Below are 72,089 nucleotides of genomic sequence, written 5' to 3'. Positions count from 1 at the left end.
TACGTGCAAATAAATCACTTTATAGAATTAGGTATATCCAAACCTCTCAACTGTCCCCAATTTTGGCTCAAAATGTTTCTCTCCCCCTAATAATCCCTCTGTAAAATTACAGTTTTGGAAGAAAATGTGGAGGGTTTACAATTAATAAATAATTGCAATGATCAGAGTTATAGATTACTTTTATTTCAGAAATACATGTAGATTCTATTATTTTGTCAGCTGCTCAACTTAACATTAAAAAAGTGTCCCTTCTTTCACAGGTTCCCAGATGTATTGTGTGGCTATTTTATATTTTTGCATCACATTTTTGGTCTGTTTTTCATACAATTGTGGTTTTGTGGCAAATTAGTGGCAAATCATTAAAGACTGAAGTTAGAAAATAATGACAAACTTTTGAGTTTCAGATTTCATACCCTTCAGAAAATTCTATTCAATCATCTTTCTAAGCTTATATGAGTATTATTTAAAAATTGTCCTTATTTTTAGGTCTTTGTCCCACTTTTATTTATGGCTTTGTCCAGATTTTTTGCTCTGAGGTAGAAAGGTATGACAAATGTGTGAGGGCCATTACCGTCAGCCAGAGGCATTTCAAATTGTGACATACTTGTTGTACCCCACACCCCATGTAATGACTTTGGATATGTCCAAGCAAGGCAAGGAGTACTTATGCAGTGTAAGTGTGTAGAGTATCCCCCATCAAAGGAAGACACAAGTACTACAGTGGTTTTTCATCTGTCCTTGATTTTGCAGAATGCTCTGGTTTTCTGTCATATTTTTATACTGTTGATTTATGCTTTTTATTATTCAGAAAATGCATGTTGTTGGAGTGCCTGTTGCTCTGTGTTTAAGTAGCAATGCTTTAATGACCATCATGTAAGCTTGTCTGAGATTGTAAGATGCAAGTAAGCTTTAATAAGCATACTGTTACAAAATTACCAACAGTGAAAGCAGTTTTGTTGTTGCCATGCAGAGAATATTTACATAACTAGATAATGTATAAGCCTTAGGTATTGAAATGCATATGACAGTATTTGTAATAAAGGACAGGATTACAGTATTTTCAGAAGATCATAACATTTGTTGGGGACTTGCAATCATCCTTGCAGGCTTTACCCGTAAACTAAATAGAATGCAAATCTATCATGTGTGGTCCATAACTGTGCAGTAATCTTTTAAGCAATATATCTTGAGCTTGTTTCTTGTTTGCTATTCATTTTTTACTTTGATCATGTTTTCTTCATGAAACAAGTAGATAGTATTTGTTAGGCAGCAGGTCGTTTTTTGATAAGAAACATTTTTACAAGTGGGGGTATCACAGAGATTGCTACTTTCAGCATGTTACTTGGTACTTTTGTAAAGATGAATATAAATTATAATTAGAACTGCAGTGCAAGGAAAAGTGATTTGAGTTAAGTGCTGCTTGTTTTTTTGTACTTGATTTTGACTGGAATTCTAGTAATGTATTTAAAAAGTAGTTTATTTTTTCATGCCTCACAACCTTTTGTTTCCATCTGGATATTAAGCAAGCTGTCATATAGCCAATGCATTGAAATATTTTTTTTCTTCTCCACTTCATTTTGTCTTGATTGGACTCTCATTATGACAGTTTGGCACCCAGGGTAGCGTATTTGATTAAAGTCCCAGTTTCTGTGGTTTTGAGCATAGCTCGGCCCCTTCCTAGTTGGCCACACCCCTTCCTGTTAGCCCCACCATTTAGCTGTCTCCTGCAGCCCCCCTTTGATTTGAAGACACCAGCCACCACTGCAATTAGTGGAGCATATGCACTAAAAGCTGTCATCACTACACCATCAATTCCCAGCCTCCTAAACATCACTCTACCTGTCACTTTTATCACCTCCACAAACACTCCTGGCATAATGTTACTTCAGGTTAATCCCTACACCATTTCTTCTCCCATACACACCATGATAGAAGCATTTGTACTCGACTCCAATACACACAGCTGTACACCCTTTCCATCTGGTTTCTGCAGACACAATATATCCATCTTTCCTCTGTCCATCATATCAGCCAGCTCTGTCTCCATACCAGTCATACTCACAACATTAACAGTTTCTACCCTCACTACCACACTCCTAGCCTTTCTCCTCTCTGCTGCCATATGAGCATCCAACATCCTCCAGGGTATGTCTGTGAATGCAAAGGCTACTCCATTATCAAATGATGTATGTGTGTTACTGCAATATGAAGAAAGTGCCACTAATTTTGGCCTATAGCTCACCATATGTGTGTGTGATGTCCTCCAGATATCCTGCCCTAACAGGTTGACATGACTGACTGAGCAGCAAGACTGTAATTACAGTGTGTCATACTGACATAGAACAGAAATGTATAGCAGGTATTACCTGTGCATATGTATGTATGGTTAGGTGTACCTGGCTGCCTCATAACAACTGACATGGGATGCAAAACATCAGGTAAATAAGATGTACATGTTGTACATGTGTATAACCTTAGTTTCTGTGCGTCCAACAGAGTTACACTTCTACAGCTACTGGTTGTGTCATTGCCCTGGCACAGACATGGGTACTAGAATAAGCATGAGTATCACGCTGAAATTGTAGAGGTGGCAAACTGTGTTATGACCTTGTGTACATGCCTACTACAAACAGATATATGACCACCCACATAGCTGTATGGCCTCAGCAGTACCTTGTTTGTAAAACCTGTCTCCACCAAAGCAGAATAAACCCCTTTGCTGAACAGCAGCAATGCACAAAGCACATAATGTGGTGCTATATTGGCTGTACAGGGCAAAGTAGGAGCAGGCACCAACTGGGCAGCATGTCAGCCTTTGTCTGAACTAGCATATTAGGTCACAGGTGGATTAATATAAGGCAAACTATGAGTACAAATTGGACACATCCACTAAGGGCAATCACAAGGCCATCTTCACATATGTCTGCATCTCAGAGACAACAACCCAACCCACCTTGTAATGGTGGTCAATCACAGCATGTACACACACGCCATAGCTACAGCCAACCTGCTTCAGACAGGTTTAGGGCAAACATCACCCCCCTGGCTCATCATCAGTATAGGTGGATATGCACAGCACATGCACCCCTCCCCTCATCATCATGGATCAGGTCCAAACTGCCTAATCAAAGTTAGCAAAAACAGGTCCCCTTGGGACCTAATAACATTCCTGTCTACATCCTACATGAACCCAGGCATATGCTTCCAGCTCCATTACTCACTGTATACAAGCAAATCCTGAGCACCATTGACATTCCATCTGGAAGGAACATGGCCACTGTCATCCCTCTACACAACCATGAATGATGAATGGTGGTATATGCAATGTACTGGCCTGCATTGTGGGGAACACGACACATCAGGACCAGGAGAAGAATGCATGTTCATACAGTGCTGCTAGGTACTGGGGTATGATGTGTTTGTAAGTGGTGGCTAATGATAGTCCATATTCATGTGCTGGCTCTGTAAGGAACTCTAGGAAATGTCTGAGGCCCTGTGATTTGCATCCCTGTTTATGTCTTCCAGGTACCATGCAGTGTCAACCACCTTACACCGATGCAGAGACAGCAGCCATCACAGGAGCTGTAATCTTAAACTATGCCATCCTTTTGGTTGTATCTGGCAAAATCTGCATGAGCAGACTGCCCTGTGGGATGAGATCATCAACAGAGTGCACATCTTGGGCCACCATGGACGCACATACGATCAGGTCAGGCATACAGCAACTGACCTAATATGTTGGGCCCGGCAAAGGGCTGCTGCTGTAGCAAGGGAACATACTGCTACCAGTGGGGGACTAGCCTTACAGGCCCCACTTATGGCGACAGAGGAGCTCCTTGCCAACCTTGGGGTAGCCCCCACACAAACTCAAACACAGGAAACTGCAGTTGTGGAGGTGGGTGGCACCCAGGCAACAGGCAAGGAGCATCCACATAAGGCCAAAGTGCACATCGATATAATGAGGTAGCATTTAAACTGTCTTCTGCAAAATGGATTAGTGGGTGGGGTTTAGTAATGCACACAAGTGTATATCTATGATGAAGGACAGTGAATTGTGCAATATCATAGTGTGTACTGTCCCTGTGCAGAAATGTAACATTCATCTTGTACCAATGCCTAATGTGACTCTGCTGACAATACCTCTCCCTCACAACTACATAGGTCCCTCTGGTCTGCACATGGGATAGCAGCCTGAAGCTGGTAAGTATGGAATTTTCCTGTTGTGGTTCACCAGTACCCCAGGCATGCTAAAGTTAATGTATGTGACCATGCACACAACTGTTACACTCTGGCATTTGGCAATATCTGCATGTTCACTTGTGGTGGTGTTTACTGCATTGCATCATGGTGGCCTTCACAGGGGCCTATTTGCAGGAAATGTCACATATATGTAGCATAACTGACAACCTGTCATTGCAGGACATCTGGACAAAGACTGACAAAATGGGGGGAACAAAGGCACAAAACTAGGATCATATTGTATAAATTAGTGGTATACAGTGCATATAAATGGTGCACACACCTGTTAGAATGCCAGGTATTTGTGATATACAAAAATGAAAGCACAACAGACAAGTTAAAAATATTGCCAGCCTTTCATGTGACCTATAACCTGCACAATTCAGTTGTAAAGCAAACAAATTTGTTAGGAGAACAATAATGACACATAACAATAGTACAACAACCTAGATACATATGTGTGCACAGGCTGAAGCTACTACTACTGTGCTGAGGCAGCTTTCGATATAACTACAGCAGTATCTTATTGGGTACACACCTGCCATCAATTACAGATACTCTTTAACATCAAATAACGGTCAGCTGTCCTACCAGGATTCTCCTAACATATACCCAGCTGCCTGCTACAGCAACAGCTATGGTTCACATAGAGCTGACAAAGCTGCTAAGGGACCACATGTTTGAGATGTATCAGCCTGGAGAAGGGTACCAAAACATTTCCACAGCATTGTACATATCATGGAACACAGTGCAGACAGTCATCAAAAGGTGGTGAAAATATGAGGCTACAGTGACATTGTGAAGGAGTGGACATCCCACCAAAGTCTATGAGAATAGAAGACCAGAACTGGCCAGGGAGACTGCCAGGAGCCCCACAGCAACAGTGAAGGAGTAGCAGGAATCTCTGGCAAGTACTGGGTGTGTACTATATATCACAACAATCTTCCATGGTCTCCATATGTCCTGCCTATAGTGCAGGGTTGGAAGATGGCAGAAGTTCCTTACACCAAACAATATCCAGGCCTGGCAAAAGTCTGAAAACAATACCTCAGGTCTACAAAAATAAGTGGAAAGATGTGTTATGGTAATATGGAACCACAGTTAAACTCATTGGTCACAATTCTGACAGGTGTGTTTGGCGTAATAACACCACTACACATCACCACAACAACACCACCCCCACAGTAAAGCATGTCCTGCTTTGGGGATGCTGTTTACAAGCTGGAACTCGGGCTGTAGCCAAGTTGGAGGGATTATGAACAGTTCAAAGCACCAATCCCCTGTGGCTCCAATCTTTCTTGTGTCTGCCACATAGCTGTGGAAGGTGAGGAATTCCAACTTTCCACACAACAATGGCCCAAACCATACATCCAAATCAACAAAAGGATGGCTTCAGCAGAACACATGCAATGTTCTGCACTGGCCCAACCAGAGCCCACACCTATGTCCAATAGAATATATGCAGGGTGATCTGAAGAGGACAGTGCACAGGGGATGCCCTTGCAATCTGACATAGTTGGTGGTGTTTTGCAAGGGAGAGTGTGCAAACATTGGCAAGTCAAGATGTGCCATGCTGATAGACACCTTCCCAAGAGAACTGCATGCTGTGATTAAATCAAAAGGTGCTTTAACAGAGTATTACTTTAAGGGTGTGTACACTCATGCAACCAGCATATTGTACCTATTTCATTTACCATATGTTACCTGTAACTGATGTGTATGTTCTTCAGTTGGATTGCACAGGTTATATGTCATATGAAATAATGGCAATGTTATGACTTGATTTCTGAGGTCTCATGTGATATATCACAAAACCCTGGCATGTTAACAGGTGTGTATATACTTACTATATCCACTGTAAGCTTGGGAGGTTGTTTGAGTAACCGGCTTTCTTTTAACATGCATGTACTGCAGATTATGCAGTCTGCACCTCAAATTAGATAAATTGCTGAAGTTAAAGAAACTTCAGCTTGAAGTGATGTATTTTAATGCATGTCTGGACCAACATATTGTCCCAAAGGGGTTACGATTTCATCAATACCCCACTGGACTAATAGCGGACTCACCATTTAATTTCAAATTAATTACCCTATTTGACCAACAGGGCTTTGACTTAATGCATCTTATGGTTAAACATTACACGTTACAAATTGAGACCCTTACCAAAGAGGTTTCTGTTTTGAACACAGACATTACCTCAGACATAGATTTTTTGAGGTACAAATATGACTACGAAAGATGTTTTATTAGTATAGACCAATTGTTGGAAAGACTCAAACAGAACAAATTTAAAAAAATGAACAGGGACAGGAATGCTTATGACAATGGCAATGCATATCCTGAACAGTCTGTTGCACAAGTGGCAATTACTCCTCATGTTAACGTTTTGCCCCCATACCAGACCAGTGAGGGTATTGACATTAACAACTCAAATAGTTTAGATTCTTTGGAACCAGTTTCGGGAGACTGCCCTGTGAGACGGAGTGAACGGATTCGGCATCATAACAACAACACCAACATCCCTTCTGATCCACACAATGGGAATGTTCTAAACAGGGTAAATCAAAATTTTCAGGAGGTCAACCATACAGGTACGTTCTCGAAAAAGAACTTCAACCGCAATCAGAAGAACCAAAGGACCAAACAGAAGAACAGATTCAGAAGATAGTCGAGGAGGATGCTTTTACAGTGAACATAGTTTTGAACTCGACAGGGGATTTTAAGATCTTTAATAAGTCTTCCATGAGAATCGACCCTGTGTTAATTGATTTACTGGCAAGGGGCAATACTTTTGTCCCAAGTAGACCCTCAAACTTAGTACAACTTATTTTTGACCTAAAGCTTTTTGTGTGGAAGTTGAATTTGATGGCCCTTTTTGGTAATATTGTAAATTCCAACCAAGAATTGAGGGTACCGAGTACTTTCAATCTGCCTCTACACCCGACTTTAAGAACTTTTGAACAGGTGTGTGAACTTGACTTTAGACATTTTTCTATAGAGCCTAAATTTGGTTGTTCTGATATGAAGTCTAACATTACCCCACATGAAAAAGAAATGTTTCAATTGTTAAGATCATCTCCTGTTAGAGTAGTGAAGCCTGATAAAGGTGGAGGGGTGGCCATATTTGATCAAGTTGACTACAATAAGAGAATTCAATCTTTGTTACTCAGTGAAGCATATTCTAAAGCTTCACTGAATGAAGTTAATACAGCGTATAGCTGTATAAAAGGCTATTTTAATGATTTATTTATTGAGTCAATGATAGATATAGACACCTTCAATTTTATATCACTTCCCAGGCCTAGAACACCAGTGTTGTTCGGAATCCCCAAGGTACATAAAGATCTACTTGATCCACCTATGAGACCCCTTATAGATGGAAGAGGGTCTATCACATACCCCTGTGCTAAAGTTGTTGATACGATTCTAAAAAAATATCTCCTGACAGAACCTCAGATTTGTAAAGATTCTTGGTCATTTTTAGAAAAAATTAACAATTTGGAGTTTAACATTGATCATAACTTCTTAACCATAGATGTTAAGGACCTTTACACCTCAATTCCACAGATGGAGGGTATTGAATGGGTTAGCCTTATGTTAAAGTCTAAAAACGCACCCACTCAGGAGATTTATATTGTAGAAATTTTGTTGGACATTATTCTAACTAACAATTATTTCATTTTTGATAATGAATTTTATTTACAAAAACGTGGGATAGCTATGGGTTCACCCTGTGGAGCCAGTTTTGCAAACTTAGTGATGGCATACTGGGAAAAAGAATTAATTTTTAAGAAGAGTGAACACAGGGTGAACGTTTTGTTCTACACACAGTTTTTGGATGACATTTTTTTTATTTATAAGGGCAATGAGCAGCAGGCTCAGACATTTGTCTCTTACTTGAATTCCACTACAGGGTTTTTCAAGTTTACTTTTAACTTTAGCACAGGTTGCATAGACTACTTGGATTGTAAATTGCTTAAAGACACCATCGATGACAGATATGTGTCAAAAATATTTAGAAAAGAAATGTACTCTAATTCGTTTCTTCATTTTTCAAGTTGTCATCCCTTCCATCAAAAGCGCTCCATAGTAAAGGGACAACTTATTAGAGCAGCTAGGATGGTCTCGTTGGATTCTGACTTTAGAGATGAATGTGTTCAGTTGAGCAATATGTTCCAACAGCGAGGTTACCCTATCCATTTGGTACAGTCCTTAATAGTGGAAGTAACCCATAAGAGACATACAGGACAGATAAAACCATTACTTAATAAAGGAACAGCACTTGACAGGTGTACCTATGAATTTAGTTTAGATACGTCTGCCTGTCAGCACTCAGTGTCTGAACAAATACATGTCAATGGAGTCAACAAAGACTTTAGATTGAGTTTCATCACTTCCTTTAGTAAGGATAGTGAGATGATTAGATTTACTCTCTATAAAAATTGGGAATTCATCACCCTTGACAAGGTTTTGATTAATAAATTTGGTCAGCTCCCTAAACTGTTTTTTAAGAAAGGTCTTAACCTTAAAAGTCTGCTTGAAAGGAAGGCAACATCTCCTTTTACTAAACTAGTTGGGATGACCACATGTGGGTGTTGCAGGATGTGTAAATTCATAGAGATAGGAGAGAGCTTCTATATAAATGGGAAGAGATATAAGGTGAGATGTAAATTTCATTGTAACTCCAAACAGGTGGTTTATGTAGCTAGGTGTCAATTATGCCCAGCCTTCTACGTTGGGAAGACTGAATGGAGGTTACGAGACAGGGTCTACGAACACACCTATGCTATAGAGAAAAACAAACAAGAGAGCCCTTTAGTAAGACATCTGGCCTTTAATGAAAACCACAGTTTCTTATTTAAAGCAATTGACCAAGTTAATACGGACCCCAGAGGTGGCCTGTTTAATCTTATGCTGGAAGAACGTGAGTTAGCATGGCAGATAAGGCTTAATGCCTTTTCAAGCCCTGGCCTGAATGATTCTTGTAACATTTCTTGCCTTTTAAAACTTAGAAGTTTGATTAGGTAGGGTCTATAGGGTATTTCATACATAACTGAGGAGAATACATATATTTTATATTTTTTTATTCTTCATTTTTTATGTACACTGATACGACATAGCCAAGATTTTTATACAGTGGTATAGCCACTATAGTTTTATTATACAGGATGGGATTAGTGTTGACAGGTCAAATGTGTTTTTTTATGTCAACACTTCAATTTTTTTGATACGAATATAAGGTAATATGTTTTAGCATATTTAAATGTTTGGATGTTTTAACGGGTTACATATATATATATATATATATATATATATATATATATATATTTATATTAACCCTTCATAATCATTTTATTTTATACTTGTAAGTAATAGGGGAGTTTTCGCTGGTTATACGTGTTTCCTTTTCTGCTCGAGTCTTGTATTTTATTATGTAGCAAGACTAACTGATTGGAGAAACCTTTTTGAACATGTTGCTTTTTAGCTATGTACAGTATATCAGCTGACCGCCGACCATGTGACTTTTGTACTCACTATTTAAACTTGTAAAGTACTTGTGTGTATGAATCTGAAGAAGTTGCTGTATATACGACAATGAAAAGTGCTTCATTCATTGATTAAATAGTTAACCTTGTCTTCGAGTCTTGCCTTTGTTGTTGGATACTCCGTTTTACATTATTTTCATCAGTTGTTGTGTACTTCGTTTGTGCACCTCAAAGTAGGACATTAATTAGTGGCACCGATCCACAGGTCAACCCAGTAATGTATCAGACAAACACATGAGCTAGGAGGAATAGACCAACCATATGAGCCACATGTAGACATTCAGCAAAACCCTGTACAGTTGGGAGGTATGTTCTGTAGGAGTTGCCACAGTGCTATACAGGTGAATAGCAATAATTTAAATGGGTGCAGAGTATGCTAGGTGAAGGGCCATCACCTACTAACACCACACATATCCCAGAGGTGTATATTAGTATTAACAGTAATTGGAAAGGGCTGCACTGCATGATGCTGAGGGTCTGTCATGGGTGTGCATGTTATTGTCTGACTGTGTATCATGAATGCCCCCAGTCGACTAATGTGAGGTCTTTGTAATGCCTTTAAGGCACCTCACCTGTATGTGTGTGTGTGTGTGTGTGTGTGTGTGTGTGTGTGTGTGTGTGTGTGTGTGTGTGTGTGTGTGTGTGTGTGTGTGTGTGTGTGTGTGTGTGTGTGTGTGTGTGTGTGCGTGTGTTTGAGTACCAGCAAATCTTATAGTGCCAGTAGTAATTTACATATGTTGTTTTTCCCTCACAGGTGGACATGATGGCCATGGTCCCTCCCGCTCTGATTCTGATGCCAGTGTCTCTGCAGACTCTGACCATGATGATACTCATATTGAGGCACAGGTGGGGTTGTCAGGGGCTGAATCTGTGTCATTTATTGGCATCCCATTATTGTCAACCCCATCACTGCAAACAGTCACAATGCCCACACATACCCCAACAACAGTGGCCACAGGTAACGGACAGTTGGCAGGTGGAGGCATGGAACAGGCTACTGTGATGACTATGGCAAGTAAGGGTGCAGGCACTTACCATAGCCAGAGTGTTGGTGAGATCCCACACAGGCAGATGGGCAGGGGAGCTCAGAGGAGAAGTGTAGCCCATCATGCCCCTGTTGCAAGTGCCACAGCAGCAGTCACAAGATGCATGCTTCAGGCCATCATGGAGGCACAGGCACCTAATGAATGTAACACCAGACATATACACAGGGTCATGGATGAACACATCCCTGGTGTCCATGGCGATATTTGTGAACTCACTGCAGCCATCCGTGAGCATACTGAGAACATGGACAGATGGTGGGGGGAGTCCTTGGCACTCCTTGACCATGGAATATCTGTGCTTGAGCATTTGGCAGATGAAAGCCAACAGTCATGTGGATGTAGGGCAGCACCATGATCAGCTGAGGGTCTATGTGGCCATGCACCATCATCTTCCCATACTAGCAGTATCAGCAGCACTACTGAAAGGGGTGTGCTGCCCATTCCACAACATAGCAGGCCATGGGCATGTGATCCTGACTGGTCCCAACAGGAAAGAGGATCCAGCAGGCAGCACTCACCATCATGGAGTAGTACTGCATCTGCACTCGGCCCTGGTGGTGCCGGTGATACCCTTGGCAGGCCCGTTCCTGTGTCCATGACTGGAGACAGTGAACTGTACACCCTGCCATGTATGGCCGACAGCTGTCCAAAATACTCCTATGTGGGGCGCCCACACAGTGTGACTGTGGGCATACAAACATCACGCACATCACTATCAGACAGGTCACCTTCACACACACACACACACACACACACACACACACACACACACACACACACACACACACACACACACACCACCCTTGCACAGCCCATTTAATGAACACCCTCCAAACATACAGACATGATGTCAATTGTATGGCCCAGTCTAGGCTTCTGGCAAACCTACACAGCACCCTGTGCATATGATGATACCTGTGCCACATCTCTGCCATCCATGCCATTGATGCAGGGACATGCAAATATGGGTCTGATGCACAGGGTGACTTTAGTAGAGTGTAGCTATTTAATGCTGTGTAAGGTGCTGCCATCTGGCATTTCTAATGGGTATCCATAAGAGTGCATGTGTACCTTTTCAGCCATGATGCATTATTGGTGTTAGTAACTATGTTTGTGTTTCACGTGTCTGTGAGTCAGCAGGATGTGGCCCAGCAGACATCACCAACGAGGGGCATGTCAGTGTTGTAACACATCGACCATGTCATTGCTGAGGTACAGCTGTACCTGCACACATTTCTCAGGTCTGTGTAACAGTTCTTGCATGTCCCTCACAGTTTACAGGGCTAAAAGGTTGTATATAAGTCTATGGTGGATGGCATCAGCTCTAGTAGTTGGTGAAACACACCTCAGAATGCTAACACCCTCAATCCCAGAGGATATTGTGTCGACTAAACACACAAAGAATACTGTTCACACACACACACACACACACACACACACACACACACACACACACACACACACATGCACCCACAGGATTACAGGTGCCAGTGTTGTGTTTTGAACTCCTACCCATCAATTTGTGGTACCACACTATTATGCGGTTATTGCAGGTGGCACAGGACTACTAATGTGATGAGCTTTAGAAGGTACCTGTAATGTGAATAGCATCACATGACCTTGTGAGGTATGGCAACGGTGGGTGTACTGGCTGTAAGAGTACTCATAATAGTGTCACATACAAGTCTACACACTCACAACCACTGCTACACACACCATTGCGCACACATACACACACACACACACACACACACACACACACACACACACACACACACACACACACACACACACACACACACACACACAGACACACACACACACACATACACTTGCCAGTACTGACATTAGCAGACCAACCTATCTTATTATTCATACCATACTATTCCATACTGTTGCACGGGGCTTATAGGGTTGAAGAGTTTCTACAGATACCACTATGGTTGATGTGAACAGCGGACCTCATACAGTAGACCTAGGAATGTGTACTGTGAGTACCATGGCATAAAATATGAAACAATTCCCATCCAATGGATGTTGTTCCTACACAAACACACCCACACAAGATATTCTTCTCTCACACACATTTGCCAGGACTGAGATTAGAACCCCTACCTATTTATTTATTATTACTATATTGTTACGCATTTATCGCATGCACCACAGAGATTATGGGGTTGCACTTGTCCAAAGGTACTTCTAAGGTGAAGGACAACATCAGGCATTGCAAATTATGACAATGGATGCACTGGGGAAAGAGGTGTAACACACATATACACACTTACACACATATATACACACACACACGCACATGCACACACACACAAGTGCACACACACACACACACACACACACACACACACACACACACACACACACACACACACACACACACACACACACACACACACACACACACACACACACACACACCACACACACACCACACACAAACCTGCCAGGACTCATTTTAGAAACCCTAGCTATGTAGTAATTGGTATTATACTGTTATGCAGTTACCACACACACCACAGAGCTTATAGGCTGTGGAGTGTCCCAAGGTACCTATATAGTGAATAACATCTACAGCACCTGTAGGGTATGGCAGTGGTAGTTGTACTGGGTGAGATGGGCCACCAACTACTTTCACCCACATGTTTACACACTCATAAACACTTTTATACACACTAATGCACACACAAACATTTGGCAGTACTGAGATCCATAGGTTCAAAGATTCATAAGTGTATACTTGCAAATGGCCATGGAGACTTGACAAGGCTAGCTCATGGGAATACACTGGCATCATGCCACTTGATGATACTCCCCAGTGTGTCTACTGAGTATAGTCACTGGAGTGATCCCCAGGGTGGGTATTCAATTTCCCATCCACTCCTCCAGATTTCTCTTGAAGAGGGCCAGTGATATGCTCTGCTTGATATGTATGTGATGTATATTCCATAGTGTGGCCAGTCTTTGGGTTGTGAACCTGTCCCTCCAGCATGTCCTATTGATTGTGAGGATGGGGTTGAGGTATCTGGGGCATGTTGTGTGGACAGATTGGTTTATTTGGATACAGCATTCCCGACAGGGTTGGGTCAAATATGGCTGTGTATGTCAAGCAGAGATCACACCTAAGTAGCCAATATGAGACAGAGATGCATTGGAATTGTTGGAGTCTGTCCATATGGGGCAAGTGTGTAGTACCTAAGATCCTCTTTGTGAGATACATTTGCAGCCTCTCCTGTTGTTGTAGGTGTCCAGTGGGATACATGGCAAATGGGCCATAGTGCACATTGATTGGCCTACTCAGGTGAGATTACAGGAAAACACTGTGCTTTTATTTCTTGCGTTCAACACCCTTAGTCAGGAGAAGTGACACATGAGAGGACATTCAGAAGACAGTGTCACTGTGGTGGTCAACAGAGAGCTCAGAGTGTTCCCAGTTCCCTTATACTAACATCAGTGTTCAGTGGACTACCATCAATGTGTTACTTTATAGGAACTATGTCATACCCAAAGGGGATGGCAGCACATCATCTGGCATTGAGCTTATGTCTAGGGTTCTGACAACAGTCATATTTCTCAGAGAGGCCTTTGTGAAGGATGTCAACCTCACGTGGCAGGGTAATAATAGCATCCACCTTGTAGCCATCGGCAAACATTCTCAGCCAGGTCACTTTCATATTGGGCTGGTCCTCAGAGGTGTGGATCCAAAACATGAGGGGACCCAGGTCCACAACCTGAGAGACTCCACTCGTGACTGTTCATCAGTCTGACATGGAGTCCTCTGCTTTTAGACTCTGGGTTCTATCTGTCAGCCAGTTTGCAGGCCACCCACTGATGTAGGGGTTGCTGCCTACCTGAGTGTGACTGTGTATGATTTCTGAGTGGGGAGTGATATCCAAGGATTAGATGGGCTGCCTATCTTATCTATTCCATACTGTCACATAGTTTTTGCACATGGCACAATGCTTATAGGACTGCAGAGTGTCTATAGGTCCCTCTACAGTGGATGACAACTGTGGGCCTTGTAATGTGGACACTGGAACATGTACTGGGTGGGCAACAGCAAAAAGTAGCAAAACCCACCCCAACTGGATATGGCTCTCACACAAACACAACAACCCCCTCACGGACAGGATACTGTTCTTACATACATATTCATACAAACACACACAATTGTCAGGACTGAGATTAGAACCCCTACCTATCTATTTATTGCTACTATAATGTTATGCATTTATCGCACATGGCATGGAGCTTATAGGGTGATGGATGTCCAAAGGTACTTCTATGGCGAAGAACATCACCATCCCTTGTAAAGTATGGCAATGGGTGATGTACTGGGTGAGAGAGGCCACAAAATACTTTAAACTACACATATACAAACACACATTTTCCCAAACTGGGATTAGAACTCCCACCTAACTAGTTATTTGTACTATAGTGTTATGCAGTTATCACATGCACCACAGAGGTTATAAGACTGCAGTCTGACGAAAGGGACTTTTAAGGTGACTGATATCTGCAGGACTGCTAAAGTAGGGCAATGGGAAGTGTACTGGGTTTAAATTGAGCCAAACTCTTTAACTTAAAAACACACACAATTTTACATTTGCCGGGACTGAGATTAGAACCCCTACCTAGCTAGTTATTTGTACTATAGTGTTACACAGTTATTTCATGTGCCACAGAGCTTATAGGGCTGAGATCTGATAAAAGGTACTTCTATGATGAATGATATCTGCCAGACTGCTAAAGTAGGGCAATGGGAAGTGTACAGGGTTTGAATTGACCCAAAATATTTAATTTATAAACACACACACACACACACACACTTTTATATTTGCCAGGACTGAAATTATAACTCTTAACTAACTGGTTATTTGTACTATAGTGTTACGCAGTTATCACACGTGCCACAGAGCTTATAGGACTGAGGCCTGATGAAAGGTACTTCTATTGTGACAGACATCTTCAGGACTGCTAAGGTAGGGCAATGGGAAGTGCACTGGGTGGGAAAGACCTGTTAATACCTAGATCCTACTGACAATTCTCTTAAGTGTATGAGAATGCCCAGTGTGACCTTCTATAGTAAATGTGGTACTCCATTCCAGAGATTGTTGTACTCCAGTCTGGTTTGTTTTGTGCTACTGTCATACCTCTCAACCTGTTGGAGCAGGATATCTGGAGATAGCCTATTAAATGGGGAGATAATGGGCCATACAGGAATTGTGACTATTTCTCTTAATAATGTATGGGTTGCTAGGGCTACAGGATTTGTTTTAGAAGACATCTGGCATATATGACATTTGACACTGTCACGTATTGTTTCAGTACCTTGTGACATACATCCTCAGATCATCACAGTGATTTACCAGAGGAATTCAGGCTAGATGATGAACACACCAATATTATGTTCCAAATGCTAGGCATTCTTGCACAATCCAGCCTGTTGAGAGGTGTGCCTACAACCAATTGACTGCTGGAGCCTGTGGAAACAGTCCAGCACCTTGGTGATATATTAAAATGGTGGAATCTCTGTGCATTTATGTTCTGGCATGGTCTAATTTCCAGTCCATGGTTGGGTATTATATGTCAGACAGGATCAGGGTGACAGGCAGACTCCAGATAGATTTCTAGGGGATAAGATATTTGGGGGTGGGTCAGATATGTTGGCCTATAGCTACCAGTACTTTGCATAGTGGTCTTCTCAAAGGTTGACTGCACTTGGAGGGTCTTGTGTTTGTCAGACTGTTTGACCAGCCTGGAGGTGTGTGTGTGTGTCTCACATATATGTATGGCCCACCTCACTTGGCTTGGCTGGCCACATTTTGGGGTCAGGATGTTGCATAGGATGAGTGATCAGGGAAGGGTGTGTTACTTCCCATGGCTTTGGGCCAGGGTTCTGTGGATGCAGGCATGTCACCATCTTCCAGAGTTAGGACTGCCTGCAGTGAGTGCATTCCCATGTTTAGACTCCTAGCCCTGCCTATCGACTGCACAGAGTATCACAGAATGTCCAGATTCATTATTTATTATTATTATTTATTTAATGACATTTGTTAACCAGGTTAGTCCAGCTAGGCCAGGAGCCCATTTTCAGTGGAGACCCGAGGAGAAAAGCTCCAATTACAGATTAAGTATACATAACAGTTTAGTGTACAATTAAAAACATACATACAGTTTAGTGTACAATTAAAAATAATCATTAATTGGCTAACACTACAAGTTCACTTATATTCTGTATTGCAAAGAAAAACAAACAAAAATGTTTTTTTTTTTGTTTTTTTTGTTCACAGTGTGTGTGTGGTGTGAGTATCTGTTTTATAACTGGTGTGGTAAGGTGTAAACCAGGATTCATGAAAGGGGTGGAAGGGATATCTAGAGATGTAATGAGATGTCAGTAAAATAAATGTGGGAGATAATACACTGAGAGGATTGTAAGATATTGTGGTACAACAGTAATAGTAGTGAAGTGTTAAAAAGTATGCTGTGAAGTTGTAATGAAATGTGTACTACAGAGTAGAATTGGAGCTAGGTAAGGTCATGGCAAGTACAACTCTTGGTTCTCATAAAGTGTAGTTTGAGTTATTTCTTAAATTGTGAAGGGTGTATAATGGAGCATAACTTGGGATGGGAGGTTATTCCATGCCTGGGATAGGGTGGATTTATAAAGTAGTCTACCAATAGTTTTTTTGGTTGGTAGATGTCAAGGAGTTGTTGGTTAGAGGTACAAAGTATGCGAGTTGGTGTTAGATGGAAACCAAGGAGGACAGGACAGGGCAAGATGATGGTTTATAAAGTATGGAATGAATAATGTGTAACTGATAGAAGACATTGTTGTGGGAGTTCTAGCCATTGTAGTGAGTTGAGTGAGAGGCACTGGTGTGAGTTATGTGGGGAGTTTGTGATGAACCTTGCTATTTTGTGGTAAGTTTGTTGGAGTTTGGCCAGGGTAGTCATTTGAATATTAGTTAGCATTGGGGTGGCATAGAGAAGGGAGGGGAGAAAAAGAGCCTGGGACAGGGACAGTCTGGAATTGTAGGTCAGGAATCTACAGTTTTGGTAGAGCATACCAGCTTGGCTCATATATCTGGTTGGTTACCCAAACGACTGTGGTTTTCAAGGAAAAGTGTCTTGCAAGTCACTCAGAGTTGCAGTCAGATATTACTGACAGTTGACATTGCAGTTTCAGACTTCATACCCTTCAGACATTCCATGCTAATACAATCATTCCATCAACTTTCTAACATTATTAGAGCAGTATTTAAAATTTGCCCTTCTCTTTGGACCTTTATCACCCCATTATTCATAGCATTGTCCAGATTTCTGGCTCTCTCAGGCTGACAGGTTTGCTCCTAGCAGTTAGCAGCATGGCATATCTTTGCATTTTGTAGACTGTGTTATGTTGGTGTTATGGACCCCATGACACTCCCTAACAGCATACTGTGTGTGAGGCATGGGCATTTGCCAGAGCCCTGTAGGCCAGGTGTGACAGATGCAGGCCATCTGTAGCAAGGTAGTGCATTCTGATGATCATTTGTCCCTAGACTGATGGCAGTGGACACTGCTGGGATGTCACCAGTAAGTTGACTGGGTGTTGCTAACAATTGCTTTCTGTTCATGTTGAGCCATCACTCTAGTTGACAACTGGATGCTGCTTAAGGCTAGGGACATGTTACTGCATTTCTATGGGACTATGGGTGGGTGGGTGACACATCTGTACTCAATACACATTTGTAGAGACTGTGCTGATATTTGCTTAATATTTTGGTCCCATTTAGCATAGTGGTTTGCCCTATCTTTCAGACTACAGACATAACAGTACTGACCACAGATCAGATTGTTCTGGCATAAACATTTTTAGTTTCAGACTTCTTACCTTTCAGAGCCATACTGCCACTGCCAGAACAGCTGTCATATCACTGTGTAAGTTTGTACGTGGGAATTTCATGGATGTTGCCATGTGGGGGCCTTTGCCAGACATTTATGTATGGTTTTCTACAGCTGATCTGCTGGGTGAGGGTGGGGGTGAGTGTGGGACCCCCACTTTGACATTCATGCATGTGACCTTTGACCCCCAGTTATTTGGTTCAGCACATATACTGCAGTAGTATTTGTCAACTAGGGTGGTATTGCATAGTGTGGGTAAGGAAGTACCGGGCATACACTTCCTGCTGTCCCACACAACTGTCAGTTGTCTGCTGGTATCCCAGTAAGCCACCCCATTCCCTTGCATGCTTGCATCAATATCATAGATATGCTATCAGAATATTCTACTCCATTCATTAATTGTTAGGAAGACTGACTTACCTTGTGCCTGAGGCAGTTGTGAAGATGGTGCTTGAGGGCTAACTTTGTTGGATGCATGCAGTACACGCCTATACATGGTAGGGTATAAGTGGTGTGATGTTTGGCATCCATTTTACTGTGTGTGCGAGTCAGAGAGAGATATCAGTCCCTCAGGGCCTACATTGTCAGTGTATTTGCTATGCATTGCTTCTTTGCCGAGGACAGGGCATACTGGGCACACCACCATCTGACTATAGGAGCAGGCTCAGGATGTTTCTTCTCCGAGTCATTCTATGCCTATGGATACCTTGAGAATGGTGGGAGGCTGTATGGCCCTTCCCCATTTTGTTCCTGCTGCAGCTGTTTCTGCAGGATCATATTGTGTAGCATGGCACATACTAAGAACATGTGTGCACATGTGACTGGAGAGTACTGCAAGGATCCACTGGATATGTCAAGGCAGCGCAACCATAACTTGAACACCCAAAACACATGCTCTATAATAATCCTGGTTTGTGTGTGTGCCTCATTATGGCATTCTTGTGTGGGTGGGTGTGCATTTCTGATGGGTGTCATTAGCCATGGCTCCAGTGCATAGCCAGCATCCCCCACCAGATGGGCATATGGGATATCCCCACTGGCAAATGCTTGGTTCAGCTGTGACGAATGCCAGATGTGGGAGTTGTGATAGGTACCAGGGCTGCCAGTATGCACATTCATGATAATGCCCTGGGCATCGCACATGACCTGGCAGTTGATGGAGTGGAACCCCTTGTGGTTTAGGTAGACCCTACCCTGGTCATCGGGTGGTGCTTTGATGTGGATGTGCTTGCAGTCTATGGCACCAAGTACCTCCAGGTTTTCTGCTACATAGTGGAAGAGATGCATAGTGCTGGTCCTTTCCTCATGGGTGTTGGGGAAGTAAATGTGCTCACCAACATGTGGTAGCATGGCATCCAGGAACTGGTGGAGTACTCTGGATGCAGATGCCTGTGAGACCCCCATGATGTCCCCAGTAGGTCTTTGGAATACACCTGTAGCTAGAATTCTTAAGGCTACACTTACCTTGGTATCCTCTGGGATGAGTTCCCCTCTGTTGGTTCTAGCTCTGAGTTGAGGCAGGCACAGCTCAACAAGTTGCTGAAGTATGTCCCTGTCCACTATGTAGTGCTGTACCATCTCCAGATCATGTAGCCCCCTGGTAAGTTACTCTGGGTCTGAACACTCTCCTCCTCCTCTTCGGTCTAAGTCGGTTGCCAGCATTATCCTCCTCAGCACACTCAGCCTCTTGCACATACTGATTATCAAAGTGACAGCAGCCCCTAGCATTTTTTGCTAGTTTTGTCAGTTAAAATCCCCCCGTATGTGTACCCCTATAGTGCAGAGGTTGTGGGAAAAACCAGACTGGAAGGTGTTTGCATAGTTTATAGTGGTTTTCTGCAAATGCTGCCTGTGTGATTGGCTGACATTGAGACATTCCACCTGCCAGCTATTTTACTTGTATTTGAGTGCTTGCATTTTGCTATTTCCCTTTTTTTTTCTTTTCCCCCTTCCAATTTCTGCCCTTTTAAGCCCCGAGGTTTGGCGCTGCCTAGATGTAAACAGTGCTGCTATTTCCATTTTTTTTTTTGGTTAAGTCCCAGTGCACACCGCGCACATCCATTTAGCTAAGGTAAACACATTTTAGCAGAAATGGCCCTCCCTGGACATGAACACACTCTTCATTTCATGGTGTAAGAGATTACAGCCTCAGACACATCCCCTTGCTTAGGTGTGCTTAGCTAATTGCAAACCTGGACTCGCAGCTCCAATGTGCTTATAGCAAGCATGACACACACTCTTTTCATGTTAGCTGCTCCTACTGCCAACACTATCCTGTTCTAGTATCTACACGGTTAGGTGCAGTGTGTGGACTTAGAATATTTTGTGATTTAGTAAATTTCCCCTCATTTGCATACCCCACTGCCTTAGTCCATAGTTACTGCTCTGACACAAAGCCTTTCACCTTGACAACCAGTATTCCCTGGAAATGTTTTGATTCTGCATGCCATTGACTATAATGGCAAAATGCTGATTTCCCCTAATATTGAAGTTTTACATTTTTTTTTAATTATTTTTGGCCCAATCCCATTTGTGCACCACTGCCCCATGCTTAAACGGCCAAGATCAGCCAAAAACAAAAAAAAAAACTTTGATTTTTTATTATATTAAACACGTTCCCATGCGAATGGCCATATATTTGGCCATTGGCATGCCTAAAGTTTATAATACATGCTTTTATTTGAGCTGTTTGCTGTTTTGCTATTTGCAAAAATGTGTTTGGTTAGTAACCAAACACATTTATGCAACTATCACTGTTCCTGCATTAATGCCTGCCTGCTTCCTGAATCACTAATTCACCTCATTTGCATGGCTTTCAATAGCAAATGTGGTAATTAGCATTCTGCATGACATTCTATGCAGGAACAGTGTTGGTAGGCTTGTGCATGTCAGATCAGCTGTTTCCTGAATCACTCGGCAGCCATATTCCATGCAGGAGCAGCTACACTGTTCCTGCACAGAAAGTTTTGTTTCATAAATCCCAGGGCTCATCTTAAACTTTTTATAAAGGCTAAAAAGAGATGTTTTTGCCACAGTACAAATATACCCCTGGATTCTCAAAAGCTTGCACTGCATGCATGATTAGTGTAAGAGGAAATTTTGCCAATATGGCAGCCGAGTGATCCATGTACGTGCACATTTGACGTGCACGTCACTCTAGCACTAGTGCTGCACGTTCCCAGCCCCAATATGCAAATTACTCCATTTGCAGGTGAAAACCATGCAAATGATGTAAATCAGCTATCCAGGAAGCAGGAATCAGGGCTTGCAGGACTAGCGTAATATGCAGAAATGTACTCGGTTAGTAACAGAGTACAGTACTGCAAACTCCAAAACAGAGCTATGACAGTACCAAATAAATGCTGCATATCATTGATGAAGCATGCCAATGGTCAAGTAGAAGGCCATTGGCATTGCAAACAATGCAAAATGTACAAAATACAACTTTCATGGTATGTCCACTGATCACGGATGTTGAAGCATAGGGCAGTGGCGCGCAGATGGGTTCAGTGGGAAAATAATAAAATAAACCTAAAAAAAGCAGTCTAACTACAATCAGTATTCCATCATGCAAGTCAATGGCAGGCAAAAGACAACCTGGCCAGTGAATAGTGGTTGCTAAGGGGGAGGCACAGTGTGACACATGTAAGTATGCATTAGCAGGGAATCCTATGCAAATGAGAGGAAGGATAGTGAATCCAGGTTTTCCCCAGCATGTGAGGTAGGTCCCAACAGTGTAAGAGTATGAATAGCTGAGTGCAAGACTAGGAGTTAGGTGACATCATGTGTGGGAGTGACAGGCATACTGTCAGCGGATTGGAGCCCTGTGGCTCAGGGATGCATCCAGCTTAGCACAGCAAAGCCAGGGGGTGTGTCAAACGTGCCCAGCACGTATGACAAAGTGTAAGTGGGTGTATGTGCTGCACAACGGGATCTACAGGAAGATAAAGGAAGTGAACCCAGGAAATTGCAGCAGTGTGCACATTGGAGTACACTGATTGCTTGGTGCACCCCCGGGATGAAACAGAAGGGCAATGAGATGGGAAAGCAGCAGTAGTAAGTTAATTAAGGGGTACTAGGTTCGTTGCTAAGTGAAACGTATTGGAACCAGCCAATTACACAGGCAGCAGACCAGCCCAGCCCAGAACGCCACTATAAACTTGCAAACACCTACCCCTCTGTTTTTTCCCACACCCTACACCACCGGTGTAAACAAGTGGGGAACTTTTAACAGTCACAACAGCAAAATGGTAGGGGCTGCAATTGCTATCTTACAACTTGTAGAAGAGGCTGAGGGTGGTGAGGATGGGAATGCTGCTGACCAACCCACAGTGAGGAGACAGAGAAGAGTGTACAGACTCAGGGTAACCTACCAAGGGCTACATGAGCTAGAGATAGTGGAGCACTATAGGGTAGACAGGGACCTCCTACAGCAGATTGTTGAGCTGTACCGGCCACGACTGACACACAGAACTAACAGAGGGGAACTCATCTCAGTGGAAACGAAGGTATGTGTAGGTCTAGGAATACTAGCTACACATACCTTCAAAAGGCCAACTGGGGATATGATGGGGATCTCAGAGGCATCAGCATCTGGGGTACTCCACCAGTTCCTGGATGCCATGGCAGCACATGTCGGTGAGCACATATATTTCTCCCTCACCCGTGAGGCGTTGGCCAGCAAATAGCAGAATACCCTGAGGTAGTGGGTGCAATAGACTGCATGCACATATGCATCAAAGCACCACCAGGTGATCAGGGTAGGGTCTACATCAACCGCAAGGGCTTCCCCTCCATCAACTGCCACGTCATGTGCGAGACCCATGGCATAATACTGAACGTGTGTGCTGGCTGCCCTGGAAGTTATCACGATCCCTACATCTGGCATCTGACGCAGCTGTACCAGAGATTTGCCAATTGGGACATCCCACACGGTCACCTAGTGGGGGATGCTGTATATGCACTGAAGCTGTGGCTGATGACACCCATCAGAAATGTACACACACCTGAACAAGATCTCCATAATGAGGTACACGCACAAACAAGAATCATAACAGAGCTTGTGTTTGGGATGCTCAAGTCACGGTTCTGGTGTCTGGATACATCTGATGTTGCCTTGCAGTATTCACCAACTCCATGTACCCAAATCATCCTAGTATGTGCCATGCTACACAATATGATCCTGTGGAAACAGCTGCAGCAGGAGCAGCAAGGGGCAGGGCCACATAGCCCCCCATCGATGCCAAGGCCTGCATAGGCACAGAGTGACTTGGAGGAGGAATAACCTGAGCCTGCCCCAGTAGGCAGAAGGAGGCGTGCCCAGTATGCCCTGGCCCTGGTAAAGAAGCAACACATAGCACATACACTGACACGGGAGGGACCCAGGGAATATCACCTCTTTCTGACTCTCACATGCAGTTAAAGAGATGCCAAACATTACACTACCTGTGCCTAACCATGCGTAGGCAGTGTACTATGTGCATCTGACATAGGTAGCCCTGCAGCACCACCCTCAATACTGGGACACCCACAAGATAAAGGACTCACACATGCCAGTCAGGAGGGGGTCACATACCCAACAACAGACACAGCTAGCAGAACAGGTGTAAACAAACACAAACAAATGCAATAATATGGCCTCTGAATGAGGGATATAGGTAACCCCCACCCAGGCCTACACAGACAGACTACAGCAGGCCAGGTAGTGGGATGTTAGTTGTGACGGCTAGGAAGTCAGAAACTAATGTGTATTCAATCAAAAGATAAGAATGGTAGTACACTGGTATGACTTAGCCAGCATGATAGGTAAGACTACTGACTGAAATGGACTACCGGACATACCAGTACAGTCCTAGCAAATGTGTACAACTGTCAGGTGTGCCCCCCCCCACCCCACATAGAAATATAGTAACAGTCAGGTGCACCCCCCATCCTGTATAGAAACATAGAAATAGTCAGGTGTTCTCCCCGCTATGCAGACATGTTGCAACAGTCAATGCCAAATGATCATTGGATATCCTGCAGACATAGCATGCTGCCTGTCAGTGTACAACACAAAGAAAAGCTGTGCAGTACAAACCACTGGACATGATCCACACATGCAAAACAGAGGACCTTACTGAGCATGCTCACACACTTAGAGAAATGAAGGCAATGTCAGTCATCAACAGACTGAAAGGTCATACTGGGCATGCCCACACACTTAAAACATGAAGGCCATGTATGCAAACACCAGTGGACCAGACACATCCAGCAGTTGCAATTGTTAGTGCAGACATATCTGTGCAATATGGCTGTACAAGGATGTAGTCAGCTAGTTGCCCTATACATGTACCTGTGACATATGACCTTGTGTGTGGCCGCTTGTGGTGTGTCACCCGTACATGGATGGTGTATGGGCCATGCACACACCAGCCACCCCATAGCAGTACACTGACAAGCCTGCTGAGATTATCCAATGTGAAATACACCTTTGGGAGAGTTGTAGGCCAGTAATCTCTGCAGCGTGTCCCATAACTGTGTACTGCTGTAGCATGATAGACTAGTTAGATAGGAGTTCTAATCCCAGACATGGCAACTGTGTGTGTGAGTGTGTGTCACTGTTCGTGTGTGTGTCTGTCTCTCACTGACTGTGTAGAGAACAATGCCTTTTAGGCTACTCACACCACTTATTATTCACATACCCACTGCTGGCAAGGCTGCTGATGTCACCCACCTAGAAATACTCCCCAGGGAAATCTGTAGCCCAGTAACCTCTGTAGCACATGCTGTAACTGCGTACTGCTGTAGTGTGATAATGTAGTTAGGTAGGAGGTCAAACCCCAGACGTGGCAACTGTGTGTGTGAGTCTGTGTGTGCGTATGTGTGCATGTCTGTCTATCACTGACTGTGTAGAGAGCAATGCATTTTAGGATACTCACACCGTTTACATTACACATACCCAACTTTGGCAAGGTGGCTGATGTCACCCACCTAGAAATACACCCCTGGAAAGGCTGTAGCCCATTAAACTCTGTAGCGCATCCCATAACTGCATACCACTGTAGTGTGATAAACTGGTTAGGTAGGAGATCCAACCCCAAACCTGGCAACTGCGTGTGAGTGTGTGTCTGTGTTTGTGTGCATGTCTGACTGTGTAGAGAGCAATGCTTTTTAGGCTACTCACACCCCTTACAAGTCAAATACCCACCTATGGCAAGGCTGCTGATGTCACGCACCTTGAAATACACCTCTCGGACGATCATAGCCCAATAATCCCGGTAGCACGTCCTGTAACATTGTATGGCCATAGTGTGATTAAGGAGTTAGTTGGGAGTTCTAACCCCTGACCTGCCAACTGTGTGTGTATGCGTGCAGGTCTGTTTGTGTAGAGAGCAATGCTTTTAGGGTACTCACATTTCACATACCCACCTTTGGCAAGGCTGCCAATGTCATGCACCTAGAAATACACCTCTGGGAAGGTTGTAGACAAGTAATCACTGTAGCATGTCCTGTAACTGCATACTGCTGTATTGCGAATTAGAAGTGTATTAGGGTTCCATCCCCACACATGGCATTTCACTGTCTTTGTAGGGAGCAATGCATTTTAGGCAAGTCTTTCGCAGTCATTTCAAATGCCCTACTTTGGCAATCCTGCTGATGTCAGTCATTGTGAAATACACTTTTGGGCAAGGACTACTCCAGTAATATCCATGGCACATACTATAACTGTGTAGTGCTGTAGTGTAATACACAAGTTAGGTAGGGGTTCTACTTTCAAACATGACAGGTGTGTGTGTGTGCTTGTAACCCATATCCTGTGTAGAGGTGATTGTGACTGTGTGACACCTGTGGCAAACGTGAAGCGGGTTTTGCATATTTCTTATTTGGTGGCCATACTATATATCACAATGTCCACCGTACAGGGATAACACATGTGATATGGCTGAGAGGCCGGGGTGGAGAGCCATACCCAGACATGTGACATCAAGGCCAGGCAATCACAGTTAGCAACCCCAGTATTACCCAGAGCACACTCTCACCCCATGTGTCATACACACACACATGCCTAGGTAACAGCCAATATGTGGGTAGTACACTACATATTGGCCACTATTAGTAACTATGGATTGACTGCGGTGGGCCACAGAGGGCATGACACCCAGTCCATCTGTCCAATATGCACATATGTGCAGACAGTGCACCTCCCCCATGTTCCCCAATGGGCACCTTATCACATGTGACCCACAATGGACATACCATGCCTGACAACATGCCTGTATGGACAGATGCCACTGACACCAAGGAATGCTGATAGCATGCACTCCATGTAGGTGCAGGGTAAAGCTGCTGGTCATTATCAGCTCCCGCCATAGGTGGGCAGGACTGGCACATCTGATGATAATCTGTGTTCACAACATGGGCCTGACAACCCACGTACAGACTAGAATAGTGATGACACATGTTGGAGCAGTGTCAGCCCCTGAAAACCCCACCTGTGCCTCACCTGTACCATCATCATTGGTGTCTGTAGGGACACCTACCTCAGTTTGTGTGCAGGAGGGACCCTGAGGCACCTCCCCACCTGTGGGGGAAACAAATACACAAATTAAGACCTGTACAGCATTGCATAACAGTACACACACTCACACTGACAGCCACCTTACTATCTCACTTTCCTTGGGTTTACAGACAGTCCCACAGTCAGTTACATATGTTTCCCATACTGCATACACACACACACACATGCACAAACACACACACACACAGACACATACACACACACACACACACACACACACACACACACACACACACACACACACGTACACACACATCAGACATGCATCATCCACACTCCACTAGATTGCACTTACAAACACAATCGAGACACACACACACACACGCGACACTGCTACATGTGGATTTGCACAGCATTTGTACACACAATCCTCCCATTACCCTTCTGTCAACATGCATTACATATGGTGCTTAACAGCATACAGTGCAACTATAGTGATTTCATGTTAGTGGCAGTATACATGTGTGTGAGGCATGGGCTATGTTGGTAGGTGATGGCCCTTCCACCTGTTAACACTGCATCCATGTACAAAATGTTACTGTGGACCTTTTCTGGACCCTGCCTTGTACTGCGCACCATACCTTACAGGTGTAGAAACCATTGATGCATCTGTAGTACTGTGTCGGTTATGTCAGCTCCAATGCTCACAGCCCCTATGTGTTATAGCAACTCATACCTGGGATGATATGTGAACAGCTATCAGTTATGGATGCCTGATGTCTGCGTTACATAGGTTCGTAGGTTCATAGGTTCATACTAGGCTATCTGCCCTAGGGCATTTATAAGCCTAGCCAGAATGTGTTTGGCTTTCGCCACCCATTTTAAATTTATTTTGCTATGCCCTTTTTTGAGGTTAGTATACTGTGCCTCTGTCTAACAGTGACACAGAAGTGATACCCGGGGTAAACCTATGATCTCCCATCCACTCATCAAGATTCCTCTTGAAGAGAGTCAATGAGGGACTCTGCCTAACCTGGACTGGGATTTTATTCCAGAGTGAAGGGAGCCTCTGGGTTATGAATCTGTCCCTCCAGCATGTCCTATTTATTTCAGTGCTGAAGTTCAAGTCTCGAGCGTAGCTCGATGGGATTTGGATTTTCTGAGGTGCAGCATGTCCATTAATTCGGGTTGGACATGGCTTTATACGTCAGGCACAGATCGCCTCTGAACAGGCGGTATGCCACTGAGTAGAGCTGGAGTTTCTTTAACCGGGCAGCATATGGCATCTGTTTGAGCCCTTTGATCCTCTTGGTGAGGTACTTTTGGGGTCTTTCCAGTTGCTGCAGGTGTCTGGTAAGGTACATCCCAAAAGGGGCATTGTACTCAATTATGGGCCTGATGAGGGATGAGTAAAGAGGCTCGATGACCTCCCCTGATCTAGATGTGAATCCCTTCATGATTAGGTGGGCTATATAAAATGTTTTTCTAACCACTTTGGCCACGTGGTTGTCAAATGAGAGGTTGCTATCAACTTTGGTCCCCAGGTCTCTAATTACTTCTTCTGTACTTAATGGATTACCACCTATGTGGTAATTTGTGGGCACTTTGTTTTTGCCAAAGGGGATGACTATACACTTTTTGGCATTTAGCTTGAGGCCCTGGCTCTGGCACCAGTTGTCTGTTTCTATGAGGCCCTTTTGGAGGATGCTTGTGTCGGCTGGAGAGTCGATTATGGCACCCAGTTTGCAGTCATCTGCGAACTTGGTTAGCCAGTCCTTCCATGTTGGCCTGTACCTCCAGAAATATATACCGAACAAGAGAGGTCCCAGGACTGAGCCTTGTGGGACACCACTTGTAACTGGTTTGGAGTCTGACATGGCTCCAGCAATTCTAACCATGTGGGTTCTGTCCTTGAGCCAGTTTGCAATCCATCTAGTGACATAGGGGTTTATATTTAAGCTGGTGAGCTTATCTATAATGCCCGAGTGGGGTATTGTATCGAAGGCTTTTGCGAGGTCCAGGTAGGCTGTGTGGACCACCTTCCCCTCGTCAATGGCCTTGGTGACTGTTTCAAAGAAATCAACCAGGTTTAAGAGGCAGGATCTGCCCTTAACAAAGCTGAACTGGGTAGGATCCAGTGTCTGTAGGTCCCCAATATCTTTATTTATGAGGTCCATGATGATCCTTTCCATAACTTTGCAGACCAAGCTAGTCAGGCTTATGGGACGATAGTTTCCAGGATCTGATGAGGCACCACCTTTATGGAGAGGGACCACTGTTGCTGTACACCACTCTTTGGGCACATATCCTGTAGTAAGGCTGAGATTGAACAGTAGTTTTATGTTTGGGTTTAGCTCTTCTTGGAGTTCATGTAGGACGCAGCCCGGGACACCATCTGGTCCCATTGATGCTGTGTTTTTGCTTTGGAGAGGGCGGCTCTTACCTGAGCATCTGAGATGTCAGGGGGCAGCACTCTGCTGGGATAGATATTTGCCCTTTGGTGGGAGGGGAGAAGTTTGCTGAACCTGTCAGCTAGGATGTTGGCAATGTCTGTGGGTTCGTGTATTTTTGTCATTTTGGACTAATTCTGAGCATATCTGGGAATTACCACCCAGGTTCCTAACATAACTAAAGAAAGCCTTGTGATTATCCTTAGTGTCCTGTGCAATTTTTCTCTGAAGCTGGCCTTAGACAATTTTATGAGTGCCCGTAGTTTTTGCTAATACTGATCAGTGATGCCTTCCCTTTTGGGATTTTGCTCTATCATTTAGTAGCTTCCTCCTTCTATTGTATAGTTTGTTTATGGCTGGGGTCCACCAGATAGGATGTCTGCCTTTGGAGGATTGGGTCTTGGTTTTATTTGGGATCGCATGATCCATGCATTCCTGAAGGTGTTCATAGAATGCGTTTATAAAGGATTCTGTGGTCTTGGCGTATTTTCCACAGGCCCGGGGACTTTGAAGGATTCCACCTCAGTTTTGAGGAGTGTGAAATTTGCTTTAGAGAAGTTTTTCACTGTGGTTTTCTGGGCAGGGGGTGGGATGTGAATATCCAGTGAGATTAGTTTATGGTCTGATCTTACCAGTGAGGGATACACTTCTGGTCTGGAGCATAGAGTCCCCATGTTGGTGATGATCAGGTCCAGTATGTTTTCCCCTCTTGTGGGAGTGGTAACAAGTTGTTCCATAGGATTTGAGTTTATAAATTCTAGGAACCTTTGGGCTAGGGTGTTGGAGCTAGAGTAATGCTCCCAGTCTATGCTTGGGTAGTTGAAGTCGCCCAATATAATGGTGTTTGGAGAGACCTTCATATTTTCCAGTGTTCTCAGGAAGGCCAAGTGGGGTTCCTGGGTTTGGGAGGGTGGTCTGTAGCAGGCTATAAAGGCAGTTTTACCCACTGTTAGTTGCACATGGATAGTCTCTGATGCTTCGTGCTTTGCCACCAACCTGGAGGTGTGGATATCTTTGATGAATATTGATACTCCCCCTCCTTTTGTGGTTCGGTCCAAGTTTTGGGGCCGAAAAGCATGGCATGAGGTATAACCTGGTAGTGCTGGGGTGCTCTCTACAGATCACAACATCAGCAGTGCATGTATGACCAGTACATGACTATTACACTAACAACCAGCAAACCTTACCATGGCTGTGGGGGGTGGCCTACACATGTCCCAGACCTCTGCATGGCTGCAAGGTCTACTCATGTGCACATCCCTTGGAGTGCACACACTGCTGTCATGAGTGCTGTGGCGTCAGGATTATGTCTGCAACATTTACTTAACCTGATTGTGTGCAACTGCAGACATAGTAGTGTTGAGTCACACATGTCCCTACTGTAGGCCATGTGTCCTGCCACACTTCACATCCCTGTGGACACATTGCACATTGACCAGATGTTAGTTATCTTGCATGTGTCTGTTGAACCATTCTGATGCCCCAGCATGGTCTCTACTGTGATGCAGTGCATTTCACAGCAGCAAAACATGAACGTGTACAGCATGCAGTATGGGTAGGTGTGCTAGACGTGTGCATGGGATGTCCCATAGCTATTACATGCCCAGTTTATCATTATGCATGAACATGAACCATACTCACCGGCTATGGGCTGCTGCTGTGGTGGTATCCTGGAGGGACCTACATAGGAGTGTGAGAAAGCTGATGTCAGTGGCCACAGCTGTGGCATTAATAAAAGGTGAGTGCAGCATTACGTTACATCAACAGTAGAATTACACAATATTACAGCTTATACACAACTGTGTATTACTACTACCCAGCAGCAGACTATGTATATGAAATCTCAGATATGCATGATGTACCTGTACAGATGCAGATGCATACACAAGAGTGGGGTACCGATGTGCCCTGGGGCCTTACCTGCACGCTCCTCAGCTGGTGTGTCATTGGCACCCACCTCCAAGATGTGCCCTGTCAGGTGTTGATGCTGCAGGCAGCCAGGTGCCACAAGGCTGCTGAGAAGCTCCTCCACACAGGTGAGGGGTGGATGGGTGGGTTGCCCCCCTTGTTGCGAGGTAGTCCCCCCTTATGGCAGCTACACGCCGACTTACATGGTGAAGCAGGTTGGTGCAATGATGCTGGACCTACTCATAGCTGCGGTTATGCAGTCTGACATCATTGACCCTGTGGACTAGCTCGTTCAACAGGGCAGTCCTCTCCTGCTGGTTGTGGGCTGTCCAGCCCAAACAGCAGTTCATAGTGCTGTACCAGGTGGTTGATAATGATCTCTGTCTCAGCGGCGCTGTATGAGGGAAGACGACTATGTGACATGTTTCCTGGAAGACATAAAGATGGAAACAGGTCTGAGCCACCCATACAGCAGGGTTACCATAGTTCTTAATACACAAATTTGTCTCCCCCCACCATATCAGCTACAACAAACCATTCACAGACTGCAATTGTTATGTCAGCTGCTTACCTACCATTGGGACATATGTTGTATTGTACCAAGCTTTGTGCTATGTGTATGTACCCCACTTTGTGCTATGTGTTTGTAGCCATGCTCCCTGTGGGTCACTTAACTTTGTTGTCCTGTTACAGACTATTTCACCTGCATGCCATTGTCAGTGCCACTATATATATATGTGTATAAATATACATCTATGTACATATATGTGTAGATATATGTTGTACGTTGTTGCTATACCTATGTCTATATGAGTGTCAGTGTATCTGTACACATACACATCACATTCTGTATCACATAGATATGTGGACTGCATACAGACATCTGGTCCGCATTCTGTAACTGTCTTTCATTCACAGCTGCGCTGTTCTGCCTTGCTGCAACACAGACAGGTGCCACATATGAACACAGACTAACATTAGGGTGGTAAATATTGTGTGAGATTGCTGGGATGCCTATTACAGGCCTATGGCATTTGTGGATGCTACATTACACATTAACATGAATGTCCTGCAAGTGGTGTGCTCTGACACCCACGTGTCTATCATGACAGCTGTACTTTCACCACCAGCTATTGTCCACACTGACATAACATACAAAGATATTATGGATGACAGCTTTGTCATTCATTGCTGATCTGCACAGTTGGCGGGTATGTCCTACTGCTTACAGGGACAGACAGTATTGACCAGAGTAGTTGTTCAGTGGGACATCATTACAGGAACAACTACAAATGGCACATATTAAACATTCAGCATCATATATCCTATTAATCTATATCACATACTACATTAAATTACATACAGTTATGTTTTACATACCTTTTATTTGTTGAACGGGTGTGACGCCTTCATGGTTTTGGCTTGTAGGTTTTTGTTTCCCATTGTGTGTGAGTTTCATTTTATCTTTTCTTTTTTTTTTCCCTCTTTCTTTCTCTCTCTCTCTGTCTCTCTCCCTCTCCAGTACAGCGATTGAGTTGGTTTGAATGGATTTCAGCATGATTTTTATAGGTGATGCACATGATCAGGTGATGGGCTCTGCACCAATCAGTGTGCAACAGTTGTTGACTGCATGCAGCCTGCTGTGTAGTGATTCAGTTAACCATTGTCATGGCAACCCAGTACTATCAATTGCTTACTCATGTGGGCGTTGTCCCTTCACCTTTCCAGTATGGAGGCCATCCTTCCTGTATGGGGGCAGCAGTGTTACAGATGGCAGGTTGCAGTACTTATTACAGTGGGGCTTGCAGACACATGACATCTACACAATCGTAAGAAATTACAGACCTATAGACAGAGTGAGTAGTGTTGTTATGTGCATTGTATATTGCTGGTCTTGCAGTGTTTGCGTGTACATAGTATTTTAAGATGGAATGCAGTCTGTCTGCATAGCTCTCAACAGTGGGTCTATCCACATGATGGCCAGTGGATCATTTGTTTGCTTTTGCTTGTGCACCACACAGGTCTTGTCCTAGATATATCCCCAACAATCTGTCTGTTGCATGCTATCAGTACATGGCTACTTCCATTTGTGCTCCTGATTTGTTATTCCTGCATAAGGTTATGTTGCAATGAATCCTGTAACACCAGCAATTTGCAGGGTGTGTAACAGCAATATTACATGTATGGTCCTTTTTTCCTGCCTCTGTCCTCCACATATATGGCTGGCGTTGTCCTGCTCTGATACTGTTAGAGTTTGTTCGGTATTGGCCTATCATTATTTACTGATAGCATTCCTGCTATCATCCCAGTCATATTGTGGACTCCCACAACATTTGTTGGTCAGGGTCCATACATGTGACAGATACATAGACATTAGCACAGGTAATAAATGTCCCCTAGGCCTTGACTACAGGGTGTAACTGGCAGCTGCTGAACTACATCTGTTATTGTTTATTGTTACCTATCTTGACGGCAAATCCTTTGTCTACAGTTGTACGAATTGATGGGCTTGGGCTGGACAGCATAGTATGTTATATATCCACACTGTCTGCATCTACTGTTTTGTGTGGGCCTTGCATTCCTCACTGATTAAATAAGTCCAGATCTATGTGCTGTAAGTAATGGCATACATTATTGTAAAATACACCATTAAGGTTGTCTGTGTATACATACTGTGTGTCGTCTCATGTTCCTTGAATAGTGAGTGGGTCTATGTGTAATGCAGTACTCCTGTTCAAGTATAAATGTCATTTAGTAGGTCATACAGCAAAACAATGTGGATATACTGATTTTACAAGGAAGATAGAATGTGCTGCAGTGGGACTCGAACCAGGAATGCGTGCGCATTAAGGGGATGCTCTGCACACTACACTATTGCAGTTCTGCTTAATTCAAATATTTCTACCTTAATGTCATACCCATGCTCCCTTTCCCTGGTCCCTGAGCTCCACATACACAGTATCCATCCATTCTACAGTTGCTAGCCCTGCCATACCACACCTCTACACATTTCCCTCTCTGCACATCGCAGTACTCCTCCATTTTACTGTCTCAATGCAACCATCTGCAGGCTCTTCATCCATTTAGTACACGTACATTAGAGCCTTCCCTTGATCCTCCTCCGATACTGGTGGAAACATCATTATGACCCACAAAGTCTGGTTAGTCCCACCAGAGACGAAACTGTTGTTGCATCACGAGTATACTTTGCTGATCTACACTGTTTCTCCCACTGGTAGCATCCTACCAGGGGTTTGAGAAGCAGCGTTTTGCTCACACACCAGACCAGCCTCATCTCCCTCTTCCATGAATGAAGCACGCCCCCACGGCGTGCCCCATTTTCCATTCCTCTCTTCAGTATTATAAAAAACTACTGTTCTCACAGTATGTGTGGACAGGCACTGTTCATTAATATTCATAGACTGCTCGGAATACTGTGATTGAGCAATGTGCACATGTTTGCTGGTATTAATCTACATACTTACATACATTTCCTATACTGTTGACTGACTGTGCCGGATGATATGTTTGTGATAACAGCAGCTGATTGTATATCTGCCATGCCTTCGTGGTAACTCACTTGGACTATAGTGTGCAGGGTGGGGGGGTTGGGAACCTGGGAGTGCTGATTATGTTGTTACTGGCCACGATGATGGCTGTGTGCTGCAGTGTGCCTAAGGCACTGTGTGGGAAGTGTAGGTGGGTATGTGCTGGTGTGTGTGAGACTCAGACTTACTGACCTCCAGTTACGGCGTCTTACACTGGGTTGGCCTCCACATTGCTTAACTAGTGTGGGCATTGCTTACCACCACCCAAACAGCCGTACTCCCACTTACTGCCACATACCCCTGCAATACTTCATGAACATGTCGATATTATACATGCTTAAGTCAGGTGTACATGTCAGGTATGACTGTTCACCAAGGTCAGTGTAAGGTGAAGTGGGGTTCCAGTTTAGCAGTTCAGGATAGGTTACACTCAGGTATTCAGGTTAGGTTTAATTACACCATACCTGTGTTGTAGAGTAGATTTGAATAGTGAAGGTGTAGGCGGGTAGGTGAATGGGGGGACATTTTAACTGCATAGTAGGCCATTCGACTGATTGGTGGGGGAGCAGTAGTGCAGGTTTGCAGGGTGTTGGGATATATATATATGTGAGGCAGGACAGGAGGTGTCGGTGTCAGTAGTTGTTGCAGGGTTGTGGAGTGTTAGTAGGGGGGTGGACTTTGCCAGGTGGTGAGCAGGTGGTGATCCAAGCGTGCTTGAGTTTTTTCTTCATGTGTTATTTACATGTGTCGTCTGGGACAGCTGCGGTAATACACCTGGATTGTGGGTTCCAGATTCTGCCAATATATTTGTGTAGAGGGTGTTACCTACTTGTGACTGTGAACATTACTAGGGATGAAACAGGGCTTGATAGGTAAGTGGTGTTATTGGGCCACACAGAGGGGCTGATAGTAGAGGACATGTCCAGGGATGTGCAGGATGGCTGCCGGGAAGGTCGACAGCTGGCCATTTCTTCTACAGTGACAGCTGTGTATATACCCTGCATTTGGGGGTAGATCTGGACACTCACACCCCTGCGTGGGGGTGAGGACAGCAATAATACCTTGTGATGCCAATTAGTTCAGCTTACATGCCTACAGTGGGGTGATGTGACCATGTGTTCTTTGGTGTCATTTAGTGGGTTTGCAACAACACATCTGGTTATACTGTCCTTTGACATGTAAACTAGACATTGCTGCTGTGGGACTCGTACCAGGCTTGGCAGCTCATTAGGTGTCAGCTCTGCCCATTGCACAATATTGCTTACATCCTTGGGGTGGTCCACATAGAACCGCTCCAGCCAACACCTGCACGACTAGGCCCATAATTACATACCTGTAGTTCCCCACCCACACCTCCTCTTTGGCACTCTTCCTTACTCTGGGTGCAGATCGGATCTGAACACACCAGTACTCACTGCCCACTCCCCACTTCTCGGGACCCATCACGTACGTTGTCTCACCCCATGGGTCATCAGGCTTCCCCAACCTTGTAGTCCGGGTACATGCGTGCCCTGCTGTAGGTTATTTGTGTAATGGCTGGAAGGCTGAATAGCCATAACATTTTTGGCTTGTCCCACAAGGGACATTCTTGTCTTTGTTTCAAGATTAGACTTGGTGGGTCTCTCCCACTGGTAGTATCCTGCCTGTAGTCTGGGAAGTAGTAGTTTGTTTACTTTTATTGTGTGTTTGTATGTTTCACCTGTCTAGCTGGGGGGGGGGGGGTTGATGCTACGTGTTACACATTTGTTGATTGGGCCCCTCACCCCATTGGCATGGCCTGTGAACATATGCAATCCTTAACAGCTGTATCATATCCTAGCTATATATCTTTATATATTTCACACACACACACACACACACACACACATATATATATATATATATATATATATATATATATATATATATATATATATATATATATATATATATATATATATAAACGACATGTGGATGTATAGGTGGCTGCATATGTATATATCTATATGTGGGTATTTATATATGTCTGTCTATGTATGTATACATTTGTACTACAGAACAGGAGAGGTATATCTCCATATAGTTATGGGTATATATACACACACATACCTCTACATATTTAGCTACATATCCTGTCATGTTGCCTGTTATTACTGGGTACTGTTTTGTGTGCATACCAGCCAACCTTGTGTGTCACATATGCTTTGTGATACCTACAACTAAATCCATTAGTGTACACAGAGTCACACATGAAATCTATTGCTAGTACCAGGTAATCATTCATCCCATACGGGACAGCCCGAACATTGGGTATACAACTTTTGTCAACACCCAGAGGTACATAGGTACCCATGGCTATGTGCATGGACTACGGCGTGTGCCAGACCTAGGATACTTGGGTCGATACAACATAAGGGATGTGTCCCGAGTGGTGGAGTGTGAATGGGGGGGCAATGTGTAGTGGTGTGGTAGCTACGGGCCGGTAACTAAGGCTGAGATGGTGGCTGCGTGTGTGCAGCGGGTGGGGGGAAGCATAACTGTGGGTAATGCATATATAGCTCATGGATGGCCTTGGTTGGATGGGGCTGTACTGTTCGGGCCACCTAGTGGGTGGGTAGAGGGGGATGTGATGTCAACATGTGGAACATGACAGAGGACTAATTTAAATCCCTATTTCAATGACACACATACATTACATTGTGCTTGGTAGTGTTTTGCAGGGTGATCGTGTTTGTCTGGGTGGGGGGTATGCCAATTCATATGTGACGTATATTGTTTGAGGCCTGTCAATGCTTTCACGCTGCATGTGGACATGTATGTGTCTATTAATCTACCATTGCTATCTACAGATGTCTGGCCATATATATCTCTGTGGGTGTATATATTTGCTTACATATTTCTAACTATGTTCGTATATACCTATGGGGACATTTCTCTGCATACATATGTGTAACTTACTGTGTATATGTGGACGTATGGTTGTTGACATATATATGTGTAGTTGTTGGCATTTGCATGTGTATCTGTTCATATATTTGTATATATATATATATATATATATATGTGTGTGTGTGTGTGTGTGTGTGTGTGTGTGTGGATAGTTGTATATATATGTGACTACATCTATAGATATGTTGTATCTGTTTTGATAGTAATATATTTGCACACGCACGTCCATGTAGCTGTAGGTCTACATTCTCTGTGCTGTTGCATGACTGGACTGGATAATATGTTTCTAACAACGTCAAATTTATTTGTATCTGTCATAGCTTAGTGGTAATTCCCTTTGTCTATGGTGTGCAGGGTCCTTTGTTTGAGCCTTGCAGGAGCTGTTTATTTTGTTGCTGGGCAGAACACCAGCCATTGGATGCAGACTGATTAAGGCACTTTAAAGCAGTTGTAAGCGGGTTTGCACAGTGCTAAGCACTGCCAACTGCTGGTTACAGTTTCTTACACTCAGTCAGCTTTTAAATTGCTTAACATATGTAGGCACAGCTTACCCCTGCGCAAACAGGCTGTTACCCGCTTACTGCTGCTTAAAAGTGCCTACTCCCGCTTACCCCAGTGCTAATTTCTTTAAAAGAAAAAAAAAGGGGGTGATAGGAAAGTGGTGAAAAAGGGGCACAAAGAGGGAAAGACAGTAGGCAAGATAGTTAGGGATGTGCAGGAAGGGTGTAGGGAAGGTCCATAGCTGCCCATTTCTTCTACAACAACAGCTGTGCATATGCAATGACTTTGGAGGTACAATTGAACACTCCAACCCCTTAGGAAAGGGGGGAGGTCAACAAGAATATGTTGTGATACCAATTAGACCAGATTACATGTGTCCAGTGGACATGTGTGCAAAATGGACAGCTATGTATGGGGCATGATATTTTTTTTGAGAACAGGTTGCCTTTTTTTTTTTTTTAAGGTGAGAGTGGGATGTTGGGGAAGGAGAGTAGGTATGCTCAGGGAGGATAAGTTGAGTAGGATGACAGACAAGACAGCATACAGGGGTGGTATATGACACATGTGGGGGAGAAACACCTTGGACGGGGTGTTTGGAAGTAGCAAACCCATGAGGCCCCAAATGGAAACAGTGGGACTGAGGTCCCCACCTATGGGCAGTCACCACTGCACCTTCATGGCCCCAAAGGTGGCTGTGCTGAAGGCTGTGTAGGAGGGGCAGGTTCACCCTCTAATTGCACCACTCAGCCCTCAAGCTGGCATAGCCAGTCTTGAAACTCCAGATCGAGCTCCCTACGCACCACGGCCTGGACCTGACGGCAGGTGACATGTTCCTCTCCACATCCACTCCCGGGGGGGGGGCGAGCCCCATCCCCTGCTGTGGTTCCACCCGAAGGTGGCGCAGGGCCAATGGAGGAGGAGGTCCCAGCCTGGGCCCCAGACATGCTGGTGCCCGGTGCCATGGCCAGCTGAGGTGGGACTGGTGGGTCCGCTGGGACCAGCCTTCCCATACGAGCTATGTTGTAGCAGGTTTATGACAGATATGGGTTAGTAATAGTCAACAGCATTCGGGATTAGTTATAACAGCATGCATAGGCATTCCCATTAACCCAAAACACCAGATTTAAAACAGTTGCAGAGCAAGCAGAACACATGCATATATGGAGCAACAGTGGCCATTACAACAGCATGGAGGTTTCATTGATGGCAACAGGCCACCAATATGGGTGTACTTTAACATGACACATGCATAGAAACAAATGTGAATATTTATAAACCATTAGGACATATGTCCCAACATAAGTTTGGAGTGTACATATACCAATTGAGGTGTGTCATTGGGTTATTTTTGCACATATGGTAGGGGTGAGAGAGAGAGTTCAGTTAACAACTAATACATCCTTGTAATTTTCACAACATTCTTAGTCACTGCAGTGATCTGTTCCTTATATGTATTATTACACTACCCAATGGCCTTATATTGTACACTGGTATGTTTATAGATTATTATATACATGACTTGTGTCTTACATATAGGCGTGACAAGATGCAGGTGTTAATGCAACATATGATGAGAATTGCTGTCATACACTTTAGGTGAGGTGCTAGAATGACAGGTTTGTTTTCATATACATTCTCTGAGCATGTACACATCTGACTATTAGTTATATGTCATTAACGGCTGCCTACATTTCTTGGATCATCACACTGATTTTTCAGAGGAACAGGATACCAGGCTGGTGATGTGGACCATTTATCTGGACATGCTGGACAGATAGGAACAGTTGTGGGGTATGAATATGCATACAACTTTCCATTTGAACATTCTAGCAAATTCTGTACAGTTGTTGGGTGTAATTATGCATACAGCTTTCTATCTGAACATTATAACAAAATCTGTACAGTTGTGGGGTATGATTCTGCATACAACTTACTAGCATTCCCGGGATTCAAACCCCTGATATGTGTAACAAAAACATTGCCGTTAATATCACTGTGCTATCAGGGAATTGATGTGAAGCTTTCTACTGTTTTCTATGTAAGTCTCCCTCACTTGTACAATATGACTGACCTCTTGGCACTTCCAACATTGTTATATAGAACTTCAAACACATTTTATCTGCATACCAGAGTGTGTGTAACACTGCTTAATACAACAGTACCACCTGTAGTATGTAACAGTTCAACAACATATGACAGAAGAGCAAACAGAAGCACTCCAGGGGTTATACCTTTATTCACAGAATATTACACATTTATTTCTACTGGTTTGACACTTTCTAAGGCTCTTATATTTATTTGATATGACAGTACATGCTGAATAATTACTAACCTGCCTCATGATGCAGCCTTTGCAACCTAGCATCATGGGCTTGCTGGTTCACAGCCTGCTCATCTGCAGCTGTCAGGGAAATTCAGTGATATTTAGCCATACCTATCCATAGTATACACAAGCTAGGCAATTATTAACTACTTAGTAGAATGAGTACTTACTCAGTACTGGAGCATTAGGCATCTGCTGAGACTCCTGGGTCCTCTGTTCCAGTACATCCCCCCTCTGCCGCTTTAGGTCAGCATGGTGGTGCCTGACCTGCTCACCAGTCCAGGGGATACCTGTGGCACTGGTGAGGCCACGGGTGAGACTGTCCCAGGTCTCCATTTTATACTGTGAGCCCTGATACTGGCCCTGCAGTAGTCTCTGCTCATGGTGTTTTACCAGGAGCCATACCATGATTTTTGACTCCTGGATGCACCAGCACTGCGCTCTGAATCGAGTGCCTTCACTCACACCAGCCATTCTGCTTGTAGTAGGAAGCTACATCCAGTTATGGGAAGTATTCCTGCCTGTGGGGTTTAAATACGGCCAACTTACCGCATTTTCCATGATTGGCCAGTTTTGAAAAGGCTAAGCTATGGGCACACCTGCTTACCTAAGGTTGGCAGTGCTTAAGGAGGTATACCAATAGACAGATTGAATAAGCTGCCTTACACATTGCTTACACTTAACAAGCTAAGCTGTGCAGCAGTTAGCATTGCTTAAAAGTTACTTAGCATTATATTTGCTTTTTGGCAGTGATTTATTATTCATTACAGGTTATATATGTGTCTGGTAGCTATGATTCATGTGTACATACACTGTATGGGGTCCTGGGGACTTCTACAATCTACTACAATAACACCTCACATCTATGCTTACTGCAGTACTCCAGTTCACATATTTATGTGATGTAGCTGGGTATACAACATAAGGCTGTATAGAAAGTCCTTTCACATGTTCAACTTGTTTTCCTATGGAGAGGTTTGTTTCTTAAAACCTCACTCTTATGCACTGTTGTGTTGGCTTAGTGGTTACGTACTGTGACTGTAGTGTACAGGGTCCTGAGTTTGAGCCTTGCAGAAGTGGTTTATTTTGTTGCTGGGCAGAACACAGCCCATTGGGTACACAGTGATTAAGGCAGTTCTTAGTGGGTTTGCACGCAGCTAAGCAATGCTAACCTCCGGTTACAGTTTCTTACACTCAGTTAGCTTCTACTTTGCTTAATCTGTGTAGGCAATGCTTGCCCCCTCGCAAATGCACTTAAACATGCTTACTAGTGCTTATATATACTTATTTGTGCTTAAGCCTGCTTACTAGTGCCTTATTCATTATGGCACTGACACTTCACATGTGCATTTAATGCAGTACTCCAGTTCACATTTAAATGTTATTTAGTAGGTTATACAGCAAAAAATGTTCATATACAGATTTCACATGGAAAATGGAATGTGTTGCAGTGGGACTCAAACTGGGAATCCCTGATCATTAGGTGGATGCACTGCCCACTACACTATTGCTGTGCTGCTTTATTTGGATATATCTTCCTTGTTAACTTCTTCAGCCTTTTAAGCTGCTTTATTGTAGCTAAGCGATAGGCAAACCTGCACAACCTACAGTTAGCTTTAATCTGTGTTTTAAAAAAAATAAAAGGATTTCTTTATTTACTTTTTCAGTACTGTTGCTGTCGTACACATGGGAAAATGTTGGTGGGGATATGCAGACACCTATGAGCGACCTCGCTCATCTCTTAACACTTTCTGCTTTTCTACATTGCAGGGGCATGTTTATTCTGAGGGCTCTACTCTCAGGCATGCCCCCTGCACTCGTACACACTCTGTGTAAGCCTGGGAGTTAAGGCAGAACACCTTCATTAATATGCATGGTGCGCTGCTGTCCTGCTCCTAAACAGGCACTTCCATGCAGGACTAAGCTAGTCCTGCACGGAAGATTAGTGAATCTGGGGGATAGTTGATATTGCCATTTGCAGTACATGTTCTAGTTATTATGTTGGCAAAAGTACAAGGCAGCTTAGAATCTGTATCCGAGAGAAAGTAAATGCCATTAAACAGAAAGATTTTAAACAATGCTTTACTTAAACTCAGTGTCATTTGTAAAGATTTTATAAAATTTCATTTTGCAGTTCTGGAAGATGCTGGTGATTTTATGTTGATTAATGGATGTAATGATGTATTAGAAGAATAGGAGCTTAAGTGGCAAGTTTATAAGTTTAGATCAGATAAGCTCACTGGCTTGAACGAAAATTTGAATATAAAATGTGTAGTAAGACAAAGTTTTATAATATAAATATACTTTTAATTGTGATGTTATTTTTAAATACATTACAAATTTAAATGTTTCTGTTTCATGTTATTTGCATACATGCATTCATATATTTATATTTATTTATATTTTAACTGCTTTCCCTTTAAATGTCTGAGGAGGGAAGCAATGTAATCAGGAAGCATTAGAGATGTGGTTCACTTTGTTTGAAGAGAGAAATTATGTAATTAAGTATTAGGCATGTGGATTGGTTTACAATTTCTTATTGGTTAGTTTAATTGACATTTGTGAGCCAAATTTTGTTTAAAAGTTTGGGTCTGAGACTTGAATCATTTTCTTGAGTAGTTATGAAACTAATAAAACTAGGATGAAAGCATTAAATCTTAAGTCTGTTATTTCACTTTATTTGGTTGTTACAAACTTGTTTGCTTTGCCACAGGTTTTTGTGAACAAAAATAATTGAGAGAGATTATTGTAATACCTCATGAAATGAAGTTTTAAATGTTAAAATGTGTAATATCTTTTAAACTTAGACACCTTTGTAAATAGTTTGTTTCAATTTTATAGTTGCTGACTACATATAGTTGTTAACCTCTATAAATTATGTTTTATATTAAAAATGAAAATGGGCTCCTAGCCCAGCTGGACTAACCCGGTTAACAAATGTCAACAAATAAATACATAAATAAATAAATAAATAATATTGCAAAGTTATGAAATTATATTCATTTTACAAAATCAATAAAAACATTTAAGCAAAAATGTCAACAAAATAAAATTTGTGTTTCTGGTTTCAAAACACCTGGTTAAAACATACATTAGTATAAAATACTTGCTAAGAATCTACAAAATCCTAGATTATACACAGAATAATATACATTAGAGTGCTAATATGAATAACAAAAGAAAGTCAGATGCAAAGGACAAAGTTGACAAAATAAAATTTGTGTTTGTGGTTTCAAAACCTGTGGTTAATACATGTATTAGTAGGAAATGCTTACTAAATTTCTATAAATCCTAGATTGCACACACACACACACACACACACACACACACACACACACACACACACACACACACAAACAAATATTTTGTGACTATAATTTTACATCCCTTAGTTTGAGGACCAGTAAAATAGATATGTTCTCATTAAGACCAGGATAGCAGGATACATTATTTTTAATTGCCAGAATAGTTCTCAATTTTGGTTTCCCAAGAATCACTTCTACTGTTGAAGGGAACGATTTCCAATATCGCAAATAAAAACCTGGAAAAATTGATGCATGCCTGCTTGTGTTTAAACAGTGCATTGTTGAGATTACACTTAGAAATTCCATAATTCTGCTCATAAATACATTTGCAAAACTGTCTTTCTGTCTTTCCCACATAAAATGCAGGGCAAACAGAATACAAAGCAATATAAATATGTCCCTTAGAGCCACAGTTACTGTCAGCCAAGTATATCTTAGTGTGAATAAATTGATCCAAAATAATAAAGACTTTTTCTAAAATTCGGAACATTGACTACAAGCTCTACATTTTCTGTTGACTTTTGTGTTGAAAGTAAGTTTATCACCCATTTTTTTTTATTTTGTCAGCTTTGATCTTTGCACATAACTCCCTTTTGGTATTCATACCAGCACTTTAATGTTTATTATTTTGTGCATAATCTAGGACTTTGTAGGCTTTTAGCAAACATTTTATACTAATGTATATTTTAACCATGTATTTTGAAACCAGAAACTCTAATTTTATTTTCTTAACTTTGACCTTTGCACATGACTTCCTTCAGGTATTAATACTAGCACTTTTTGTTTTAAACGGTCCTGATGAAGTCTTATTCTAAGGATGAATGTGCTTAACCATAACTATTAAGTTGCTTTGTAAGATTTTTACAGTTTTTCATGGATTTTAATAGATATCTTTACACTACATTGAAGTGTTTTATTTTTGGTTCCAGTCCTTAACACTATTTGAGCCTTTGTTTGAATGAACCTTGTACTGAAACCCTTTCTTTTGACAAAGCATAGATGGGTTCTATCACTGAAGGCCTGGGAAACTACCCATGCCATCCTAGTATAAAAAGTACACCAGATACTCTGGATGGTAAATTATATTCTTATTAAATATTACTATCGTAAAAGGATAAATATTTAAAGCTATACATTTTCAAAATGCATGTTATTATAACCCAAATGTACTAGAACATACACTTCTGCTTCATATACTTCAGGTAGCTCTTAACTTGATTAGGAGATGGCATAATGGTTAAGGTGTTTACCTAACAAACACTAATTAAATGGTATAATACTCACCTTGGAAAATGTGGATAGCCTTACAATAGCCTGCAAGGTGATAAGTGGATGGTATATATCAGCAAAGACTGTAATGAGTTTTTTTGTTTTTTTTTACATCCCACACAAACCAACTGGATCCTATTTATGCTGCTGAATCTGCTCTTGGTCTTGCTTCCCTGGAACATAAATTGCATAGTAAGGCTCTTGAGCTAATAAAGGTGTTAATCCACTCATAGAATCAGGGTAGGCTAGAGAGATAAAACCCTTGCTGTGACCTAGATGACCCAAGGTTGACTAGCAGCATGGGATTGAAAGGTGTTGGCAACAGAGGGTGGGAATTAACAGCCAAAGTTAGGTGTACATCCTAGTAGAAAGAAAGTACTCTGGTCTGCCCCCATGATAGCACCTACTGGAACGTGAATTGTATAGGATGGAACAAGACAGAAAAGTTTCAAACACTTGTAAGATGGTTGGAAAAAAAACATGTTAAAGGTGTTTGAGTTTCTGCCCAGGACACTATCACACTCTAGTGATAAGTATGAAAATCTACAGACTTATGCTTATTAAATTGATGGAGATGGACGCATACAGTACTTTCTAGAAAGTGTTAGGCATTTAATAAAGCTCTGAAAAATAAAAAATGTATCTACCAGCCACGAAGAAGTATTCTACAAAATAACTGTTTGTCTACTGAACATATTTCTTTATCATACAAAAACAATTCCTCCCATCCGTTTTTTTGACTGCACCTGTAAATCCATTACTGAAAATTCTGATAAGGGATTTCTGACCAATTTATTTGCAACTTCCTTGAAATCAGAGATATTTTCTTTCATTAATCCATGTGTGACTAAAACATTGTTTAATGAAAAAGGAAGTCAAAAAAGAGTAACACATTCCAGGTACTGTATATCGTTATAGTTAAAGTTGTTCTTCTGTCAAACTACTGCTGACTTCTATGTACCTCATCATTTCATTTACTCTGGTGCCACTTCATTTACGACATACCCTGCTTGCTCTCTTCGTCTGATTTTTCACCTGTTTCCAGCTAGAAAGATCTCACAGAGAGGAGTGGATGCTGAGAGTGCTCATTCTTTGCCTACTTAGGATTCTTGTTTTGAGGCCTATCCCTTTAACAAGTTAACTGACAGGTGAATTATGACATAAACATATGTGGCTGCACATTGCATATTGTAAGAGAACTATTCCCACCTACATGATGACATGATCCTTCTTCTCCCAGACCCTTCATGTGTATGAGCTAAGCCAGTGTCAGTGGTTCCTGGTTTCCACTGGAAGTTGGGCATGGTTATTATGCCCTGAGTACATCCATCACCCAACTCTTTCCCTTGAGATAGGTCTGAATGGCCATTGCCTTGTTATTCCTCTCTCATCCCCATCAGCTCCACTGTATCCAAGCTGTGAGAGAGCTTCTCTTCAGGGCTCTACCCCTCTGCATCATGGAGCTGATTATAATTGTAGTTTTAAAGCAAAAAAGACAGCATTTTTTTCTTTCTTTCTTTCTTTTCCTTTTTTTTGCTGAGATCTTATATCTCTAAAGATAATCATAAATATTTTCTAAACTTTTTGAAAAATTGTGATTTCAAAGCCTGCATAGCTTAATTATATAACCTTATTTTTGAAACACAGTGATTGTCATTCACTTGTCTCTTCTAGGTTCTTCACCAATAATGTGAATAAAAAAGTCTACCTTGTATTGAAACTATTCTTTGCATATTTAAGAATGTACAAGGACACTCCCTCTTACATATCCACATATCTGCATTTCACACATAGGAAATAAATGCACATCTTAAACATTCTGGCTGCCTTGGTTTAGCTGGAAATATGGCCAGTACTTGAAAAAGCCCAAGAGGCCTATGCAGGTCTCAGATATGTAAACGAAGTTCTGGATTAAACTACTATTCCAGGAAAGAACACTAAAGTTTCCAAGCCCTGCCTTTGGTATGGCCAAATACTTTACACTGTACCTGAAAACAAGACATTGATCTTATCAGCTACTTTAGATTTTCTTGGGACTGGAATGAATTTCTCCCTAAGTATTCTTCAATTACACATTTGTGCATGGCTTGCCTTCATTCCATACTTAACTCAGATCTCCTATACACCCAAACATACAGGCTGTCTTTGTCTTCTCACTTTGTTTCAGATTCTTCATTGTAATATGTGTGTACTGAACTTTTGTGGCAAAACTTTTTCAATCAAATTCAAAAGAATAACTCAGCATTATGCCTTTCTCAAACCCTTAACAAATATTTACCAGTAATATCAAATATTTTTGTTTCCTTACAGGGAAGTAACTGTTATTATATATATTTTTTTTGGTGCACCAAGAAATATATCATAAAAATGTCTTTTGCTTTATAAGTCTGCTGAGGGATGTTATATCTGAAATGTATAGTAAGTAAAATTTGAAAGTTAAAATATATTCCCCTGCCTTCTTATAATATGTTTATATCTACTATACCTTAAAACCACTGTACAATATGCATTCTGACATTACAGCTCACTGAAAAAAAAAAAATATATATATATATATATATATATATATATATATATATATATATTGCATTCATTTCATCTGTCTTATTTCACTGTAGTTGTATTTCTTTGTTTTCCTACTCATGTTACTGAAATATGTTATAAAGTATTAATGCATATTTTATTGTCTTTTGCATTATGGCTAAAGTTGTGACTGACTGGACCACATAAACCATGGGGTAAGTTATCAGTTTAATCTGCCTATCAGAACTCAGGACATTGTCTGATACATTTTCCAAGATCTTCTGCTTGGTTTCCGCAAACAGTAAATTTGGACTCTAGCCACTCAAACTGCTGCTTTTTGGAGGGCTACATGTCCATATGTGCTCTTTCTTGATTTGTTTGTTTGGTGACTTGTTATTTTTTCCACTGTATCAAAGAAACATAATGACTCCGCCACCTCTTTTACCTTACACACTCTTTGCTTCTTCAGTGTCAGAGCAGGCAGCATGAAGTATAAAGTGAATGCTATATCATTTTGTGAGAAAGTGTAATTACGAGCAACATACTGATATGGGAACAGTTCCCCTATACAACATTTGCTTCTGCTCCGCTGCTGTTAGAAGTATGGAATAGTCTACCTGAACTCTACTTGCCTGCTCCTGAAAGGGAACACAGTCCTGCATGAAGGGTCACACATTTGCATCAAAACACTATTAAATCAAATGACTACTTATGACTCAGTGCCATATCTCTCACTGTACTTATACTCTAAGCACTTGGAGTGTACATCTTTCTGTTTTGTCACTGATATGGCTTTTGACATCTTTGGTAAGCATGGAATGCTTAGGTGGAAGGAGCAAACTGATTTACTAGTGAACATCCTCTCTATTTACTCACCGGTCACTTACTACCCCTGATAATTACTTGTTCCAGATTTTTTACAGCAATACACTGAAGCAACTAATAACATAAACATCTGCCACTTTTGTTTCAACAGGGAAATAATCCATTAATTATAAATTTACATTCTAACTTTTCTATGTTAACTTTGGATTACTGCCACTGATTAGACATTGCTGAACCTATATTTCTTTGTCGACAAAGGGCAAGCTATAATGCAACAGCTGAATTATTTTTAAGTATACATTTGTAAGAATTAATATTTTCTGATACACAAAACTGATTTTTTTAAACTGAAAATAACTTATTTATTTAATTAAATATGATAGAACTACATGGTTTATAATTGTTATGGTTAACCTTATGGTTTCCTTTTAAAGTAGCTATTTATCTTGTTCAAAAAGATTTTTGCCTGCATGTCGTCACTTCTGTGCACTGTCTATTTTCATGACATTCACAGCAATTGTTACAAAAGCCATACACACCTGTTGGCGGCCTGTCCCAGAAATAGTATGTTGCCCTCAGTAAATCTCACACTGAGGATGATTATGCATTGCTACGCTGATGATGTCCCTTACCTCGTTGCTGCATTCGTTGACTGTCAGTGCTGTTTGTTTTTTAACTACTGATACCTCTGCCTATGTCCACTCTATAACAACCATCCATTTAGAGAACACAGTATACATTAAAGAACAAAAACTCACATTTCCTATATACCCCGACCCAGCACCTTATCATTACCATCACCTACTCAGAAACTCCCTAACATAATTTCCAGGTAAATGTCTATGGCTCTAAAAGACTCTTTAGTACTATTAAGGCAAACACATCCAAGGAAAGAATAACAAGCTAGCTGATGTTCTCTCTGACTTGCAGATTCCACTCTTTCACAGTCTGGCCCAGAGGCTCATAAAGAATATACACCCATCACTTATCACTTGTAGTTGAAGGGTGAAGAATGACAGGCAGTAGCAGAAAATTGTATGGGGCAGCTTTAAATGCTTTCAGCATATTTTACTCAAGGCTACCTAGTTATAACAAGAGGAGGATCCCTTGGAGGTTGGTAAAATAGTTGAGGTGTTTACCTTATAGACACAAGGAGAAGGGTTCAATTCTCACAGAGAATAATTGGCTAAGCTTAAAATGAGAATATGAAAAAGGCAGCCCCTGCAAGTATGGCAGCTGCATGGCTCCAAAAGAACAATAAGCACTACAAAGAACAGGGGAGCCAGCAGACTGTAGCATCCAGTACTTACTAAATTATACGGCTAAACAGCATGCTAAGAATAAAAGGAAACAAAAACAGACTGGTTTCAGCTACAAAAAGTACATAGCCTTCATCAGTGGAATAAAAAACAGTAATACCCTTGTCTCCTTTTATGATACAACCTTTGAGTGAGGCTATGGCTGATTGGTCCAACATAAATCCTAATAAACATACTCATTAAGCCCTGGTGGGAATATGCCTCCCAACTTAATAATCCATTTATTTTCTTTATTATTCAGGAATTGATCCCATCCTGCTCTGTTTGTCCTGTTACCAATAATTCTGTCAATCACAGTAAAACTAAAAATGCATTCCTGTGTACCAAAGAGTGTTTGTATAATGCATTAGTGATTTGCTTATTTCTCATATCACTATAGTGTTCTGATATTCTCAATTTGAGTGGTCTGGAAGTTTGTCCCACATAAAATGCAGAACAGGTACATGGGGCCAAGTAGATCAACCAATCCGTACAGCAATTACTGAAAAATGAAATGTCAAATACATTGCCAGTGTTTTTGCTAGTAAACTTTCTCGACTTCATAACTTTTCCACAATGGATACAGTGGCCACAAGGGAAACAGCCTGTGAGTAAATCACCCATCAGAGTGGTTTGTGTAGGATCCTCCTTGGTTCTGGACCCATGTTTATAATGACTAAAATGTGATCCTGGATTCTTGCCTCTTCTGAAGGAAAAATAACATCTGTCCTGAAGAAAATCAGAAAGCTTGGTATCCGCTAGGAGGATATTTTAATGTCTGTGGACACTGTTTAATAGCACATCAGTGTTTCTACTATAGTTAGTAACTAGATGGATAATAAATTCATTATCTGGTTTCTTCTCCCTATATCTCAAAAGATCTTTCCTATCAAGGGTAGACACCCAATTCCTGGTGTGATAGATGTTCCCCATTTTGTAACCCCTATTCCTGAATCTGGTAGTTAAATCCTCCTTGTATAGTTCGTTGGTGGCATCATTTGGGCATACGCACTTCATACATAGGAATTGAGATTTGGGAATGTTCCAACATATGTGTGGTGGATGGAAGCTGGAAGAATGAAAAAGGGAGTTGTATTGAGGATATTTGTGATAAACCACAGTTGCCAGGGTATGGTCCCTATTCCTAGTGATTACGACATCCAAAATGATAATGCTATTGGTGTTATAATTGACTGTAAATTGTATACCCCATTTGTTTTCATTGAGGTATCCCACAAACTCCATACGGTATTCCAGATCAGATCTCCATACTAACCAGCAATTGTGTAGGTATCTTCTGCAGATGTCAATCTCATCTAGGTATAAGTTATGTGTATTGTCATAGATGAGTTGTTCCTCTAAGTGGGCCATAAAGAGATCAGCGTATATGGGGGCAAAAGATGCCCCCATAGCCATACACTGAACTTGCAAATAGCATTTATTTTGGTAATAGAATGCATTCTTGGGAGGGTGGCCTAATGGTTAAGGTGTTTGCCTTGCAAACACAAGGTGCAGGGTTTGAGTCTCACAAGGGATAACTGGCTATGCTTACAATGGCTCACAAGGGCAGTTAGCCTAGTACTAACCTATGAACCTATGAACCTTGGTTAAAATGTGTTCGGCAAGGCAAATCAAAAAGGTGTTGAATCCTGATTGGAACATTTTCGACTTGTGAAGCCAATATTCCAGTGCTTCCAAGCCCACTCAATGAGGAATGTTTGTATATAATGTAGAGACATCTAGAGTGCATAGTAGGCAACCTGATTCCAACTGCATCTCAGAGATGATTTGAAAGAACTCTTCTGTGTCTTTAATTCTGGACTGGACCCATTTCAATAGTGGTTTTAAATATTTTGTGAGGAATTGTGAAAGTGGTTCTGTAATGGAACCCCTGCCTAAAACAATAGGTCTACCAGGTTGGTGCTGAAGATCCTTATGTATTTTAGGGAGGAAGTAGATGTACTGGCTCATGGGGTCAGACACTGTTAGATGGAGAAGAGTGGTGTCAGTAATAATTTCCTCCTCTTAGCAGACAGCAAAAATTGGTCAATTTATTTTTTAAAACTAAAAGTTGGATCTAATGGCATACATGTGTAATATTGACCATCACTTAATTGCTGTCAGCTTCCATGTTATATTGAGTCCAGTCCATAACAACAACCTCTCCACCCTTGTCCGCAGGTAATATGACCAAATCATGATTCTTCTCCAATTCCCGTATAGCCTGAATTTCGATCTTTGAGAGATATTGGATTTGGCTCAGAACTCCCTGGAATGAAAATGTAGATATTTGAGAATGCAATTCTGAAACATATGAACATTATGATACATTGGACATTATGATACATTGGAGGTGTAAAATTGGATTTATGATATTTGAAAACATCCTGAGAATCGGGATTGGATGTTGACTGGAAATATAACTTTAGACTGAGTAATCTACAAAACAAAATAATTTCTTGTGCAAGAACATCTTCAGAGACAAAAAAAAAAGGTATGAAATTAAGACCTTTATTCAAAACTTACATCTGAGTGGGTGACAAAGAAGTGTAAGAAATGTTTAACACATTGTTATTATTGTTTATTTCTGTATCATTAGTTTTAATAATCCCTCCATATTGTCTACCTTTGGAATGTTTCCTACCTGCCCTCCTTTGTCTACATCTAAAGGGACCTGTGCGTTACTTCTTTTGGATGCAGGAGAATCTGGGGCATGCTGTATATCAGGGTCCAAACCTGATGAGGACTCATTACCTGAGGTGTCATAACTTGATGAAGTGGGTTTCTTCAGGATCAATCTGGGTTGTTTCCTCTTGGCAACCTTCCTGTTAGTGTGTTCATTAGGGCTATGTATATATAAATTTTGAAATTATCTCTATGGTGTGTTTAGCATCTTGAAACTTTATATCATCCAGACAGTCGGCAAATAGGGAAAGGGTACCTGACACATTATTTTGTTTTCTAATGTTGGCGAGGTGGGTGTTTTAATATATGTACTATATATGTGGACATTATTTGTGTTATTTTCAACTCTTGAAGGAATGAAACAACTTCAGCATTTTTGCAGCACTTATAACTTCATTAATATCATTATTAATGCAAATTGGTTATAGGAATTGTTCTGTGCCTAGCCTAAAAGATTTGTGCTCTGTTTTCCATGTATTTGTGCATTTATGTGTACAGGGCCCTTTTCATCAAAAATACAATGATTAGTAGACTAATTCATATCGGAGAGTGTTAAATATTGATCAAAGAGTGTCCACATATTGTATTAAGGATTCAGGATAAAGGCACACCATACTTTATTGTATTCTCACATATTTTCATATTGGATCCCTACCCAACATAGGACTGTTACCCATTCCCTACATATTCTTTATTATTTTTTATTTTACCTTTATAACAATTCCTGTATACAAGGTTGATTTCTATTAGTGGTTTCATATTTGTATGGATATAAGTAGACATGATTGCTGACCTAATGCTGCCTAGCTGAATGGTCTGATACTGGGCTTTTTATTATTATTATTATTATTATTTGTAGAACTACCGGTTTGATCCCAGTATTGGTCTCAGGGACTTTTCCCTTGCTGTATGATTTGAATATATGGTTACAGCAATGGCTATTATAGTTTGTTTGTTTATGTATTTGGGTACAAGTCACAAATTAATGGACATAGAACTGCTTGCAATCTACATCTAGGAATATATTTTGGTTTTCCCATTTAATGTATGGAATCAACAGACAATGTTTATTGACTTATTAGCAGGGGCTAACATGGTCCATTTATAATGTTCTGTTCAAATACATTCATTGATTTCTTACAACAAATGTAGCATTGCTGTGTAAACTCTCATATTGTTTGGAGAGATATATTTCTATATCATGGGTGCAATACTAATCTACACAAAGGGACTTTATGGTGTTCCCCTTGACACCTAGTTTTGATCAAACAGAGGTGTTGCCCCTCTTATTTTGGGGACTATACTCATATACTGAATTCCCTACAATATTCCTCTGTCCAGAAGGGCAGACACGGTTCAGCAGTTAAACAGAGAGGCATCAACATACTCAGTATTTATATATATATATATATATATATATATATATATATATATATATATATATTATTATTTGACTACTAATGGATCTAACCTGTCTATTACAGGAACTATCATCAGATTGAGATGATCTGTCAATATTTGGTTTGAGTCATACAGCCAGTCAGAACAAATAGGCCCAATAATTTACAACCCGACAACACATGCGAGGCACAATTCCTTAAATTAAACAAAAGCATGAGGTCCTTACGGACCAATGTGTGGCACTCAAAGCTCTTCAAGGTTTATTTAACCAAGGGTATTTCACCAAGGGGCCTCAGGGTATGCACACAACCACTAGTTAATAACATAGATACTGAACTAACAGAACAATGGGATATGGCTCAACAGAAAGCCTCCATAGGGTTTGTTGAAGTTTTAGCTGCCCATTATGAAAGAATTATTGACAAAGATATCATGGAAATTACCCAAATGTGTGAAGATATCAAGAAATTTGAGGGACAGCCCTCCTATAACACATGCCTTAGGAAACTCAGCCAGGACATTAAATGTGGAACGACAACTAAAAAAAAGGAAAATGAGGAAGTTCCCAAAGGACCTGGCTGATTATGATAGAGGGCACCCATTTTCCACTAACAAACATGGTAGGTTTGAGCACACTAACAGGAAGGTTGCCAAAAGGAAACAACCCAGATTGATCCTGAAGAAACCCACTTCATCAAGTTATGACACCTCAGGTAATGAGTCCTCATCAGGTTTGGACCCTGATATACAGCATACCCCAGTTTCTCCTGCATCCAAAAGAAGTAACGCACAGGTCCCTTTACGTGTAGACAAAGGAGGGCAGGGAGGAAACATTCCAAAGGTAGACAATACGGAGGGATTATTGAAACTAATGATCCAGAAATAAACAATAATAACAATGTGTTAAACATTTCTTCCACTTCTTTGTCACCCACTCAGATGTAAGTTTTGAATGAAGGTCTTAATTTCATACCTTTTTTTTTGTCTCTGAAGATGTTCTTGCACAAGACATTATTTCATTTTGTAGATTACTCAATCTAAAGTTATATTTCCAGTCATCATCCAGTCCCGATTCTCAGGATGTTTTCAAATATCATAAATCCAATTTTACACCTCCAATGCATCATAATGTTCATATGTTTCAGAATTGCATTCTCAAAGATCTACATTTTCATTCCAGGGAGTTCCAAGCCAAATCCAATAATCGCTTAAAGGTCGAAATTCAGGCTATACAGGAATTGGAGAATAATCATGATTTGGTCATATTACCTGTGGACTAGGGTGGGGCGGTAGTTGTTATGGACTGGACTCAATATAACATGGAAGCTGACAGACAATTAAGTGATGGTAGATATTACACATGTATGCCATTAGATCCAACTTTTAGTTTTAAAAAACAAATTGACCATTTTTTTGCTGTCTGCTAAGAGCGAGGGAATTATTACTGACACCACTCTTCATCATCTAACAGAGTCTGACCCCATGAGCCAGTACATCTACTTCCTCCCTAAAATACATAAGGATCTTCAGCACCTACCTGGTAGACCTATTGTTTCTGGCAGGGGTTCTATTACAGAACCACTCTCACAATTCTTCACAAAATATTTAAAACCACTATTGAAATGGGTCCAGTCCCGAATTCAAGACACAACAGAATTCCTTCAGGTCATCCCTGAGATGCAGCTGGAACCAGGTTGGCTACTATGCACGCTAGATATCTCTGCATTATTTACCATCGTTCCTCATTGGACGGGCTTGGAAGCATTGGAATATTGGTATTACAAGTCGGAAATGTTCCAATCAGGATTCAACACCTTTTTGATTTGCCTTGCCAAACACATATTAATCAAGAACGTACTCTATTACCAAAATAAATGCTATTTGCAAGATCAGGGTACAGCTATGGGGGCATCTTTTGTCCCCATATATGCTGATCTGTTTATGGCTCACTTAGAGGAACAACTCATCTATGATAATGCACATAACATATACCTAGATGAGATGGACATCTGGAGAAGATACCTAGAAGATTGCTGGTTAGTATGGAGATCCAATCCAAAATACTTTATGGAGTTTGTGGGATACCTCGATGAAAACAAATGGGGTATACAATTTACAGTCAATTATAACACCAATAGCATTACCTTTTTGGATGTTGTAATGACTAGGAATAGGGACCATACCCTGGCATCTGAGGTTTATCGTAAATATCCTCAATACAACTCCCTTCTTCATGCTTCCAGCTTCCATCCACTACACATATGTAGGAACATTCCCAAATCACAATTCCTACATATGAAGCTCATATGCCCAAATGATGCCACTTACGAACTATACAAGGATGACTTAACTACCAGATTCAGAAATAGGGGTTACAAAATGGGGAACATCTATCATGCCAGGAATTAGGTGTCTACCCTTGATAGGAAAAATCTTTTGAGATATACTGAGAAGGAACAGGATAATGAATCTATTATTCGTTTAGTTACTATGTATGGTAGAAACACTGATGTACTATTAAACAGTGTCAGCAGACATTGGAATATCCTCCTAGCAGATACCAAACTTTCTGATTTTCTTCAGGATAAATGTTATTTTTCCTTCAGAAGAGGCAAGAATCTAGGATCACATTTTAGTCATTATAAACATGGGTCCAGAACCAAGGAGGATCCTACACAAACCACTCTGATGGGTGATTTGCTCACAGGCTGTTTCCCTTGTGGCCACTGTACTAATTGTGGAAAAGTTATGAAGTAGAGACAGTTTACTAGCAAAAACACTGGCAATGTATTTGACATTTCATTTTTTGCTAATTGCCATACGGATTGGGTGATCTACTTGGCAACATGTACCTGTTCTGCATTTTATGTGGGACAAACTTCCAGACCACTCAAACTGAGAATATCAGAACACTATAGTGATATGAGAAATAAGAAAATCACTAATGCATTATACAAACACACTTTGGTACAAAGGAATGCATTTTTTAGTTTTACTGTGATTGACAGAAAATTTGCTAACAGGACAAACAGAGCAGGATGGCATCAAATCCTGAATAATAAAGAAAAGAAATTGATCAATAAGTTGGGAGGCTTATTCCCACCAGGGCTTAATGAGTATCTTTAATTAGGATTTGTGTTGGACCAATCTGTTGCAGCCTCACTCAAAGATTGTATTATAAAAGGAGACAAGGGTATTACTGTTTTTCATTGCAATGATGAAGGCTATGTACTTCTTATAGCCGAAACTGGTCTGTTTTTGTTTCCTTTTATTCTCTTCACGCTATTAAGCTATATAATTTAATAAATACAGGATGCTACAGTTTGCTGGCTCCCATGTTCTTTGTAAGCTTAAAATGACCCACAAAGGCTGTTAGTCTAGTATGTACCTAGTATGTAGTTTCCTAATGTATGAGTAGCAAGGCAGAGAAGAACATTCACATTCACCTAGCATACCTCACATTTTTATCTAAGGTGTTAGGTTTTTCACAGCTTCACCAAGTCCTGGCTCTTAGCTGGGGTTTAGAAGTAGAAAAGACATTAGAAGTATATCTGGATAAAATAAGATCTATTGAGAATAGTTTGATTCAGTCCATTTTTGAGAGAAGTTCAATTTGTTTTAACTGATTATAATGCATATGTGGTCTTGGCCACTTTATTTTGGCGGTTATACTGACAGGATTTTAAGATTGGGAGCTTTTCCTCTGTTTACCATGATGTGAGGTAGCTGTTACTTGAAATGCAGTCATGATCTGGGTTTGCTGGTCCAGGAATAATTAGCTAAGTAAGGGAAAGGAAAGTTTGTACTAAAATCATGGAATGAAACTAAATGCCAAAATCTGCATTATCATGCCCTTTGAGAAGATGTCTACCACGGGGAACTACCACATTGTCAGTACACCCCTGACTCAGTCATACCTCTCACCTGTCCAGATTTTGCACAGATTGTCCAGATTTTGGCTCACATTTTTTGTCTGTTCCTCATAAAATATGTTTTTTTGGCAAATCTTTGAGGACTGAAGCCATTAAAGAATGGCAGACATTTGAATTTCAGACCTCATACCCTTCAGAAAACACATGCTAATGTAAAAATTCCAATAGCAATATTTAATAATCTGCCCTGATATTTGACCTTTGTTCCCCATTATATTTGATTTTGTCTAGATTTCTCACACTAAGAGGTTAAGTGGTATGGACCCATTTTTTAGTGATTTGGGAAAGTTATGTGGACAGTGACCTAACTTTCAATAAACATGTCCACTTTTGTAAACAAAGTCCTTCTATAGTATGCAATTTTTAAACAAAGGAATTATGTCTAGATATAGGGATGCCATTTCCCCCATTGTAAATTTATAAACAAAGGGATTGAGCCTAGATCTAGGGATGTCATTTCACCCTTTACTTAGCCATCATTAGGCCAGTTATTGAGTATAATGCCCCCTTTAGCATGTATCTGTTCAGACACATGTAACAACAGAAACACCTTATTAAAAGGATACAAAGCCTAAATAATATGTCCTACATGAAATGATTCAATGCCCTGTCACTATACTTACCATTCTACTGACTGCTAAAAGGTGACTTGTGCCTGGCATATAAGGCATCCTCCAATCAATTACTGATGGACCTACTGCACATCAGCAAGTCAAATGGCATCAGAAATACTCACTCTAAAAATCTAAACCTCTTTTTCAACATCAACAGAAGAGTTTGGAGGGACAGATGTATCTCACAGTGACTACTAGTTTGCAGGAACATACTACTCATCCATGTAAAACAAAGTTCATGCCTGTCCATATTCAAGCACAACTTGGATCTATGGATGGGTGATAGAAAATTTATCCTAGGACTTCCCTTTGTGTTATTAATAGAAATGAGGGACCTCTTAAACACTATCTCATGCATGGATCCCCTCAAATTATATATGGTATAATCCAAATTATTTTCACTAGGGATAATATATAATTATCAGTCATGGGATGTTAAGGCCAATATAGCACCAAATGGGGTATTATAATTACAGCACCAAAAGGAAAATTAGCTAGGCTTAAAATGGCCTGCAATGACAGCTAGCCTAATACTTACTTCCTTGGTATGAATCTATGAACCTGTGACAACAGGTGTTGCTGGATAAGTACCTGTGTCAGCTACTTGCAGTAGTATGTTGGATTAAAAAGCTTTGCTGTTTTTCCCTTCCAGGTCTGCAGTGGACATTGTGCTCAGGCCCCTGGTTGGGCAAGCCATCACACCAAGATAACAGGACAGGAATTTGAACAGGGTGTTGACGAGTCATGCCATGACCACCACAAGTTATTTGACCCATTCCTTCAATAGTAGCATGGCATCTGATCTCGCTATGTGTAATCGGTATTGCTTTGTTAGCCTTTCGACTTTTTCCGGTTAGGGGTCACCACAGCAGAACTACGGTCTGCTAATGATTGGCAGCTGGTTTTTATGGTGTCGAGTTGCCAGCCCAATGCCCAACCTTCAACAAAGGCATGCCCGTTAAATGCATGTCTTTCGAACACCCACTCGACCGCGGGGAGGACATGCAGACTCCACACAGAAGGCACTCCCAACCCAAGCCGAGAATTGAACGGGAAAACCTCTTGCTGTGAGGTAACAACGCTACCGCTGCTGTGTAATCGGTATAACATATGAAAAAGATATTATGTTGACTTTCTTGGGCCTTTTTGAATTATGTGTACTAGAAACATTTAGGGCTGTGCTCTCTTTAGTGTTGTGGTTTTCCTACAGGTGACAAGGAGAGAGTTACTTTGAGGTATTCCTTCATTGCTCAAAAAGCCACCAGGGCAGGGGTTCATGTAAATGAAACAAACCTGGGCCTGGACACAACTACACTTGAAACTATATGGAATTGTAATATAGGCTTTTTGCTGGAGGATTTGTCTTTGGTTCTTGATGAGTGTAGAAATGTCCTCCTGGTGAGTCATTTTAGAGGTATACACACCAGTTTATGCCATTTCCAAATTTTAAGTATTAACAGCAATGTTAATGCATATACTAATTTAGGCTTTTATACACCCGACATCTCTCTTTGCCTAGAAACCTTGCTGCAAGAAGCTAGTAATTCAACTGCTGTCTAGTAAATCCCCCCAACATATTGCTTACAGTTTGTTTTTTGCAAAGTTTATTCCTGTCTGCCACAAGGCTATCAAAATAAAGAAAAAAAAAAAAAACAGATGTAGAGATATCCCTAAGCACTTCAGCTTCATAGTTGACATGGGTCCTCTTCTATGCAACTAGCAGTGCAACCCAATTTAAGCTTGTATAACTTTTACAGTACCACTAGTTCCTTTTTGTCTGAGGTAGGTTATTCTTTGTTTTAACTTGCAGCACTCTTGGTAGTTGAGGGTGGTTCATTGTCACTCTTTAGAATATTTAGAGTTTTCTGATTATGAGACCCTTATTGGAGTTAACTAATTATCTTCTCTCTCTCTCTCTCTCTCTCTCTCTCTCTCTCACTCACTCTCTCTCTCTCTCTCTCTCTCTCTCTCTCTCTCTCTCTCTCTCTCTCTCACTCACTCTCTCTCTCTCTCTCTCTCTCTCTCTCTCTCTCTCACTCTCTCTTACAATAGTAGATACGTTGTGTTTGAAGAATAGTTTTGTCAAAATAGATTCCTGGATTTCTAAGTTCACGGTCAATTATCAGGGGTTTGTTGTCAATGTGATTGGTACAAGGGGCTCATGCTTACCAAAGGATATGGTTGTACATTTTTTAATGCAAGTTTTCATTCATGGTTTTGACACCAACTATTTATTAGGGTCTGTCCCTCTTGTAGGATTCTGATCTCGTCTGGGGAGATGCAGTCATCTGAAAACTTGGTCAACCACACACTCTTAACATTCACTTTGACCTCCAAGAAGTAAATAGCAAAACGGAGTGGCCCATTGACTGAACCCTGGGTCACTCCACTACTGACAGGTCTTTTTAGGAGGTAGAACCACCCTCCTTTTCTTCTTCAGTTCTCAAGGTGTGCCAAATTGCTATCTAAAAGTTTACAATTGGTATACCTGAGTTTGGAATGGTGATGAATGACATTGCAAGTTCTAGATATGCAGTGTGGGTTGGGTGATGGACACAAGCACCATGGTGAAGGAAAATCTTCTCTTATGACCTTACTCTCACAGATTACAATGGGATAGTCTTGGGGGAAAAATGAGTGGGCATCTCCCAGCATATCAGTTATTCACAGTTGCAAGTGAGGAATCTCAAGCTGAGGGGGTGGCTTATCTGGCTGGGTGTGGGATTTGTTCTGCCCTTTCCACTCACTTGGTCTGTGTAAAGGAGGACCGGCATGACCTTTATCTTCTCACATTTTTGGCAACAGTGGTATAGCAGGATCAGTAAGGTCACAGCAGAGGGTCTTTCGTTCTATAATCATGCCTAGTGGTTTTAGTAAGAAGATGCCTGTGTCACAGATTTTATACTCCTTATTGAGGTAGCCAGTCTTGCATGTTTAGAAGATTGATTTGATGTGAACTACCAAAGAGAGCCCAGGTTGGTTGTACAGTCTTTTTTACCTGCAGCTAATTATTTGTCATTGAATAATCTGTAAGGTTGGACAGAACTTATTCCCACTCTACTGGAACTCTGGGGGCTTGGTTTAGTGTGATGCACTCACTATTAACAAATCCTTTGGCAGGTAGCACTTAGGAAGCTTATAGGACAGCCCCATGGTCCTTTGGGATTTCAAATGAGTCATCATAGCAAGAAAGAAACATGGCCACCCCTCATTACGCATTCATTATCAAGGTTCCAGTGTATGGTAAATGAGGCAGTCAAAACTGGCTTTATTGGTCAGCTCTTAAACTTCTAACCAGAAGTTTCACTTACCCATTATACAAAGTACTGTTATTGTCAGGTTCTTACTAGAAGGGGTGAGATTTAAAGATTTTTCTAAGGAACCCAGGCAGTTTGTAGTCAAGACCTAGTTTCATGTCATTGTGTAAGGGTGCATTCTTTGTTCAGTGATTATGACATGTATGCCATTGGGTTTCTCCCTTTTCTTGGTTCATGCTGGTGCATTTCTGGTTACTGAACTACTATGGTGTTCGTGCTGTAGAGTTCTAACTCTGTTTCTTGATTTAGTAACAGTCTATGTGACTTGGTGCAATACAGACCAGCAGGTGCTGAGATTAGACAGGTTTTTCCTTGTCCAGCCCAGTTACAGGAGGGTATTGACTCAACATAGCCTTGCACTGGGTGGTTTTCGTATGACATAAGTTGCTGGCAGGGCTTCTAGAGTCTTCTAGGGATTTGCATAGTACCTTGTAGAAAGTTTTCTTCTCAAGGTCATTCTTTGTATTGCTGTCAAATAGGAAAGGTTTTTGATTAAGCCAAGATAAGCCTACCATGAGGAGACACCAATAGGACTGTTATATGATCTTTCAGAGCATTTTGACTAACATTACATAAAGAGTTTTGGAGATAATGATCCTTCTGCTTAATTTCTTTCTTTTTTCTAATTGCAGGTCCAAGACATATATTAATGCTGGGTCAATCTTTTGTTGTCTGAATGGCTCAGATGCTAGCAGATTGGGCAGAACACTGAGAATTTAGACTTTTACCCTGCTCCTTGTAAAGTGAATATAGCCGATCTTTTCAGGTGTCCTATGGAGCTGTAGTATCAGCTTTCAAATATCTTTCACACCAGTCAGGTGGGCCGCATATTTTGCTGAATCAATTAAGTAAATTAATTTGTCATGTTTACAAACACCAGCTAGTGTCCAGAATTTTTAGAGATCTGTTAACAGCACAGCAATGATTTCTACATTATATCACAGTTTGGTCTTTATAGTGCTGAAGTTGCTTTGGGGCAGAGCTTAATTCCCAGCAGCATGAGTCAACCAGGAAATGAATGTCAATCACAGGTTGGCCACTGCTGCCTTGTTTTTGCAGTCCTTAAGCAGTGGAAGTTATGTGTCCTTGTTTTTGAATGGTTTAACTTTCATTTGTCTTCTTTCATGCAGGAACAATTGTGATTAATTTAGCTCCTGATCTGAAGTGTGGTAGCAATACCTAATGGAAAGAAAAACATGTAAAAACAAGCAAAAAATAAACAGATAGCTACATAGCTATATAGATGGATAGATAGATAACAGGAATAAATTAATTACAAATAATGTCAAAGCTTTTAATAATTCAAGTATATACATTAAATCTAAGTGGACTGACACTTTTTCATTGTACACTCATGTTTATTAAAGTCCCATGTTATTCAAGGCTATGCTTAACAGAAGACTTATTCTTTGTGGTCTTGCATAGCATGCTTCAGAAGGCTATGACTCACATATGTTTGTACTTTTGGCTTGTGACGAGCAGCTTCTCTTGGGTAAGGAAAGGACAGACTGCCCTTCTAGCAGTGAGGTGAGTGGTTGCAGTGTGGCATTCCCCCTTTTTCATCCCCCTCTCCACTTTCCTTTCCTGTCCTGTCCTTTCCTGTCCTGTCCTGGGCCTGTTTACAACATGATGACTGGGCAAGCAGTATATGAGACTGAGTTGGTGGAATTGACATTCTTGGCCAACAAGTCACTAACAGTATGCCACTTGGTGCAGGTATGGGCAAACCAATCAGTGGGGAGTTTAATCACATTACCCATGAAGGGGGGTACCTGTAGCACTGAGGTCTCATTTGTTGGTTTATAAATGACTGGAATGAGGATTATCTGGCTTATTGTTTGGATGCATCAGTTGGTCTCAGTTTTATTGTCATGAAAATAAACTGATCCCATAGGCATTATATGTCTTGTCATTATTTGAGTGAGAGGGCTTGGGGACAAATACGTTTGACACTGTTTAATCTAGACATGGCACTTGGAGCAAATTATGGTTGTAGAAATTGGCACTACTGGTTTGGTGCATGTGCCTAATACTGTACATATAAATAAATGCTTTGGCAGCCAAAGAATTGGTATATATGTAGTGCAGACAGAAGGATCAATTATGAGTATATGCCAAGAAAAAAATGTTACACATGGGGAGTGGTCACATTGCAAGAAGAATTCCATTCCTAAATGTACCAAATGTAACAAAGAAGAATGCTTTAGAGGTTGTATCTGTCCTTGAAAGTAATACTCTGGAAATTGGGACAAAGAAGAAAAATGTTGCAAACATGGAAATACAGAATGATAAAAGGGTTTATGAAATGGAAAACATGGTAGCAAATAAGAAATGGTGAGACTTTAATGGTAAAAAGATGGTGATAGTAGAATTATTACCATGAGGAGCAGGGACAAAGCCATGAGGCAGAAAGGAAGTCTTTTAGTAATGGTTTGAAGAGATGAAGGTATGTAATAGATCTGACTAACATGGAAATTTTATTCTGAGTTCTAGCTACATCGTTGGAATAGAGGCTGACCCCAGCAGCCCTCTGTGGTTAGTAGATGGTAAGCAGTTGTTTATTATTTGACTAATGGAGACAATTTGGAAGATAATAGTAGACTAGGGGTCTAAGTGCTGGGCTAGTGGATGGGATATGGCTGATTTTATGGGTTAAGGCGAGCTGAGTATAAGATAAGTGGGAAGGAGACTCGAGCTGGTTAACTGTTTTTAGTGCTAAACAGTGGTAGCTATGGTAAGGTTTGTTGCAAATGAATCTGGTGATTTTGTTATTGCATCAAGGTTACAGATGAAGTGAGAGGAAAGTGCTCCTTGGTAGGGAGTTATTCCTCATCCACCAGACCAGAATCTTTTATTTCCACCTGTCCTTCATCACATGCTGTTCCAGGGAGTGATAGAACCAGTTTCTCCTTCCAAAGATGGATGTTTTTAGTACAAAAGAAAGAAAGACGGCAGATGCTTGGATACCAGTTGTGGGTCTTTCTTTCCTAGACTTGTTTGTGATAATGCCTAAGTTCAAATGATATCATTTCACAATGTTTCCTCTTCTTTCTCATTCAAATTTCCTGGTAACACTAGATTTAAAAGATGCTTATCATCCCATTCCTTTTCATCCAGACGTCAGGTATTTCCTAAGGTTTTGCATATCCTGATCATATCATCAGTTCTCTACCTTACACTTTGTATTATCTACTGTACAAATAGTGTTTATAAAATGTCCAGCACCAGTTACAGCTCTTTACAGGCTGCTTCATATCCACATTATTTGCATATTTAGACAACTTGCTTATCTTTACAAAGTCTTTTTTCAAAATGTCAGAAATCTCTCACTTGGGTTTGAGATGTTGTATGCAAAGTGGGATACCAACAGAGCATTCAAAAGTTCTTTTTAACTCCGTCACATGGGATTGTGCTCCTGGGGTGTTAGCTAGACAACTTCAATTCAAAGATCTTTTCTTCCACAAGAAAAAAAAAATCGATCTATATCTAGATCTCTTGCTAAGGTTTTCAACTCAGGCTTCAGATACTGTGAGGGAATACCTCAGGATTTTTAGTCGTCCTATGGTCTCTGTGATTCACATCATAACCCTGGCAAGACAGCACTTGAGAAAGATACAATGTATATGAGGTCCCAGTAGTACTATCCTTTGTCATTTCAAATCCCGGCGCTGGGGTTTATCAGAATATAAATTACTTGGTGAAGACAGTAAATATCCCTAAATTCTGGCCTCTCCTTTTCGCTCCCTGCTTCAGAGCAGTCAGTCAGTCATCACAGATGCCTCAGATGTTGCTTGGTGAGCTGCTTCAAGAAGAATAATAGCGCATGGTGTGTGGGACCATTAGCACGTACAGACTCAGGCATAGAAATAAGGAAGACATATTTGACATCCGCGGTGGTGCAGCGGTAGCATTGTTACCTCACAGCAAGAGGTTCTCCTATTCGATTCTCGGCTGGAGTGCAGGGAGTGTCTTCTGTGTGGAGTCTGCATGTCCTCCCCGCGGTTGGGTGGGCATTCGAAAAACATGCGTAAACGGTGTGCCTTCTTTGAAGGTTGAACATCGAGCTGGCACCTCGGCATTCGTGAAAATCTACTGCCAATCATTAGCGGACTGGAGTTCTGCTGTGGCGACCCCTAACCGGGAAAAGCCGAAAGACCAACAACAACAACAACATGCCCTGAAAAAAGCACTCAAATTCTTGAATCATCTTTGGTTTTCAAGACCTCTTCAAGTTGTTTTAGACAATACCCCAGTCATGCAGTACATCAACAAACAGAGGGGAACCATCCTTCATTCCATCACAGCAATATTGTGTGGCAGACAAGCTGAGCAGGGCAGTGCAGACCCTCACGTATGCAACTTAGATCAGGGGGTCTTCCAAGCTTTGATCCATCTTGGGGAGTTTCGAAAGTAGACCTCTTTGCCTTCTCACTGAATAATCAGCAGGCAAGATTCTGCTCCATGATTCCATGCAAGAAGACCGGGAAGAAACCTTTCCTTTTCTTGGAAAGGAATGCCCTTGTATGCTTTTCCACCCTTTCCAGTGATAGCTATGGTACATATGAAGATTCAGAAGGAATCCCCCAAGATCATTGTGGTGACTCCCTTTCTGAACCAGGCAACAGTGGTTCTCCTTTCTTTTAGAAATGGACAGGAGCAATTATCACAAGCTTCCTCAATGGATCTACTCACCCGAGATGAGGGTTGTTGGGATACACTATGAACCTGGTCACCTTCAGATGACTGACTGGATGACAGTGTAATGATTCGCTTTAGGCACCTATTTACTGAGGATATGCAGTGGGCACTAATGGAGGCACGAAAGCCTGCTGCTAGAAAGTCATATATTAACAAATAGAAACGATTTTCTAGTTCACACCAACAACATAACCAGCAACCATTGAGGGCTAGTTGTTCTCTGGTTTTATGATATTTATGTGAGTTGCTTTCCTATGTTTTTTTTTTTACTACTCAGTCAAAGTTCATTTATCAGCCATTTAAGCATGTCTCCATATGGATCTTCCTCTTTCAAGGTATTCTCATGTAAAAATGTTTTTGAAAGGGGGTTTGCTTAACAGGCCTCCAAAAGAACGTTTGGCCCCTTCTTGGGATCTTAATTTTGTGTTAGAGAAGCTAACACTTGTTTCATTTGAGCCAGCTAATCTGGCTGACTTGAAGTTCTTAATATGAAAAATAGTTTTAATGATTGCTCTGATCTCTTTCAGAAGAGTATCTGAATTGAAAGCTCTTATGGTGAGTTATCCACAGAGACAGGGCTTCTTTGAGAACTTATTTTTCTTTTATGCCTAAACTGTCATCTGAGCTAAATAATCCATTCTACCATTTTCTTTACTGATCCTAAAAATGAGGGAGAAAGGATACCCCATATCATGGATATCCACTGACAACTCGGGTACTATCTTGACAGAACTAAATATTTCATATCTGCCATTCATTTCATGTGAAGGTAAGAAGAAAGAGCAACCTGTGTCTATACAGACTATTTCCAAATGGTTGTCTAAGGCTATTGCTTATGTTATACTCAGCAGAACAAAACTATTTCAAGAAGGGTAAGGCCCACTACACAAGGGCATTGGCTTCATCTATGACTTTATGAAAAGGGTTGGATTTTAGAAGTATTGTAGAAGCAGCAACTCGGCCCTCTGTACATACTTTTACAAGGCATTACAAGCTTGATTCCTGCTCTAGGTCTAGATCGGGCTTTGCTAGGACCATTCTCCATGGGCTCACGGACCCTTCCCCTTCCACATCCCAAAATGTGTAAGCTATGTTAATCTTTCCATATAGCTTAGGTTGCTGAAGCACTGATCATTTAAACATCTACTGCTTTGGTAAGCTTACTTACACAACTATACTTTCTCTGCCATCATTTAAGACATTCATTTAATTAACTTTGCAACTGCAATACAACAGAATACAGTGTAAACTAATCTAGAAGACAATTCATGGCATTCTAGTGGCATGCACATGCATGCTTTACATATGTTATAGTTTTAACAGCTTTAATTATTAACATCATTAGTCTAAAATCTAGCTATGTTAGCATTTTTCCATGTGTAAAACATAAGTCTCCAGCTGTTAGTTTTTGTTATTAATATTTGGTATAGTCGGTGGTGGTGCTGCGGTAGCGTTGTCGCCTCACAGTAATACGTTGTCCTGTTCGATTCTCAGCTAAAGCTTCTTCTGTGTGGAGACATGCGTGAATGGGTATACCTACGTTGAAGGTTGTACATCAGGGCTGGCAACTCGGTGCATAAAAATCTGCTGCCAATCATTAGCGGACCGGAGTTCCGCTGTGGTGAGCCCTAACCGGGAAAAGCCGAAAGATACAACAACATGACTAGACTGCTCAGATTTATATGTTTTCATGGCACAATGATCTTTCCAAAAATAGGACAAAACTTTCAGAGTCCTTGCAGTTAGTTTAATGCAACCATGTTCTTAAAGTAGTTGGTAAAGCTCTTTTTAATTTGTCAACCACTGTCATTTCTGGTAATTATCACAGAGGGTTAGGGTACAAGCTGTTATGAAGCTGCTTCCTGTCATTGAGTCTTTGATTTCCTCAACCTTTATTTGTCAGCTGTGTGACCTTGAACAAGTCATTTAACCAGGCAGTGTTTTGGAGCAGTTAGGAAACTAGACTAGTCTCATCAAAGTTCTAGTCAGTACCAACTTCTATAGTTTTATTCTTTTTGTTGTTAACCCTCCAGATCTCACCCCAAATTAATAATATGTTTCAAATTATACAGCTGTGATTGGCACCATGTTTTATGATAAAATGACCATATTTAAAGCTGATGAAGTTTCCATTTGTTATCCACTGAAGCTGCGGAGTAGGGCTGCAAGGCCTGTAAGTGAGATTTGCTTTTAAATGGCCTATTTTACTGGAATGAATGCACAACACTGGAGAATCTGCTGTCAATGTTCTTCTGGCTTACAGCATATACATCATTTATCACTGCTAACTGAACTAAAGGTATTAATATGATCAAATGGTAGAAAGAGATTTCATTTAACAGAAATAAATGATGTTGTCAAGGTGACAAATATTAATGCAAATACCATACAGGATTATTATTTTCTAATTTTAAACATTGTCCATGTTTTTCTTTATATTCCCTAGTACCAAATATACTGGAAACAAATCTTCCATTTGAAAATATAAGCATTTTTCAGTATGTTATATAGTTATCATTCACTAAAATGAATCAATATGGATTAAAATCAGTGTACAATTAACACATAAGAAAATTTTATTTTGATAATTTGAATGAAAAACTAGATTAATTTACAGTGAAATTTTGTAAGAAATGTTCTTGGTCTTTAGCTCAGAAAATGCAGGGGAAACCAGTTAGGACACAAGAACAGACAATGCAAGCCCTCAAGCCCTTTCACCAAAGTACTCATATGAGACAGTCATAATACTCGTGGGTGTAAATGACTTGAGACATACCTGCCTGTACTATATGAAGAATGACATCACAGAACTCTCAAAAATGTATCTTAGACTCGTGTGAGCCTAGCCTTGAGCAGTGTTACCAAGAATGATGCCACATCACAAAAAAAGTTTTTTGTTTTCAACAATTGGCTTAGCTTCTGGTATCATTCAAAGGGAGTACAATACATATTAGTCTGAGAGAAGAGGGTAGGCAGTCCTAAGTGCTTTATCAGCAATGGCCTGCTCCTCTCCACTTAAACTTCACTATAATGGCCAAAACCACGTCTACTCCCACAGTGTCATTTTTAAGCCATGTCAATCTTCTAAAACTTCCAACATAACAAAACAAAATCCAAACAACATTAAGATATTACTGCTTATAGCTAGGAGGCTGAACAAAAGTCACTAACTCCTATTAGCACTCCTTATTCCAAAACAAATTGACATATACATCATCATTGAGACCAGTGCAAGCGCCCCATTACAGCAGAATTTCAATGCCTATTACACATTGAGGCCCAGCACTTAGGTGAAGGTACTAAAGGTGCCTAAAAGTGGTAGTAACTCAATGTTGTTAAAATAATATTTCAATTACAGACTCCCTAGGCAAGATTATACCTGAAACTCAGCCACATCCAACTTACTATTAAGAAAAAAACTCATCATATCATAAGTAACTACAGGACCACCTTTATATGTCCCCTTTAGACCACACTTCTTACCTAACTAGTATGGTGTCCCTTTGTATTAATCAAAGCACCATTATCATAGGAGACTTCAGCTAGCCCTTAATAAACTAGGAGATGCATACATCCTCAAACATATATGCTGAGACATTCTGGATTTCATCAGTATAAACTCTCTGGACCAGTTAATCCACGCCTCAATCATGGGTGCCAAAATCCTGGATTTTATCATTGAAATATAGGTCAGTTTTACTCCTCTCCAACTGTAACTACCTCCCTGGCCACATCAGTCCACAAAAGTCATATTCAACGCAAGACTGAAGCCTGAAGCAAATTTCCATTGCCTAAGTATTCTGAGATTATGCAAAAGCTAATCTACTAAAATTGAATAGTGACCATCTAAATTCAAAACTCCATTCCATCTTGACAACCCTACTGCTTATGCAGAATCATTTACTGATAAATTCTATGCCTATGTAAATAGCTGGATAGATGCAGTTGACCCCCTCAAAAATAAGTATAATGACAAATTCTAAAACAAAACCATGTGGTGTAACCCTAAATAAACAGGCTCTATAATAAAAGAGAAAAAAATAATTGTACAGAAAAATAAATTTAACTCCCAAGAAACCAAAAACACTCTTGTTAAACTAAACAAGGAACCCTGGACACAGATCAAATCAACCAAAGTCATATATGAGGTCAAATTTATCCACTCACATAAAACATAACTGCAATGCCTTGCTTAACAATGTTAGAAACCTCAGAAAATATTCCTAGCACTGTGCAGAGCTATAACTAAATGATATAAACATCTCAGATCCAGGGGATATTGACACTATACTGGCAACTTTAGCTGAAACTTGTCCACCCCTCCATTCCAATATTCTTAGATCATATACTTGTATTGACACCTGCCCCCTCAAATCACCCAAATCAAGCCCTCAAGGCACTATCAAGGGCAAGAGCACTACTTCTATAGGGCTGGGCAACATAACAAGTTGCCTATGGTGAGCTTGAAACATGACTTGTCAGACCCCCTACAGATGGTATTTAATATCAGCAAAAACAAAGAGAAATCATACTGAATGTGTGGACAACACAAATGGTCATTCCTTTTAATAAAGATGGGACATCAACGAACCTAGCTAATTATAGACACATAAGCCAGACCAGCCTCATCTCTAAGGCTATGGCAAGGGCCATTATGGATTTATTAAAAAATATAGTGAGAACCTACAGAATCTCAATCCAAGCTAGTTCAGATTCATTCAAAGCAGATCCTGACTATTTAAGCTGGTTGACTTGTTTAAAAAAGTTAATCTAGCAATAGATGAGGGCAAATCAGTATCTACCACATATCTAGTCCTCACAAAGGCATTCAGCACCATCCTGTACTCAGGTATCATAGATAAACTCTCTGAACTATGTGTAAATCCCTGTGTCACACACTGGATAGTACATTGTCTCATGAACAGAACCCAGGAACTAAAGGAAGGCAGTTCTACCTCCTTCAAGAGACCTGTCACTAGCAGCATACTACAGGGTTTAGTCACTGGACCCACCCCTCTTTGGCATTTACTTCTCAAAGGTCAAAGCTAATGTTAAGAATTTGTGCCTGACCAAGTTTACAGAGGGCTGCAAACTTGTTGCCATCATGAAATTCACAGAGGATGCCAATGTCCTCCAAGACGACTTATTTCAAAGAAATAGCTGGTGTCGAGACCATGGACTAAAACGTAATGCCAAGACATCTATAATTATATGCTTTGACTCCCCTTGTTATTGTCACATTGACAACACACCCTGCAAAGTGATCTTGTCATCATAAATCTGGGAACCATTGTCAACAACGGTCATTTGATCACTATTAATTCATTTTTGTAA

This window comes from Protopterus annectens, chromosome 10.part0 (genome assembly GCF_019279795.1).
Source record: "Protopterus annectens isolate FY-2018-M chromosome 10.part0, PAN1.0, whole genome shotgun sequence".
Lineage (NCBI taxonomy): Eukaryota > Metazoa > Chordata > Ceratodontiformes > Protopteridae > Protopterus > Protopterus annectens.
The sequence above is the reverse complement of the archived record's forward strand: the minus strand, read 5'-3'. Positions refer to the sequence as shown.